General features: G+C 37.6%; 3 protein-coding genes across 4 annotated transcripts; all 3 read left to right on the top strand.

Annotated features, from left to right (window-relative positions):
• Window positions 1-25,550: 25,550 nt before the first annotated feature.
• LOC109153459 (CASP-like protein 5B2) lies at window positions 25,551-26,683 on the top strand. Its single transcript, XM_019301327.1, has 3 exons — window positions 25,551-25,687; window positions 26,075-26,213; window positions 26,316-26,683. Exons 1-3 carry the CDS (start codon window positions 25,557-25,559, stop codon window positions 26,391-26,393), a joined length of 348 nt encoding a protein of 115 aa, XP_019156872.1. The 5' UTR covers window positions 25,551-25,556; the 3' UTR covers window positions 26,394-26,683.
• Window positions 26,684-37,544: 10,861 nt separating this feature from the next.
• Window positions 37,545-39,623, top strand: LOC109153460. Of its 2 annotated transcripts, XM_019301330.1 has the most exons (5): window positions 37,545-38,354; window positions 38,442-38,875; window positions 39,110-39,182; window positions 39,280-39,398; window positions 39,534-39,623. In XM_019301330.1, exons 1-2 carry the CDS (start codon window positions 37,550-37,552, stop codon window positions 38,720-38,722), a joined length of 1,086 nt encoding a protein of 361 aa, XP_019156875.1. In that variant the 5' UTR covers window positions 37,545-37,549; the 3' UTR covers window positions 38,723-38,875; window positions 39,110-39,182; window positions 39,280-39,398; window positions 39,534-39,623. The 2 variants fall into 2 exon arrangements, with proteins under 2 accessions (XP_019156875.1, XP_019156874.1); XM_019301329.1 differs by having other exon boundaries at window positions 38,442-39,182.
• LOC109153457 lies at window positions 38,810-39,918 on the top strand. Its single transcript, XM_019301325.1, has 3 exons — window positions 38,810-39,182; window positions 39,280-39,398; window positions 39,475-39,918. The coding sequence occupies exons 1-3, from the start codon at window positions 38,810-38,812 to the stop codon at window positions 39,916-39,918; spliced, it is 936 nt and encodes a 311-aa protein (XP_019156870.1).
• Window positions 39,919-72,089: the final 32,171 nt, after the last annotated feature.

Genomic DNA, 72,089 nt, shown 5'->3' with positions numbered 1-72,089 from the left:
CGTTAAGAAAATGAACATTCAATGTACTAAAAATGAATGAGCAAATGACTAATTTGGTCTCTCGACTATGTCATAATTCTTAAATTAATCCTTTGTTAAAAATTCTGTTAGAAATAAAGTCCTAATGGTAATTTCTCATCCTTCATCCCATTTGAGATGATTTATTATTCTTCCCCTTATTAAGATCCACGCAGAAATACAAATTTTTATACCCAAATCAAAGTTTCATATATTTATGAAACCCTAAAACTTGGATCTCTAAAATTTCAATTTTCATAGTTTCTCGTCTTTCCCTTTCCCTTCCTAGCAATAGTTGATCTTGACTTATCTAAAATAAGGTATTTTAAAGTTTGATAATTTATACGCTTAGTCTTACCTACCTACCCCTTGCCATTATTTATTGTCAACGAGATTTTTTTCCTATCTAGCTACCGCTTACCATCGATGTGATTTTTTTTTTTCTAAAATAAGGTATTTTAAGGTTGGATAATTTTTACGCTTAGTCTTACCTACTTACCCCTAACCATTATCTATCGTTGACGAGATTTTTTTCTTATATAGCTACCGACCCCTTACAATCAATGAGATTTTTTTTTCTAAAATAAGATATTTTAAGGTTGGATAATTTATATGCTTAGTCTTACCTACCTACCCCTTACCATCAATATCGACTACTCGGCCACGTACCTATCCGATGCATAGTATATTTGCAAACAAATAATACCGGAGTATCGGGTAATCGATCCACAAGGAAGTTGTTGTATTAAGCACTAGTTACTAATTTATTCATTAAAGCTAATCCTAACATGATTTGGATGGTTGCATAAAATAAATAAAATAAAGCAGAGATTCAAGGTTTTGAAAACAATGGGAAGAGACTGAGATTCTTGGGATTCAAAGTGTTTATTCCCCTAGTGCCTAACCTAATTTAACATTAAATCTGGGTTCCTACGAGTGTGAGGATGCAAAGTGGTAGCTACTCTCGTAGTCACTAACACTGGTGAATATCCACTCTCGTGCGATAATCACCCAATGAAACAAGAACAAGCATCATAAATTCCTAACTACTACCATCTCTCGAACTGGCAATAATCAAGAATAAAATCGGATAAGGTTCAAATTGGCCACTGAACGTAACCTGAAAATGCAATTAGGCCACTAAACGAAAAAAGTGCAATTAGGCCATTGAACACTCCAAAAAGTGCAATTAGGCCACTGAACTCTCCAAATGTATGCAATTTCACCGGATAGCAGGTTACCATCAATTTTAGCAGGTTACCTGCTTACGTGGCAGCTTAGTTGGCATTTTTAATAATTTTTAAATAATTTTTAATAATTAATTTTAATAATAAATTTTATAAAAAAAATTGGAAAAAATTAAATAAAAAATAAAATAAAGTCGTTTTTATTTTTTAAAAAAATTTTTTAATAAAAAGTTATTATTAAAATTTATTAAAAATTAATTAAAATTTATTAAAAATGCCAACTCAGCTGCCACGTAAGTAGATAACCTGCTAAAATTGAGGGTAACCTGCTATCAGGTGAAATTGCACATTTTTGGAGTGTTCAGTGGCCTAATTGCACTTTTTTTCGTTCAGTGGCCTAATTGCATTTTCAGGTTACGTTCAGTGGCCAATTTGAACCTTATTCCAATAAAATCTCCCTAATAAATTACCCTTTCCCAAGGTGCAACAATTATGTGCAATTGTGTGTGCCATAATTTATGCCTAACTCTCGTTCAGACATGAATATGGCTATGAAGCAAGTAATTCGGGCCCTAAACTACTAGCAACAAGAATGATAAACACAATTGCAACACAAGTATTAAACCCAAATAATAATATATTAAAGAAACTGAGAGCTCAGGCACATAGGTTCATAAACACTTTTACCCAAGAATCTCTAAAGAATTTAGCCAAGCATGGCTAAATTATACATAGCAAATATAAATAAATAATTACAAATCATCAAAAGAGTACAAGAATGAACCAGACGATTCTCTCGAATCTCCCTAGTCTTTTTCTTGCTTCCCAAGATAACTTGTAGCTCTTGATTTCTTCATGTCTTGTCTCTAAAGATCTCTAAATGAATATTAAGGTTGAGAAATGTAGGATTTTATAACTAGAACCAATCTTGATAGAAATAGGAATTATGTGCGAAATTGGACTCTATTCTTTCTTTTGGAAATTGCTACGTGTTATTCCCTTTAGAAATTGCTGACTTTGTTTCAATTGGAAAATGCCACCTCCATCTTGATTGAAGAATACTGCCCTTTGATTTTATTGGAAACAACGCCTTCTAATTTTGGAAGCTTTGCCGCCTCTTTGTAATTCAGCGCACAACGCCCTTTTGCAATTGGAGACTAATGTCGCGACTTCGACGCTTCCGCTCGACGCGTCGAGATCTTCTCGACCGAAACGTTTACTGGAAATTTTGGATCGAACTTGCTGTATATGTGTTCTTCGGTCCACTTTTGATTCCAAATTTGTCCTAAGACTTCCCTCGCTCATAACTTTGACCTACAATGGTTCTGTAAGCATTGAAAATTTAAATAATGGTTTTGGACCATGGTGAATATTTGATTATTAAATTAATTACCTTAATTAAGCTAGTTGGACTAATATTTATTTAATTGGGTTAATTAAATGACTCATTGAATAATTAATTGGTTTAATTACTTAATTAAGTGTAATTGGATGTTGGATTGTTCGGCCCGAAATGGTGAAAGATTTAATCAAGTTGGACCAGGCTGCTTGGATGAATTGGGTTGCCTAGTTAGTGGGTTTGACTTGGTCTTGGCCCATCAAAATTATATGTGGATTATATAATTTTGGGAAATTTGAATATTTGATATTATTTGGAAATTTAATGAAATCATGAACTTGGACGCAATGGTGTCCCGATACATTCCTTAATTTAATTAAAGAAATTAAATTAAATAAGGAATTAAGAGTTGGTTGGAGATTTTCCCTCACACTCACCACTATAAATAGTGGTTTCATTTTCAAGAATAGGGGCTCTGAAATCTGCATATCGAAGCTCTGCCGAAATCTCGCCAGGATATCGTCTGGAACACGCCCGCAGTTATATATACTGCGTATATTGCGCTGAGGAATACGCCACTTGAACACCGGAAGCCCTTCTTTGAAGATCAAGCTGCATATTAGCCCTTCATTGAGGAACAAGCTACTAACTCCGGAGGCCCTTCAGCAAGGAACTACTCCAGTTCGGCCATACTCCCGGACTTGGCATACTTCCAGTTCAACATACTTTGAACTCGGCACACTTCCAATTCGGCATACTCCGGATTCGGCATACTTCAAGTTCAGCACACTCTGAACTCAGCACACTTCCAATTTGGCATATTCCAAATTTGGCATACTTCCAATAGGCATATTTGTAGTAGAGAATCAGAGGACTTCTCCTATACAGAGATTGTACCCCTTCCCGTTTGATATATACTTGATACTACTTGTGTAACCGATACTTTGAATTTTGAATATATATAATTCAAGTTTTTCGCGTTTACATATTTTGGCACGCCCAATGGGACAGCTCTGCCTCTCATCTCTCTACTACTATACCTCTACCTGCGCATCAAATGGCATCGAACAATCCCATGTTCAGGAGGACCTATGCCCAAGCTACCAAGTCCAAGTCTACGCCTGTAGCTAGCCCTGGCACAACCCAGAAAACGCAAGGTCCGCTGACAAGGAACCGCGCAAAGGATTTGGGGGTCCAAGTGCCTGAACCTCAGTCCATGGCACGACGTGTGGTTCGAAGGCTCGACAAGGCCCCTGCTGCCTCAAAGGCAATTGCTTTTGCTGGAAGTCCACCCTCTCCCAAGGGAGCTACCGATGGTGGTAGTCTAACTTCTATGCAAGGGAACGCTAGTAGCGGGAGCACTTCCCCCGTAACTCCGCCACATCCATTATGGAAGGCTGCACCTGAGTGGTCGCATGTCTACAATGTCATGCCGGCCATGGCGACAAACACAGAGTCTGTGGAGGAGCAATTAGCTAGAATTGCTAAGTCTCTGGAAGGAATGGCTATCACTCTCCAAAATCAAGAGAAACGGCTTAACACCCTCGATAATAGGGTAGGAAGCATCATGGAGGAGCAAGGAAGCCGTGCTCCAGGAAAGCAACCTGAAGGGCATGAAGAGGTTGGTCAGCAATCACCACCACCTCATGTTAGCCATGTGGTAGGAGAAGCTGCTTCCCACTTACCTGCAACTGAGAAAACTATTCCAGTTACCGAAGGCATGATACCGGTGGATCAGTTGAAGGACTACATAATGGGGGCCATCAAAGGCAAGTTGGATGAAGGCCAACCTTCATATTCCTATGCTAAGCCCTACACACAAAGAATCGAGGAGTTGAAAATGCCCTACGGCTATCAACCTCCTAAGTTCCAGCAATTCGATGGCAAAGGAAATCCCCGACAGCACATTGCCCACTTTGTGGAGACATGCAATGATGCAGGGACTTATGGCGATCTGTTGGTAAAGCAGTTTGTCCGTTCATTAAAGGGAACTGCGTTTGATTGGTACACTGACCTTGCGCCCGGTTGCATTGATAGCTGGCATGATATGGAACGTGAGTTCTTAACTCGTTTCTATAGCACAAGGAGAACGGTCAGCTTCTTGGAACTCACCACTACTCGCCAATGGAAGGGTGAACGCGCCGGTACCTACATCGAAAGGTGGAGGGAACTATGCCTGAATTGCAAAGAAAGAATATCTCAAAGTTCTGCAATTGAGATGTGCATCCAAGGAATGCACTTTGAACTCTCCTATATCCTACAAGGGATTAAGCCAAAGTCTTTTGAAGAGTTATCCAGTCGTGCTCACGACATGGAATTGAGCATCGAAGCCAGCGGAGGGCTCAATATATTGAACTTGCCTAGCTCCTCCAATGCACCTGGAAAACAAGAAGTTAAAAAGTGGAACAAACCTTTTCCAAAGCAGGAAAAGAAAGAAGTGATGAATGTGAAGGCTACTCCTATGACAGTCTTCACTAAGGCAACTGAAAGGCCTAGGCCAAGACCATTTTCTGGCCCGTCAAGGGGTGGTAGAAGGCCGACAATTGAAGAAAGGCAAGAGAAGATTTATCCTTTCATGGATTCCGATGTATCTCCCATGTTTGATGAGCTACTCAAACTTAGACTCATTGAGCTGCCAGAAATGAAACGTCCTGAGGAAGCTTCAAGGGTGGATGATCCACACTATTGCAAGTACCACCGACTTCTTGGTCATCCGATTGAGAAGTGTTTTATCTTCAAAGATAAAGTAATGGCACTGGCCAGGGATGGAAAAATTGAGCTTGCCGATGCCAAAGCGAGCTCAAATCAAATCTCGATTACACCCGGACGGTTCGCTCCGCTGTGTATTGAAAAGGAAGATGGGAAACAACGGAAGCGTCCACTCCCCTTCATTGTTAAGCACGCTGTCGGTCTAAGTTCAGAACCGCAGCGGAATGATAACGCATCTGAAGGAAAATGGGTGATAGTCACTCATAGAAAGAAGAAAGTTGAGCCTGGGAGACATCCTAAGCACACAGCGAGAAGTCGGGTTGAGAAAACCTCAATAAGTGGCAATGCCCGCAGACTAAAGACGAAGGGGCATGTCAAACAACCACGAGCACCAGTTCCTTTGGCTCAATATATGCCAAAAGGATTTAATCTTCAAGAGGTAGGCACTTCTAGCTCCTGCCTAAATACAAATGACAAGCCAGAAGATGGAGGTGAATGTTCATCTCCTAAACACACTGAGGATGAGGAAGTGCTAATGCATAAGGCTACTTCCTACTCCACGGAAATTACCTTCAAGGATGAAGACTTGTTACTTGGAGGCACGCCACACAATCGCCCATTATTTGTTGAAGGCTACACCCGTGGGCAAAAACTCAAAAGAATTATGGTTGATCAAGGCTCAGCTGTCAACATCCTATCCCTCCGAGCTGTGAAGGACCTTGGTATATCTACAGATGAGCTTGCCCAAAGTCGTCTAATGATACAAGGCTTCAACCAGGGAGGGCAAAGAGCAATCGGCATCATCAGACTTGACTTAAGAATTGGAAACCTAAGTTCAGGTGTCCTCTGCCATGTCATAGATGCAAGGACATCTTATAACTTGTTACTTGGAAGGCCATGGATACATGAAAATGGGGTGGTACCCTCGTCTTGGCATCAATGCCTCATGTTTGAAAAGAACGGCGTAGTTGAAAAGGTTGTCGCCGACGAAAGCCCTTTCACAGAGGCTGAGTCTTACTTTGCAGATGCAAAGTTCTACATTAAAAGGCAAGTTATTGTTGAAGATATTGAGGAAAGCCAGGACGATCCACCTTCCCAATCAAAGTCAAAGGGAAAACAAGTTGTAAGGGGAGATCAGCATAACACGAAACTCATCTTCCCGCTTGCAAGGATTGATACACTCAAAGAAAATGCAGCAAAATCATCTGAAGATAAAGGTGGTGATAAAGTGGGCCAAACATTACCCGCCAAGCGTACTGAGGGTTTCGACCCTAACGCTTATAAGCTTCTAGCCAAGGCTGGCTATAACCCCAACGAGCCACAGAAGTTGGGAAAGCTTATCCCAGAAGCCGGTGGTAAAGGCAAAGCAAATCACCAAGAACCTCAAACGCGCAAAGGGTTGGGCTATGTTCCTCCTAAACCAGTGCGAATTCTTATAAACAGGGCTGCAAGTAATTGTATCTCCGCGGAAGGAAGCGAGTATGACCCAAAGCTCACTCCTACCAATGATAATGGGCAAGACAAAAAGAAGTCAGTCTTCGACCGAATCAGTAAGGCGGACTCTCGACGCTCAGTCTTTGATAGACTGGGGTCAAGTCCTAAAGCCCTAAAGAGAAAGTCAATGCATGATCGACTTGGAGCCGTTCAAGTTATTAAAGACAGTGCCAATGTTCCTGCTGAAGTAGAACCTCCAAAAAGGCTCAGAAGCATGATTCCTTCTCGTATGAGACGAGAAACATATATTCATGTTACATGCGGTGAAGTATTGAAAGTCCAACAGAAGACTATTGTACACACTCGAGTACATAAAGAGGAAAATGAGGAAAGCGTAGGCTCAAGTGATGACGTACCACCAACCACTCAGGGAGAGGTGGCATCGTCGTTCCATATCACTTTGTGTGATGAGACCCCGATTGAGGGGGAAGATGCAGAAGATGCACCCCATGAGTTAGAAGGAGGGGTACGAGCCGCGGTGGACGAATTAAAAGAAGTTGATCTGGGAACGCCTGAAAATCCTCGTCCTATCTTCATTAGCGCACTCCTATCTGATGAAGACGAAGAAATCTATGTCACATTGCTGAAAGAATATATTGATGTCTTTGCATGGACATACAAGGAGATGCCAGGGTTAGACCCAAAGGTAGCTGTGCACCGCTTAGCGGTGAAGAAGGGGTGTCGCCCGGTTAAGCAAGCTCAACGACGCTTCCGCCCCGAGCTCATTCCCTCGATTGAAACAGAAGTGAATAAGCTTATTGAGGCTGGCTTCGTTCGTGAAGTTAAATATCCAACCTGGATATCCAGTATTGTGCCCGTGCGCAAGAAGAACGGCCAGATCTGCGTCTGCGTAGATTTTCGGGACCTCAATGTGGCATGCCCGAAAGATGACTTCCCGCTTCCTATCACGGAGTTAATGATAGATGCCGTGACTGGGCATGAGATCCTGTCATTCATGGATGGCTCCTCCGGTTACAATCAAATCCGCATGGCGCCGGAAGATGAAGACTTAACAGCATTCCGAACGCCAAAAGGCATCTACTGCTATAAAGTAATGCCCTTTGGTTTGAAAAATGCAGGTGCTACATACCAAAGGGCTATGCAGACAATATTTGATGATATGCTCCATAAAATGGTCGAATGCTACGTAGACGACTTGGTTGTGAAGTCGAAATTGCGCACAAATCACTTGGTGCATTTAAGGCAAGTCTTCGACCGCCTACGAAAGTTTCAACTGAAAATGAACCCCCTGAAATGTGCTTTTGGGGTTGCTGCTGGAAAGTTCCTCGGGTTTACTGTTCGACACAGGGGCATCGAGATTGAACAAGCCAAAATTAACGCCATAATGAAGATGCCTGAGCCGAGAAACCTTCATGAGCTTAAAAGCTTACAAGGGAAGTTGGCTTACATCCGAAGGTTCATATCAAACCTAGCAGGAAGATGTCAACCTTTTAGTCGGTTGATGAAAAAGGGCATCCCGTTCATATGGGACGAGGCATGCAAGAGCGCATTTGAGAGTATCAAGTCATACTTGATGAAGCCGCCTGTGCTAACCGCTCCTGCCCATGGTCGCCCGCTGATCCTTTATATCTCCGCCCAAGATTGTTCTGTGGGCGCCTTGCTTGCTCAAGAAAATGACAAGGGGAAGGAGAATGCTCTCTACTATCTTAGTAGAATGATGACCCCGAACGAGTTAAAGTACTCCCCGATTGAAAAGCTATGTTTGGCACTTGTGTTCTCTATCAAAAAACTTAAGCACTACTTCGAGGCTCATACCATCCGGCTTGTTTCCAAAGCGAACCCGGTGAAATATGTTATGGCAAAGGTCGTTCTCTCCGACCACCTCGCAAGGTGGTACTTATTGTTTCAACATTTTGAAATTGTATATGTGCCGCAAAAGTCTGTCAAGGGGCAAGCCTTGGCCGATTTCCTCGCAGATCACCCAATACCTGCTGAATGGGAGTTGTCTGACGATTTACCTGATGAAGATGTGCTTATCATTGAAGTCCTACCCCCATGGAAGATGTACTTTGATGGAGCTTCGCATAGAGAAGGGGCAGGCGCTGGAGTTGTCTTCGTCACTCCAGAAGGCGAGGTGTTGCCATATTCATTCACCTTGACCGAGCGATGTTCAAACAACGTTGCTGAGTATCAAGCATTGATACTTGGGCTCGAGATAGCGGCTGACATGAAGCAACTGAGAGTTAACATTTATGGAGATTCAAAGTTGATCATAAACCAAGTGTTGGGTCTATATGAAGTGAAAAAGGCGGAGTTAGTCCCATATAACAACTATGCCAAGATACTCATGCAATGGTTAGGGGACGTCACAATTGAACATGTACCGAGGAAAGAAAACAAGCAAGCTGACGCCTTAGCCGCATTGGCTTCAACTATTGCTCATCCTGCAGACCGAATACAAGTATGTCAAAGGTGGGTGGTTCCACCAATCTTCAATGAAGACGGCTCAGTTGATGAAACTGTTGAACTCCCTACTGCCTCAGTTTATGATATAGGCAAAGACGACTGGAGGCAACTGTTAATTGACTACCTCACTGATGGAAAGTTACCTGAAAATCCCCGTAAAAGGGTGGATATAAAGCGTCGAACTCCTCGATTCATCTACTATAAAGAAACATTGTATCGTCGTTCCTTTGATGGAATATTTCTCCGATGTCTAGGGGAAGAGGAAGCTTTACAAGCTATGCAAGAAGCTCATTCTGGGGTTTGCGGTGCACATCAATCCGGTCCCAAGTTGCATTTCCACATTAAGCGAATGGGATATTATTGGCCTACAATGGTAAAGGATTGCATAGACTATGCCCGAAGGTGCCAAGCTTGTCAATATCATGCAAACTTTATTCATCAGCCACCAGAACCTCTACACCCAACAGTTGCATCTTGGCCATTTGATGCTTGGGGACTTGATGTGGTTGGCCCAATTACGCCTAAGTCATCTGCAGGGCATGCCTACATATTAGCTGCCACCGATTACTTTTCAAAGTGGGCGGAAGCCGTGGCATTGAAGGAGGTGAAGAAAGAAAATGTTGCAGACTTTCTCCGTGTCCACATCGTCTATCGATTTGGTATCCCGCGATATATCTTAACAGATAACGGGAAGCCCTTTGACAACAAGTTGATGGACAAGATCTGCAAGCTTTTTGACTTTAAGCAGCGAAACTCATCAGCTTACTATGCAGCTGCAAATGGGCTTGCTGAAGCTTTTAACAAAACCCTATGCAATTTGTTGAAGAAAGTGGTATCAAAATCGAAAAGGGACTGGCATGACAAAATGGAAGAAGCTTTGTGGGCGTATAGAACCACATATCGCACACCTACTCAAAGCACTCCATATTCTTTGGTGTATGGTGTGGAAGTGGTCTTGCCTCTAGAGCGCCAAATACCTTCCTTAAGGTTGGCTATACAGGAGGGTCTTACTGATGAAGAGAATGCCAAGTTATGCTTGGCCGAGCTAGAAGCCTTGGATGAGAAACGGCTGCAAGCGCAACAAAGCTTGGAGTGCTATCAAGCTCGCATGTCTAAAGCTTTTAACAAAAGGGTTAGGACCCGTTCCTTTCAAATTGGGGACAAAGTCCTAGCTGTTCGCAGGCCCATCATTGTCACGAGAAAAACTGGCCACAAGTTCACTTCAAGGTGGGATGGTCCCTACGTGATTTTGGAAGTTTACACAGGCGGGGCTTATAAGCTAATTAGTGAAGATGGTTTGAAGATCGGTCCAATTAATGGAAGGTTCCTAAAGCTTTACCACCCTTAAACTTGGGTGTCAACACAAGTCATGAAGATGTGATGAATGATTGATCCACCAAAAATGCAGCATGTGGATAAACTGCTAATGCATCTCGCTTTGTCTATGGGTGGGCCCAAATCATAGACGCTCCTGGCCCGCATGAGTCTAAACTGTGAACGGCTCTACTTTGTAAAAAAAAAAAAAAAAAAAAAAAAAAAATCATTTGAACTACGTTTGACTTGATCTCCTTGATAGGAGTACGTAGGCAGCTTAGAATCAAATTATCTAAGTTCAGTCATAACAAAATCAAATCCAATTCATGTTGCAAGAGTGGAGACAATCCTTCAACGGGTAAAAGAAAAGTTGTATGAATTATCGCTAAAGGACCGGCACATAAATGAGAAGCATTCAATTATCAAAAGTTAGAAACGAAACAACAAAAGTTCTTGCAATCAAAAGAGAAACTAAATGACAAAGAGTATCAGTCAATAAAAAAGCCTAAAGCTAAGCATATCGTCTTTGCACGCTTCTAAGCCTCTCTTTGCCTCCTTTAAGCTCGTTTCATCTTCTGGCGTCAGTACAGTCAGGTCCTTAATGCGGGTGACCTCTGCCCCAGCCTCCGAAACGGCAGTCTTGGCGTTGCCTAGGTCATCTGTAATTTTGGCAATCGCAGTGTCGCATTCCTCTGCCTTGGCACGAACTAACTTCAGTTCTTTCTCCAATTCCTCTTCCCGATCTTTTGTGGCCTTAAGCATCTTATGTTGGCCCAATAGATCTTTCTTGAGTTTCCTAAACTCGTCTTGTGCATTCTTAAGCGCATCCTTCGCCAGGGATAAAGACTGAGACTCGCTCGATGTTTTGTCAGAAATTGTGGACCTTAAGTTATCAAAGGCTTGAGCTTTCGTGAAAATGTCTGCAACCCGTGTTTCCAAGGGAGAGATATCAATGTCTAACTTCCGCAGATTTGCAAAAGCGTTCAAAAAGCTCTCTTGCAAAGATGAAATCTGTTCTACCGAGGTGTCGTCCAACTTTTTGCGAAGCTTGTTCCAGACATTTATGACAACCACCTTAAATTCTTCCAGTACGAGGTCTTTCCCATCAAAGACAGAGACCTCAGGTCTATCTTGCTGACCTACGTGTGGCTCGTCGAGGGAATTCCCCGATTGGTGCGTGCTTGATGCTGAGGCATTGTTTGAATGTCCACTTTCTCCAGTATTGCTGGCTGCCACCCTTTTATTTGATGACTCAACCCCTCCACTAGCAGGTATAGCCACATTTTCCTGTCAAGAAGTAAAAGAGGGTAAATTAAGTGCTACCGGCAATCATTGGGACAAGCGAAAACAATGATTTACCTCCACTGGGGAAGGCGAACGTCTGTCTCGTCGCCGTTTCCAGTGACGGTCATGGCTTTCCTCATCACCCGAGTCCGACCGTACCACGTCGGCCCTGTTTTTCGAGATGATATGCTCCTTTCTCTTCTTGGGTGGTGGTTCATCTCCCTGGACTGGATGTTTGCTCTTCTTGGCGGTGCCAGCCTCCTGCTGCACGTTGGCTGGATCCTCAGGAGCTAAACCCTTGATATTGCGCTCGAGGTAGTCCCCATGGACTTGGGCCCACCAATCTTTATAGCCCGGCGAGAAATACTTCTTCATGGTGACAGTAACTCGAGTCGCGGGAAATGTCACTCGCGACCCTGAACTCCTAAGTGTAGAGTGGCGCCAACGTTGGAAACCCTCCGAAAGCGTGACCTCACGTTCATCCTTGCCCAGTATGCCAGAGCTGCCGTCTTGGTAATAGCCGAATTGTCGGCTGAATCGATGTGGAGTGTAAGGCTCTGTGATACATGCATCCGCCCATCGCAATATAAGGTGGTTAGAACGAAGACACATGAGGTACTCGTGGTCGGTAGAGTGTGCGTCCCCATTATCGAGGAAGTGGATATCCTTAGTTAGGCGGCGTGTCGTGCAGAGCCAATTGGCGCTGTCGGCTTTGAACATCTTACGACGAGCCTCTACTGGTCCATAATACCTCGCGCCACCCTCTCCAGAGTAGGCAATCATCAGCGGGGAGGCGGACGTTTGATCATTTGCGAAATGAGTGTCGAAGTAGAACGACAGCCACCCATACACATAGTGAATGGGAAAGTGACTATCAACTGACCCCGGCGTACTAGAGTGCGATATTACATTCAATCCATTGTAGATGCTCGCAAGAACGGGGATCCCGAGGTTCAGTGTTTTGCCCGTCGCCATTAGACTAGCCATTTTGAATGTTTGGGCTCGAATGAGTCGCGTTGCTTTGATGGGGAGCACGAATACGCACAGCCAACAACTTAGGTATGCCGCCAAATGGGTCTCCTCCTCGTATTCGGAGGGAATTCCAAGCTCAGCAAAAGGCGCTTTGGTCGTTCTGGTCCAACCCCCGAATGCGGGGATCTTGCCACTTGGATTATGGGTGTTCCTCGGGCGAGTCTTCTTCCTATCCTCCTTCCTAGGCGGTGGCCTGTCATAAACTTGTGGTCTTCTGCTCCAGAATTCTATCCACTCAACAACGTGAACTGAACGACTTTTCTCCTGTTGCCCACGGCGACCACCTCGTTGCCTAATTCGGTTACCAAGGTGATAGTATGCTTGGAACAAATATTTACAACATTGAGGGGCGGAGTTGATGTCTTCCCCTGTTAATTGCGAGGCAGTTGGAACGTACTCATCGTAGATGTCGCCAGATATCGGTAGACCGCAAAGTACATGCATATCCCAAAGCGAGATTGAAAGCTCACCGAGGGATGTAAGCAAGGTATTTGTCATGGGGCACCACGCTTCGCAGAATGCTTGGACGATAGGCGTCGAGCGGTCATATGTGAATAAGGAGGCATATACGCCGTCGTAGATCGTCACATCCTCTAGAAGTTTGCGATGCCGACTGAGTATAGCCTCAGTCCATTCCCAATACCCCTTTGTGAAGCTAAACTCACCTTTAAAGCTGGGGTGCTGATTCCATGAAGCCTCACCTTCAAGTATCCATCTCCCTAAAGTCGGGAGTGTGTCTGTGTAGTCCACATGACTTAAGCCGGTCTGCAGAACCCATGTTTTCGATGGCTGGGTATCGGTGTCATGGGTCCAATTTTCCACTTTATATGGCGGTATCTGGGTAAGACGAGTTCTCGACGTCATTGGTGGGTAAACGATGAACGACATGCTATCTTTTCCAGTCTCGTCACTTGATACTTTGAGCCTCCTCTTCTGATCGGCTCCCACGGTTTCCCAAAACACTACCATCGTTCAAAAATAGCTTGCGGTGTATGAATCTGCATTAAGGACCAAGATGTCAAGTTCGAAAGTTGTCCAAAATTTATAAAGCAAGGACAAAGTTTTAGGTCTGAAGTCGCCATGAAACTATTCAAGGAAATTTTTTCACGTGATGATATGTGCACAAGGCAACCCATATAATATGTATTATATGTATATACATACCACGGTATTATGGGAAGCAAGTATACGCACAGAACATATATGAGGCGAATATAGATTGTATATATTATGTGTGTGCATAATACATGGCCGTGAAATATTGGAGCAAATCGCATGCTACATATGTGTACATGTTCATGCACACTACTTAAATAGTCCTTTATATATTATGTGTGCATCATATGCAAGTTAAAGCAAATATTGACCACGCATGTGTATATAGTATGGTAGTGTGTGTGTGAGATGTACTCACGCCAAGTGGAGTACTATGTATACTCCCATGCAAACAGTGAAGAAAAAAGGCAAAGGGCAATGAACAAAGCCAACACACGCCACGTATATACATTATATATGTAATTCATTTAATCAAGCAAGTTGGTGAATTAAACATATTATATATTAATATATGTACATTCACGCTAGCAGTGGAATGTTATTTATATATATATGTATATCCATGCAAAAGCAAAGGCATTAAAACACATATTATATATATATGTACCCCACATCTATTTTCACATGGACCAGAACGATGTGTCATATATATGTTCATGTATATACACCCACGTGGCAAGGGGAAATAAGAAAACAAATCAGTGGTTTCTACCTACTACACAAGCTGCACATATACTGACACACGCATAGCATACATGGGAAAGAGTAATGGCGCAGGGCTCTATGCATTCTCTATTTAAATGCATAGCAGAGTATAGATTAGAGTAAAGATTCGTCATTTTGGTACCTCTGTCCACGAACGAAGTGAGTCCTCAACAAGCTTTCCTCCCTGTCGAGCTTGCCGGCGGTCGGTCCAAGCGCTCGGTCCTCCGGCGACGATCCCGCAGTGCACAGACGAACTCCTAGAACACGTGAAAGCGAAGACAAGAGTCAGGGCACACGACTTCGTCGGTAAGTCAGGAGAAAATCCTATTCGCAACCGTGGCCACGGTCATTGGGGCAGGCTCGGAGTCAAAAGTTTAGAGGAATGGAGTGACTGCAACTACGACACATTGGAGTGCAAAAGCATCAAATTGGTACTCCCCGCAGCAATTGCGTGGCAGTTCGTGAGCATGTGTCCGGCGGCGTACCAGCAGTTTTTTGCCCCCGGTGATGGCGGCCGGCGGCATGAACCCAAGCAGTTGTGGAAGGCGTTCTTCTTCATCACCTAGCGCGATAGGAATAGAGACGCAGGGGACGTGCCGGAGCAACGTCTTGACGACGGCGAGATCAAGCGATGGTGAAGGTCACCTCAGAAGGTCAATCCCCAGGTGTCTTTACCCAATGACTCACGGATATTGTTTGTTCTCTCCTGTCAAAAGAAAAATTAAGAAGATAATATACACTGCAAATTTTTTTTTTACCTTGATGAATGGGATTGCAGCTCAGTCGAAGTTCAATTGCTGGCAGTTCTAGTTCTTGGCTTGGAGAATTGTAATTCCTGAGCACTATTTATACTGTTGAGATCCGCAGTAATTGAAGTATGGTTATGGCTTTGTTGTTTTATCCCTATGTTGTTGCCCCAATCCTCATCACACTCTAATTCTGCGGAGGGATTATGTGATTTAGTTTTAAACGGAGTGGGGGATGAGATAAGGATGATGTATGTGAACTCCTACTCAATTCTAGCTAAAGCTGTGATTTGGTTGTCAAAAATTGTGCAAGGAAATTAATGTTAGTCAGAATTGGGATCAAAGTTGGCTAAAAATTGGAATGGGCATTTAATCAGATGGTGGATACAATTGGGCTTATAAATATGTTCTCGTTGAGCCTGCGCAATGTAATTTCTTGGGTTACTATTTACAAATGTTGATTCTTGGACTACTGCGATTAATTTCGAGACTACCTTCCCGCTGCATTTAAGGCACGTCAAGCAAGTCTCGAAGGGGCAATTTGTAAGCATTGAAAATTTAAATAATGGTGTTGGACCATGGTGAATATTTGATTATTAAATTAATTACCTTAATTAAGCTAGTTGGACTAATATTTATTTAATTGGGTTAATTAAATGACTCATTGAATAATTAATTGGTTTAATTATTTAATTAAGTGTAATTGGATGTTGGATTGTTCGGCCCGAAATGGTGAAAGATTTAATCAAGTTGGACCAGGCTGCTTGGATGAATTGGGTTGCCTAGTTAGTGGGTTTGACTTGGTCTTGGCCCATCAAAATTATATGTGGATTATATAATTTTGGGAAATTTGAATATTTGATATTATTTGGAAATTTAATGAAATCATGAACTTGGACGCAATGGTGTCCCGATACATTCCTTAATTTAATTAAAGAAATTAAATTAAATAAGGAATTAAGAGTTGGTTGGAGATTTTCCCTCACACTCACCACTATAAATAGTGGTTTCATTTTCAAGAATAGGGGCTCTGAAAATCTGCATATCGAAGCTCTGCCGAAATCTCGCCAGGATATCGTCTGGAACACGCCCGTAGTTATATATACTGCGTATATTGCGCTGAGGAATACGCCACTTGAACACCGGAAGCCCTTCTTTGAAGATCAAGCTGCATATTAGCCCTTCATTGAGGAACAAGCTACTAACTCCGGAGGCCCTTCAGCAAGGAACTACTCCAGTTCGGCCATACTCCCGGACTTGGCATACTTCCAGTTCAACATACTTTGAACTCGGCACACTTCCAATTCGGCATACTCCGGATTCGGCATACTTCAAGTTCAGCACACTCTGAACTCAGCACACTTCCAATTTGGCATATTCTAAATTTGGCATACTTCCAATAGGCATATTTGTAGTAGAGATTCAGAGGACTTCTCCTATACAGAGATTGTACCCCTTCCCGTTTGATATATACTTGATACTACTTGTGTAACCGATACTTTGAATTTTGAATATATATAATTCAAGTTTTTCGCGTTTACAGGTTCAAAAACATTAACAAACACCGTAAAACATTCAAAACAAGTGTGAACCATAACTAAATAATGAAACAAGGGATTATGCAATTAAATCACCAAAATCATGGACCCAAACCTAACAAATATAATTAAATCAATACTAAAAATATACACAATTAGGCTCACATTACTATCATTGACAAAATCTTTTGGTAAGGGGTAGGTAGCTTTTAAAATACCTTTAAAAAAAATAAAAAAATAAAAAAATAAAAAAAAATAAAAAAAATAAAAAAGAAAAGCTCATCAATGGTAAGGGGTAGGTAGCTAGATAGAAAAAAAAATTTCGTCAACGATATGATAGATAGATAATGGTAAGGGGTAGGTATGCAGGTAGAACAATAAGTGTATAAATTAATGATTTATCTATGACTCTCTTACTATACGATTGATACTTACATAGAATTTATTGAAGAACAATGGTGACTATAAACTTCAAATATTTGATTACCGTATATCTGGCAATTTTTACATTGTTTAACATTCGTGAATGTAAGTATAAGTTAGCTTCAACAAATTTTCAAATTTTCTCTTCCTTTCAAATTTAGATTTTATTTTTGTTTTAAACATTACTTTTTGTTTTGTTTTGTTACGTTTTTGTAACAGGTACGATGATATCATCAATAAGTAAGGATATAAGTGTTAACGGTAGTAAATGGTTCTCAAATTCTTGCAAAGACCATCAATGTTGGTGTTGTCCTTTGACAGAGCGTGCAAAATGCTTTGATACAGATGCATTGTGCGAGGCAGAATGCGTGTAATTTAGAAAAACAGATGTCGTTGCAGACAAAACTGATGGAATAAATTTTGCTTTTATTTTATTGGAATAAATAATGCCTAACCATTTGTTGGTACCGTTGGTAGGAAAACAAATAATAATCAAATAAAATTGACTATTATTTTCTGGAAAGAAGGGAAGAAAAGATGAAGAAAAGTGGCTAGTGTTTGGTGTTGGGTTTTTGCAAGAGTCGAGTGAGCACTCTTTCCTTAAAACCTTATTTGCCACCTCCCAAAGATGCTAGGAGCGTTGTGGCCTAGGCTTCCTAGGATAAAACTTGCTAATGATTCAATGTTTGAGCACTCAAACAAGGAATCCGGCGAGCAAGACAATGGCTATGAACATAGTAGGCCAAGAAAGAGTAGAAGCAGAGAGGTTTTGAAGCTGAAAAACCGAACTTTCGTGTTCTATGTTTCTGTGTGTAAAACTCTACTGCCCAACTCCTCCTTTTATAGGGGTGAAGGATTTAATAGCTTTTAATTATGACAATTAAAAATGACATTAAAGCTGCCTTCCAACAGCTATAACAGCAGGCCACTACCTGGGAATTGAATTCGGAATTGGAACAGATGAATTCAATCCCCTCAACAGTCAGAACTTTTGGGTTCCAGACCGTTAGCGTACAGGGTTCGGTCTCAACTTTCGACCTCACCCAGTTTCGGCCCTTGCACCTCTCGTGGACTCTGTTGCACGAGAGTTGTCCTCTCGGTGCACCACTACACGAGAGTAGGTGGCTGTTGCACAACACCCAGTTTCGGCCCTTGCACCTCTCGTAGACTCTGTTGCACGAGAGTTGTCCTCTCGGTGCACCACTACACGAGAGTAGGTGGCTGTTACACGAGAGTTGTGCTCTCGGTGCACCACAACCTCTCGTGCTCTCTTGTAGCACGAGAGTAGGTGCTCTCTGTTCGGTTCTAGCCGAACCAAGTGTCGTGCCCCCAGGTGCCGGCGCACACGAGCTCGGGCTTGAATCAAGCCTTTTTCAAGCGCTGCTAGTTGAAATTTGATTTGCACAGAAAGCCACAAATGCACTTGATCCCTTCCCTATATATATATATATATATATATATATATATATATATATATATATATATATATATATATATATATATATATATATATATATATATGAGTTCCCGTGTTGTTGGCTTTTTCAGGTGCAATTGTGCGGTTACTTAAGTGCGTGGTTTGTGTACTTAAAGTGCGTTAGTAATGAAACTTAAGGTAGGTCAACTAAAGTTTTTGGTGCGTTGTTTTCCTTCTTAAGGTGTGTTGTTTTCCTTCCTAATTTGCATGATTTGTATACTTAAGGTGCATCAATTGTTGAAACTTAAAAGTGCGTCATTTTAAAATTTTAGGTGAGTGTTTTGTGTTCTTAAAGTGTTTTGTTTAGGTACTTAAGGTGCGTGGTTTGTGTACTTATGGTGCGTTAATCGTACGGAAAGCTATACCGGCACCTGAACCCTTTTCAATTAAAGACTTAAACATTGAATTCGAGATTTTATATATAAAAATCAAACTGCTCATACCTGCAGAGCCTTGGTAGTGTATATATATATATATATATATATATATATATATATATATATATATATATATATGTATGTATGTATACATACACACATATATATAGAGAGAGAAAAGGAGTGGAAAGGGAGTAATGGATTCACTTTTTTGGGCATTGGCAAAGACACTGATCCACGCAAGGGGAATCTGCTTTTGACATGCATTCCAATTCCCATGGTTCAAATAAATTAAAACAGAACATATATATATATATATATATATATATATATATATATATATATATATATATATATATATATATGGATCCACTCAGGTGCGAATAAGTGCCTAGGAGGGAATATGCGAACGAATCAGCGCGCGACACGTGTCCAGATCTAATAGATTAAAAAATGCAGTGACATTTTCTTAAATAATTGAACATCGAAGTGCAAGTAAAATCACTTACAAGTGCACCTACTTTCAGCTATAAGTTCATGTAATTTTGCCTTGTTAACATTCAATTCCTGCAAACATTCATGCACCTGGATGCACCTACTTATAACTATAGGTGCAACTACTTATAACTATAGGTGCACCTACTTTCAAAGTACATGTAATTTTGGCTTGTTAACATTCACTTCCCGCAAACATTCATGCACCTTTGTGCACCTACTTATAACTATAGGTGCAACTACTTATAGCTATAGGTGCACTTAGTATTGATGCTCAGTGTAAATTTTACTTGCACCTATAATACATTTTACATGCACTTGTAATACATTTTACTTGCACTTTGATGTTCAATTATTTACGAAAATGCCACTGCGTTTTTTTAATCCATTAGATCTGGACACGTGTCGCGCGCTAATTCGTTCCCATATTCCCTCCTGGGCCCTTCATTCGCACCTGAGTGCAATTATATATATATATATATATATATATATATATATATATGTGTGTGTGTGTGTGTGTGTGTGTGTGTGTGTGTGTCTGAAAGGAGTTTATGAGTGATTGAAGCATAATTTTATAGTACGTAAAGATTATGAGTCTAATTATTGTTAATATTTTTTTAATCAAGTATGTCATACACAAGAATATAATTTATTAATTACTTACATAATCTCGAGTAGTGATTATATATTTTCTTGTTAAAAAAAAGGAAAAAATTACATACCTTTGGAATCATTACCCAAGATCTGCGCTAACGTTAGAGCATCCACATTAAAAGTTTTTTGGTGTTTTTGGCAGAACAAAAAACTTGGGTGGGATTTTTAGACTAATTGGCAGTGAGATTTTTAGCGAGATTTTACTCCGACAAATAACAATTTTTGTTGGACTCGGCGAAAGGGAAAAGACACGCACTGTGCGTGTTTCACGCACAGTGCACGCGCCAGGCTAGACGCCTAAAAAACTCATTTTTTAATTATTTTTTTCCTTTGTCAATACTACTTTTACTGTTTTTTTTTTTTTTGTTTTTTTTTTTTTTTCCATTTCTCTCGCTCTTCTCTCATACTTGGCATGTAAAAAAATAATGAAAAAGCTCAAAAAATGAGATTGCTCTAAAATCTACGAGATGAACTAGTAATATACATAAACTCTTAACATAATACACATTGATAGATACCCCCAAAACGGACACCCAACCGGGAAGATGAAGCCAGACGGTCAGGTGTGATCATGATACAACACTTAGCAAAAAGGGCAACGCCCGCGGTTCCCGGGAGAGTACAGGGGGATCGCAGCCAACCGGTTCTCTTCAATCGACCACTATGGAGCGCGATTGCCCACACGAATAGGAACTAGTCAGTTCGGGCAAACTAGGTAGATACGACAGCCGGTGTGTCCCGGACCAACCGCCTCACAGGGCTCGGGCGGGCGACCAGGCTCCGTAGGCAGCGCGTTCTAGGCTGGGAACCATTCAGAAAGTTAGTCGGGCCACCAGGCCATGCGGTCGGGACGTCTTCGCCTAGACACAGCGAACCATCGGAAGCACCCCCTCAGTAATCGGGATGCTCCCCGACCGAGTACTCCCAGAGGCGGTTAGACATGTCCCTTGGAGATTCACTTTCCGCATTTAATATAAGTAGCTTCCTTTATTACTTTAGGCAATTAGGGCGCAATAGCGGCCAGTTTCCATAGCTGATTCGCCCTCACGCGTCAGCCCTACTTTCCTTGTATATTTTGGCTCTACGCCAAACCCTACTTTCCTTGTACGGGTTTTCGTATTCTTGTATAAGTACCCCCCTGGGATCATCGTGTAAAGGGCTTGGAAAAATCGATGACTTAAGGCTTCTTTTGGCACTCATTTGGCCAGACCCTTAGAGAAATAATATTGCATTATTCTCTCCATTGCTTTACCCGTTTTTTCCATCATAAACTCTCGTTTATAGTATTTTACGTTAGTGTTGGCCAGCCGACCGACAACCAGAAAGTCGTAAAACTAACACACATAAACTTGTAGAGCGCACAATGCAATGTGCACCCTGGTGCACAGTATAATTTGCCACTATTATGTTATAATAATAATCCTTCCAAAGTCACAACAAAATGTCACCCATGAGCCACAAAATTGAACTTAATGTCCGTTTGGAAACTCGGAAAATGACTTCTGGAAAATGTTTTTTGAGTTTTCAGTGTTGAGATGCATTAGGAAATTCAATTAATAGAAAACATTTTTTGTTGACCGGAAAAATGTAATCATTTTGGCGGAAATGACTTCCGTCAAAATTTTGCGAAAGTCATTTTCCGCCAACACTCAAAACATGGTCGGTTACCAGTGGAAATCAGAATTTTTTTTTTAAATTTTTTTGATAAATAATATTATTTTTAATATTATTGTAAATATTTTTATATTCTAAATAAATTATTTAAAATATTTAATTATACAATTATACTCATTTTCCAGAAAATGAGTCAAACCCAACAAGACAGTTGTTCAGAATGTAACCAAACACTAGAAAATAAATAGTTTTTGAAAAATGACACATTTTCCAAAAATCATTTTCATGTTTTCCATACGGACCCTAAACCCAAAAACCTCATAGATTACATTATGAAATTCGGCACATTATGCTGTGGATACGTGTTCACCATGCAAATGGTGAACACATGGGTAGATTCATAATTTCTATGCTGTAAATTCACTTAATGTGTAAAATGAATATGGGTTAATTATGTTAACAAAAATGTTGTCAACAAAATAATTGACAACTTTTATTTGATAAAGAGTGACAAGCAATATTACTATTGTATATATTTTGTGTTATTTGGAAAATTATAAAGTATCAATTGACGTCAATGTCATTCGCTACATAAAGTATGATTAAAAATTATTATCGATAATACATAGTATAATTATGTATGATATCATGTACCATCATATCGGTACTAATGTTGATTAACATTGTAAATTTTTACTATAATTCTAGCCCCTTAACATAAATTTTCTGGTAACCCCTTGGATATACCTCAACTGGCCTACAGACATCCAAATGCTTATACACTAGCTCCTATAAAGTTAAATCTATAGCAAAATAAAGTTTATGAAATTAAAATTAATTGTCCAATTGAATTGTGATTGATGCTATATATTTATATTATTATAAGTTAAAAGAGTGAATTGTGAAAGCAAGAGCCTCTTAAAGACATGAGATGATATGAGGCAGGCGGTGGTGGATGTTGACTGGGATGAAGACTTCATCATGAAGGCATGAAGCCTTCATCATGAAGGCATGAAGCCTTCATCATGAAGAAAATTGCCCAAATGCTGAAGAAAAATGAGAGTGAACCTAAAGCAAAAACACTAGCTGGGAGGGAATCTGTCTCTCTTCCACGTCCCCTTTTACCTGAAATGAAATGAGGTATTCAAAAATAGAAATGAGATCAGTAATCTATGCTTCACAAAATGGGGGAAAAGGGGCAACAGGCGACTACAAAGTCGATCATGAAACTATGCTTAGTCGTTCTTCATCCGATCAGGTAACAGCTTAATTTTAATTTTGTAATGGTTTAGCTAGCCTTCTAAACCTATTTAAATAGCTTTGGCATGTTCCATATCTCAGCCTTAACATCAACTGTCCTTTATGGTGTATTGAACACAAGAGTTTCCAAGTTCCATAGACGAGTGAATAGTTTTGGAATGAGAGATTGTGGTGAGTTGTGATAGCCAAGTAGCATAGATGATATAAGAGATAAAGCTCTTTACCGTTCCACGATTTCTTTCTCAATCTCCCCATATTCATCAAAGCAAAAGGATTGCTCCCTTACCTGGTTGCCTGGTTGAAACCTTTTCTTCCTATATTTGCACTTTCCCTTCACCAAACTCCATACCCATTCTCTTCTACTGCTCTCTAAGATTCACAATCAATCAAAGGTCAAAACTTCCTCAATTTTCTTGCTGTTTTGGTGAGTGTTCTGTGTTCAATTCTTCTTGTACTTTTTTTAACTGGGAGTTTTTAGCTTGATGTTTTGATGAAACCCCATGATCTTATTGCAATTAAATGTTTGTTCTTTAATTTGTTGTCTATACTGTGACTGAACCTATGTTGTGTGATGATGGTAAATTAAGGAATTGCATATGAAAGTAGCTTGTATTGAGTGGGATCAGAGAAAATCAGTGTGAAGATTGCTTAAAGGACTATCGTGTCATTTAATTTTTCAGTAAGGCAACTCTTTATATGTTGAGCCTCATCATCGAGTTCACCAAACACGTACAGCTAGCACCTCAGGATTCGAGTCGAGACATATCTTACCCTGGATCAGTTGTTCAGCTCCTAAAGGTGATCAATTAGAGCCATAAATAATTTTCATGCATTATTGCATCTTTCCCTGATATCTTAGTAGTTGTTTTCCTTGGGCATGGAAGCATAGATACAATGATTATCCTTGTATGCCTACTCTTTTATACAAAGTTACCAACCAAATCTCTCAACTCTTTCATGTTCATATATCTACAAATCAAAACCTTCTCTGAGAATTTATTATTAATTTTGGGAGAAAGGATCTTATGCTTTGTTAGTTTTAATTTTTCCCTTATGATACTGCTTTATTTGTGATTATGTTCTGAGTACTTGACTCAATAACATAATTAATGCAGAAATACATGCCGGCCTCGAAGAGATGAAGTTCACATATTGAATGTATGTTTGCTTTACACTTTCAACAATTTAGCTCAAAAGGTATTTAAAATTTAATTGACACTTAAAAAACATATGGATTAATCTATAAGTGTTGAATACTTATTTAGTCTTTGTGGTTGGATAGGCTCCAAATGCCACTAATAGCTTGTGTGGTTACAAAATAGTCACTGGCCTGGCCAACCATTAGACAGGCTACAGCTTACTCGATCAGTAGATCCGGGAGAATTTGTATCATCTTTTCCAAAAAATATTTAAATCAACAGACTGCTCTGTTATTCAACCGTCATAGTCACAAGGTACATATATAGTTGAAATATCAATTTGAACTCTGCTGTAGTCTGTTTTCTGATAAGTAATACAAATTACAAGTCTCTTTTATTTAGTTTTGGATCAAATTTGTACTACAATCTCTTTTGTATTTCATATCAGTGTATCACTTCAACACTTCTTGCTTTATTGTTTTCTTGTGGTATGCATCAGCTAACTAATAATATTTGTTATATTGACAACAACAATAACAATAGTATAAAAATAATAAGCATGACATCTGTCAAGTGTAGGGTATCATGATTATTTAATACAAGATAATATGTGTATGCCATAGATCAGAACCTATTTGCCTTACACATGTAAGAGAACATGAAGTTCATTTTGCATAGTTTCCAGTGACCATTACTGTGATCCATTTTTTTGCTTGAAACTCTTTATTACTCCACTTTCTTGTTTTATTACTCCACTTTATGATTCCATGGTTTAAAAGACCAATAATCTATGATGTTCATGCAAGACCCCATTTAGTTGAAAGCACATAATCAGGAAGTCGTGACCTTCAGATGGTAAGTCTGTCTTGAAGACTCTCCCTGTTTCTATTGCTTTAACCATCTTTCTATTGGACTTAGTTTGAATTGGAAACTATACCCTATATTTTATATAAATTAAGCCTCGGTTTTTTGGTCGGTTATGGATTTTTTTGAAAAAAACCGATAACCGACCGAAAAACCAAAATAACTGACTTTTTTTGAACTGTATAACCGAAACCGAACCGATAACTGAAAATTTTGGACGGTTTGATTATCAGTGATCAGTTTTTCGGTGGTCCGGTTATTTTGCTCACCCCTACCCTACCTGGAACTGTTTATCAGATCAGTTCTTCCCTTGCTTGGCTTAATGCTTCATCTGTTGTTTTACAAGTTTTGAAAGCAATAAGATTGACAAAGTGCATTGTTCTATTGTTCACTAGACAGTCAAGATGAGAGATCTGTTTGGTGGCCTAGGGAAGCCAAGTGGGCTCTTACTCAGAATATTGCAGTGTGTGTCTGCAGCTGCTTCCGCTGAAGTAATGGCATTAGCTTCACACTTTACAAGCTGCATCAGTTTTTGGTATGCTACTATTTCTTTCTTATCCATTTAATTCAGCCTTCACCCTTAGCTAATGATGTCTATTACATTTTCCCCCCTTGCTTACATGCTTTATATATATATATATATATAGTGTATTTTGTTGTTTCATTGATGCTTATTGTGTTTGCCAAGTGCTATACGTAACTGTGTTTAAATAATAAAATATATAGTTTCTATGCAAACCTATTGTGGTATTGTGAGAAACAAGTTTGAGTGGAGCTTTTGGTGAATGAAGTTAGTGCCTTACTGCATATACATACATACATATATATATATATATATATATATATATATATATATATATATATATATATATAGTGGTTCTTTAGTTCTTGTTACTCTCTATATCATTCTGTTCTGTTTCAGGTTCTTGGCACTTGTGATTGGGGTTCTATTTTTCTGGAGTTTAATGCTTTGTTGCCTGGATTTTCATTCCATAATGTTGAGAAAGAGAGTGCGAGTGCATTCTGTTTTCCTTCTGGTCATGATTTGTATTGGTGACGGGATACTTCAATTCGCTTATTTGTTTTATGCACGCATGCATATTAATTACATGTTTGATTCATGAATTTTGAAGCTTATTTATATAATAATATATATAATGCAGGTGATGACTATTCTATCTCTTGGTGTTGCATGTGCATCTGCTGCTGTACTGGATTTTCTATACAAGTATAATAGTTGATATGAGCGGTACATGCCATGCAACATGTATCGTCTTTCAATTGCACTAGCATTTGTCGCTTGCTTCTTTATAGCGATTTCTGCTAATGTTATGTTTAGGCTTGTAGCCTCGTCTTATTAGATATAAGCTGCTACGGTTTGGAGAATCTATGCTTTCTATTGTAAATAGTACTACTAGCAACTGAAGTCTTTCATTTCTAAGTTTCATGATGTTTAGGTGGTCATGTGAATGAAACACTAAAAATCTCTGATCTTGAATTCAATTAATTGTAGGTTGGTCAGGTTGTGGATTCAAAATGGTTTCATGTTGATTCTAGATTGCTAAGGTACTTAGTATGTTTCATTCATCTAAATGCACTTCTTCTGCACTCACTTTTAAAAATAATTTTTTCTACCGCAAAACCACATGTACTTGAATCATTATTTTTAAAAGTGAGTGCAGAAGAAGTGCATGTAGATGAATGAAACATACTAAGTCCCCTAGCAATCTAGAATCAACATGAAACCATTTTGAATCCACAACCTGACCAACCTACAATTAATTGAATTCAAGATCAGAGATTTTTACTGTTTCATTCACATGACCACCTAAACATCATGAAACGGAGAAATGAAAGACTTCAGTTGCTAGTAGTACTATTTACAATAGAAAGCATAGATTCTCCAAACCGTAGCAGCTTATATCTAATAAGACGAGGCTACAAGCCTAAACATAACATTAGCAGAAATCGCTATAAAGAAGCAAGCGACAAATGCTAGTGAAATTGAAAGACGATACATGTTGCATGGCATGTACCGCTCATATCAACTATTATACTTGTATAGAAAATCCAATACAACAGCAGATGCACATGCAACACCAAGAGATAGAATAGTCATCACCTGCATTATATATATTATTATATAAATAAGCTTCAAAATTCATGAATCAAACATGTAATTAATATGTATGCGTGCATAAAAGAAATAAGGGAATTGAAATACCCCGTCACCAATACAAATCATGACCAGAAGGAAAACAGAATGCACTCGCACTCTCCTTCTCAGCAATATGGAATGAAAATTCAAGCAACAAAGCATTAAACTCCAGAAAAATAGAACCCCCATCACAAGTGCCAAGCACATGAAACAGATCAGAGTGATATAGAGAGTAACAAGAACTAAAGAGCCACTATATATATATATATATATATATATATATATATATATATATAGTAAGGCACTAACTTCATTCACCAAAAGCTCCACTCAAATTTGTTTCTCAAAATACCACAATAGGTTTGCATATAAATTATATATATTATAATTTAAACACAGTTACGTATAGCACTTGGCAAACACAATAAGCATCATGAAACAACAAAATACACAGTATATGTATATATATATATATATATATATATATATATATATATATGTATGTATGTATATATAAAGCATGTAAGCAGGGGGGAAAATGTAATAGATATCATTAGCTAACGGTGAAGGATGAATTAAATGGATAAGAAAGAAATAGTAGCATACCAAAAACTGATGCAGCTTGTAAAGTGTGAAGCTAAAGCCATTATTCTAGCGGAAGCAGCTACAGACACGCACTGCAATATTCTGAGTACGAGCCCACTTGGCTTCCCTAGGCCACCAAACAGATCTCTCATCTTGACTGTCTAGTGAACAATAGAACAATGCACTTTGTCAATCTTATTGCTTTCAAAACTTGTAAAACAACAGATGAAGCATTAAGCCAAGCAAGGGAAGAACTGATCTGATAAATAGTTCCAGGTAGGGGTGAGCAAAATAACCGGACCATCGAAAAATTGATCACCGATAATCAAACCGTCCGAAATTTTCGGTTATCGGTTTGGTTTCGGTTATACAGTTCAAAAAAAGTCGGTTATTTCGGTTTTTCGGTCGTTTATCGGTTTTTTTCAAAAAAATCGATAACCGACCAAAAAATCGAGGCTTAATTTATATAAAATATAGGGTATAGTTCCCAATTCAAACTAAGTCCAATAGAAAGATGGTTAAAGCACTAGAAACAGGGAGAATCTTCAAGACAGACTTACCATCTTAAGGTCACGACTTCGTGATGATGTGCTTTCAACTAAATGTGGTCTTCCATGAACATCATAGATTATTGGTCTTTCAAACCATGGAATCATAAAGTGGAGTGATAAAACAAGAATGTGGAATAATAAAGAGTTTCAGCAAAAAAATGGATCACAATAATGGTCACTGGAAACTATGCAAAATGAACTTCATGTTCTCTTACACGTGTAAGGCAAATAGGTTCTGATCTATGACATACACATTTTATCACAATTTCTTAGAGTTATAAATCCAGTTCAATTATAATTCTAAGTTTCATGATTTGCATAGGCAAAACATGTATTCAGTCACTTCCCAAAATTTAGTCACTTCTATTAATTAATCCACGAATCTTGCTCGGTTCTTCGGACTAACTGTAGTAAGTTACGTGATTTGACATACCTCTTGGATTCCAATAATGATAAAATGTATCTTTTGAGCCAAATTCTATCTTGGTTTTGAAAGATGTATTTTGTTTATTTTAGTATGTCCAACTATGGTGGGGAAATATATCTTCATTATTTAGTTGGACTTTAATTGGAACCAAAAATTGATTATTTAGTATGTCCAACTAATGGTGGAGAATTATGTCTTCATTTGTTAGTTGGTCAATAAATCAATTATGAGTATGTATGTTATTAAGTTCACTTTATTAATTTCGCTGAAGAATATCTTAATCAGTGGGAGTGATCATTTAGGAAAAGATCATTAAGATACTTCACTAAAGTTTTTGGATTTAATTATTGTATTCATACATTCCAAATTGGGTTGTATGTTAAACAATAAGTCCAAAATATTCCACAAGTATTAATCTTGTATTTGTTTATATAAATTCATAAGTTCAAATTATTGAACATTTGGTTGTACAACATATTTATGAAAATGTTGCAACAATATTAAGGAATTTATTAGAACAAAAGCATTTAACTTGTGGTGCACTGTAATTTAATAAATTCTTCGGTGATTAATAGAGTCTTTAGTTTCTTCAAAATTGATCCTGGGCCATTTTGGTTTGTAAGGCTCAAAACAATTTTGTGAGACATATAAGTAAGACTCATTATGTTCAGTTCATTTAAAGTGAACATTGAAGTCTTACTTATATGTCTCACAAAATTGTTTTGAGCCTTACAAACCAAAATGGCCCAGGATCAATTTTGAAGAAACTAAAGACTCTATTAATCACCGAAGAATTTATTAAATTACAGTGCACCACAAGTTAAATGCTTTTGTTCTAATAAATTCCTTAATATTGTTGCAACATTTTCATAAATATGTTGTACAACCAAATGTTCAATAATTTGAACTTATAAATTTATATAAACAGATTTTGAAATTATATCAGAGCCTTTTATAATCTCTGTCTGGTTGATTGTTTTGCCTAAAACAAATTAAGTTATTATATACATCAAGTTTTTTGTATATGATATAATTTGTGCTATGAGTATTATGGATGGTCTGCCGCTATGTTCATCTGGTGAGAATCTTCCATGGAAGTCTTGTTGTTCGCCGATTTCCATGGACAGAGATGGTGGCTAAGTTGCTTCTTGGGCGCTGCGGAAAGGTAACGCGGTGAGCTTGCGGATTTAGTTCTCCGCATTCACGTTTTCTTCCGGCTGCTGCTGCTTGTGTTCACGGCGTCAGGACTGCTGCTTGGTTCTCCACATTTGGGAAGAATGTGTTGCACGTCAATAATTTTAGAAATTGAATGCAGTACGTCATCTTGCTTCCTAGTGGCTAGTAAATTCATTATTGCAATTATCTATATTTACCATAATTTTAATTTGCTTTATTTAATATTATACACATTAATTTTGGTAAATGGTAATAATTTAGTTTAATATTGCCATATTTACATTACCTTAATTAATATTGTATATTATTTGGCAAATGATAAATATATGGTAATTGCTTGTTTTGAAATATTGATGCCCTTTAGTTTGTTCTTAATTTTGGCATTGAATTCATAATTAAATTATTATTCTATTTTTAGCAAATATTAAGTTTTAAATTTGCTATTTGAATTTTAATTTAATATTAAGGTTTATATTAAATTGCCTAAAGTATTGCAATTTATTTAGGGCATGTGGGTTAATAATATATTAATTTACAAATCCAAGCATGCTTGTATATTTATAATCATTTTATTGATTAATTATGCATTTAGAAAAGCATGCATTAAGGTTGGATTTAGCATATTATTAACTCATAAAGTCATTATTAAATATCATTCAATTTTAGATCCTTAGGCCAATTTTAAGCATTATGGCCTATTAAGGTAGCTTGTTTGGTTTCTCCTTAATTTTGAGCACATTTTAGTTTTATGTGTCTCATGGACTTTAGAACCTATTTTGAACAAGCTATTCAAGACCTATCCTCGGTCACTAAAGTATGGATCCCACCATTTTGATTGATATTTTAATAATAATTATAGCTCCTTATAACATGTTTATTGAGTTTTAATTATTACTAACTACCATATTTTGGTATTCATCGTTGGTAATAATATTAAGTTTTGGGTCTACTTCAGTACTAGACCAGTTTCCATCCATGTTATAATTCATTTGGGCCATTGCTTGGATTAAGTGCTATAATTATTGTCTCAGCCTGTTTAGAGACATTAAGGATTTAAGGATTTAATTGTTATTTTGGCCATTAAGAACTATAACTATTGTTTAAGTTGATTAAATTTTTAATCTATCAATAGTTTTTCAGGGCCTTAATAATAATATTAAGTCTTTAATTTTATGGCAAAAGCAATATAGTTGGTATATTGTCTGTAAAATTGGTAATTTAGTTATTACCTTAACTTCAGTCTCCCTAATAGTCATGATTAATTATTATGTGGTAAATTGAGATTAGTATTTGGCATCCCTTAATTACAGTTTTGCCATTTATTAAGTTAAAATTCGGCATTATTAATTACTGTTATTAAGTTTAGGGACTAATCTTATTTTATTACCTTTCATAATAATTATTATTTCATGGTAATCTGCTATATTTGGTACATTGGCATGATTACCACTTCATTTTACATGGCTATTAATGTTGGTAATTAAGTCCTACCAATCAATTTTTGAACTTACCATTGGACGCTGCTTCGAGTTGTTGCGACAGTGAAGATTGGGAGAATTCTGGAGTTTTTTCTTCTCTTGTGGATCATCATCGTTGTTAGCGCAATGGAGAGATGCGGTTTGCATCATTAAGGTTAGCCATTAATTATCTTTTACAGTTATTATTGATAATTAGTGCTACAGTTACAGTTAACCGCTAATTTGGACTAGTCGCATATTTTATATTTAGAAAAATGGAAACATTAAAAGGTGCATTACCATACTTTGAAATTGTCATTATTATTAATGTTAATAGTGATTATAATGTTACTTATTGCTATTAATAATTAATTAGTGATAACATTAATATTGTTATGGTATTCAGATATGTACCTTGAACTGTTTCCATATAAATTTATGTGATAATATTCCAGTACAGAAAATAATTTTCTTGACATTAATGTTTTTCGGACTTCAAATTTTATCAAGTTTTTAAAATTTTATCCAAAAACGTTTATAAATGTTAGCGGTTTTAACCATTGTTTTTTCGTATTTAGTCTCCTACTTAATGTGGTAATATTATTATGGCTATTTATTGCTATTTTTGTTATTTGCAACTTTGCCATTAATAATAATAATATTATTAACTGAGTTATGGAGAGTGATTTTGAATCAATTTAGTAATTTTGGAAAAACATGTTTGCTAGGCAATTGACTATTGCCATTAATTTCATAATTCATTTAGTTTTTTGAATTATGATTGCCCATATTTGGTTAAGTATGAATAAATGAATATTTTGTTTAAATTCATATTCGTTAGTTGGTTCATACTCCTTAGATTGTTTTATGCATTCGATCACATTAAGTGCATAATATTAAGTTTAATTATGCAATTAGGGTTTGTGAGATTTTGCTTTACAAATGATAGCATATCCTTTTGGTTTGATATTGTTTGAAATTGTAAATTCAGTTATTTCTCATGAATTTGATGTTTATGCATTAAAACATTCTCCCATGGGCTTACAGTTTAAAAAATTTTTAAAGTATATATTCAATACATTATTATTCAAAATGTTGGGTCTCTTTTGGTTTGGACTCATCGGTGTTTGAATATTAAGTTTATACTTTAAAATCTCATATTGTAAATTGCTTTAAGTTATGCAATTTCTTTGGAGTATATGAGTTTAATGTTTAATTTTATGCATATTTGTCCTAAGCATAATATTATGTTTTAAATTATGCAATTTTATTATGCCTTTAGCAATGCATACTTAGATAGAATTATATTAGTTCCTATTTAAGTTGGACTTATGCATAAACTTTAGTTGCGGTAGTGCCTGAATTTAAGCACGTTTAGTCCGCTAATTTAATTCACCATTTAAGCTTTAATCATAGGTGAACCATACAGTTTTTAGTGTGTACCCTACAGTTTTAGGTTCATACCCCCAAACAGTTATACATTAAGTATATATGAATCGGGGAGGCATACTAGTTTTAATGGCCATGAGTTAAGGACATCTTGTGCCACTAGTCTCCTTAAATTGATACTCTATTTAAGGAATTGGTTTTCAGTGAGACTTAGTCTCTAACCACCTTTCCTCGGAGTATATTCAGATTTTCCCATCACAATTTGGTATAATCTGTTTGTCAAATTTTAAGTATTCATTGCCAATGTGATTTTATTTCGGTTTATTAAAGAATAGCCAAAGCATCTTTAATTTACTGAAATATCTTGAGTTTTCAATCTTGGTTAATTAAGGAAATGCTACAGCATATTCAGCTACCTAAGATTATTAAGTTTTAATCACATAAAGTTTAGGCAAGAATTTGATAATTGTCTAGTGATCTTATAATTTTAATTTGGTTTTGGAGTAGCCACATCACCCTTAATCTGTTAAAATTATATATTAAGCGGTTTATTTTGATCACATAAAGTTTTGGACATATCATTTGTGATTAATTGTATGTAATATGATGAAATTTAGCCCACAGGCAATTTCGTTATATTTGTATAATTAATCAGGATGAAATACTGGACTACGGTCATAATTTCGCCCACAGGCAATTATGTATCGGAATGTAGTTTAGTAGTTTTATCAGTAACGATAGAAATTAATCAATTTATTTACTTTATGGTTATTTGTAAATAATTTCCAATTCTATCATGAAGTTTAATTTTATGATGTAAACTTTAGATCTATTTCTTAATTTGCCCACAGGGATTAAGAAAAGGAACATGATCTCTTAAGTTTTTTATCATAATGATAGCAATGAATCTTATTGACTAAAACTTTAGCCTACAGGCAAGTTTTATGTCATTTGATTCTTCAACTCATTTGATAATGGTTTCATCATAAATAACATTTTTCAGTTGGATCTAATTGAGTAAAACTTTAGCCCACAGGCAAGTTTTATGTCACTAGATTCTTCTGGCTCTTTAGTAATTGTGAAAAATATTATCATAAGGGTTTCTTAATTGGATTTAATAGAATTAAAACTTTAGCCCAAAGGCAAGTTTTATGTCAATAAATCCCACCACCCATTAGATGATAATTTTATCACAATTTCTTAGAGTTATAAATCCAGTTCAATTATAATTCTAAGTTTCATGATTTGCATAGGCAAAACATGTATTCAGTCACTTCCCAAAATTTAGTCACTTCTATTAATTAATCCACGAATCTTGCTCGGTTCTTCGGACTAACTGTAGTAAGTTACGTGATTTGACATACCTCTTGGATTCCAATAATGATAAAATGTATCTTTTGAGCCAAATTCTATCTTGGTTTTGAAAGATGTATTTTGTTTATTTTAGTATGTCCAACTATGGTGGGGAAATATATCTTCATTATTTAGTTGGACTTTAATTGGAACCAAAAATTGATTATTTAGTATGTCCAACTAATGGTGGAGAATTATGTCTTCATTTGTTAGTTGGTCAATAAATCAATTATGAGTATGTATGTTATTAAGTTCACTTTATTAATTTCGCTGAAGAATATCTTAATCAGTGGGAGTGATCATTTAGGAAAAGATCATTAAGATACTTCACTAAAGTTTTTGGATTTAATTATTGTATTCATACATTCCAAATTGGGTTGTATGTTAAACAATAAGTCCAAAATATTCCACAAGTATTAATCTTGTATTTGTTTATATAAATTCATAAGTTCAAATTATTGAACATTTGGTTGTACAACATATTTATGAAAATGTTGCAACAATATTAAGGAATTTATTAGAACAAAAGCATTTAACTTGTGGTGCACTGTAATTTAATAAATTCTTCGGTGATTAATAGAGTCTTTAGTTTCTTCAAAATTGATCCTGGGCCATTTTGGTTTGTAAGGCTCAAAACAATTTTGTGAGACATATAAGTAAGACTCATTATGTTCAGTTCATTTAAAGTGAACATTGAAGTTATTTAGGAAGTTATGGTGTATGATTAAGATTCCAAATTTATGGATTTAGACCTTTGGTTTATTGTCTAAGTTATTGGAATGCTTCTGTGACTTGACTATCTTTTGGCTATTTTTGATGAGTGGGAGTGACAGACGTGTCAACTCCAAGCTCTTAGCCGTTAGAGATAGTACTTAAAGTTAACTTATAAAGAAGTCATGGAATATAGTTAGCATTATGCTAACGTTAAGAGATCTCTACTTAAGGCATGCTTATAAAGTTTTAGAGATCATACAGTGTACTCTTTTGTACAATTTGGATTTGTTTTCTCCTTCAGTTGTGCACATAATGTATTTTGAGAAACATCCCTTAAGGTACCGAGAATAAACATAGGGTTTGTTCATTAAGGACCTTTGGAGAATTAAAATGCATGTGACCATAATGGATACTACTCTGATTAAATAGAGGACATATCACTATGATTCGTGTGTTTTGTTCTTTGATGAAGGTTGTGTGGTACTTGCACCAAGTGGGAGAATGTAAGATTTTCCCTAATAATATATATTATATATTATATATTAGGGCCTTAATTAAGTGGTGCAAGTTGACTAGGCTTATTAAGTGGTCTGGTTGGACTTAATAACTAGTAGTTGTTAGTCAACCAAACTCTGTGCCTAATATAACCTGGATTGATGGGATACAGGATTATGGATTAGATAGCACATTCAGTCACGATACTCAGATCGCTCAGTAGACACCAATACACCATCTAGGGTTCTGAGTCAGGTCTGAGGCAAAACTTCGCTGACGGTCTACCGTTAAGAGGCAACACAACAGGAACATCAACTATGGCTGGAGATCTACATGGCTACGCTTCCGCTATCATACGAGGTCAGGTTTCTCGTATACTATGGTTTATTACAGTTAGACTATTGTATATCTAACACCCTACACTTGACAGATGTCATGCTTATTATTTTTATACTATTGTTATTGTTGTTGTCAATATAACAAATATTATTAGTTAGCTGATGCATACCACAAGAAAACAATAAAGCAAGAAGTGTTGAAGTGATACACTGATATGAAATACAAAAGAGATTGTAGTACAAATTTGATCCAAAACTAAATAAAAGAGACTTGTAATTTGTATTACTTATCAAAAAACAGACTACAGCAGAGTTCAAATTGATATTTGAACAGTATATGTACCTTGTCACTAAGCCACATGCACTTGAATCATTATGGGTTTAAAATTTTTTCTACCACAAAGCCACATGCACTTGAATCATTATTTTTAAAAGTGAGTGCAGAAGAAGTGAATTTAGATGAATGAAACATACTAAGTCCCCTAGTAATCTAGAATCAAAATGAAACCATTTTGCATTCACAACCTGACCAACCTACAATTAATTGAATTCAAGATCAGAGGTTTTTAGTGTTTCATTCACATGACCACCTAAACATCATGAAACTGAGAAATGAAAGACTCCAGTTGCTAGTAGTACTATTTACCAATGTTGCAAAAATCGCGCCTAGGCGCCGATTAATCGACGCCTAGGCGCCATTCCGCCGCCGCGAAGAAGGCCGAAATCGGCTTTCTCCGCGGCCGGCCGAACCCCCTTTTTTTTTTTTTTTTTTTTTTTTTTGGGTTAATCGCCAAAACGACGTCGTTTTGGCGATTAACCCAAAAAAATAAAAATAAAATTACGCGATTAAAATCGCAAATTGCGATTCAAAGCTTCAGACTAGAAAGGCAGAGAAACGGAGAAACCCTCACTCACTAAGACCTCCACACACCCTCAGTCGCACGGTCGCAGCACACCGCCTCCCGCCTCCGCCTCCCGCCGTACGCCGCCACACAGCCTCCCACTCCAGGTAAGCCCTATTTTAGTGTTTTAGACATTTAGGCTTTAGTTGAATAGTTTATTAATTTTTAATCTTTAATTCTTTATAATTTATAATTTTATATACTTATATATTTATATAATTAATTATATGTATGACTGTATGAGTATGACTGTATGAGTGTATGACTCTGTGTATGTAGTTTGTAGAAATGTAGAATTGCTAATTTGCTATTCAATTGCTATATTGCTAATTTTCTATTCAATTGCTAATTTGCTATTCAATTGCTATATGCCTATATGACTATATTGCCATTCAATTGTTAATTTGCTATTCAATTGCTATATGCCTATATTGCTATTCAATTGCTAATTTGCTATTCAATTGCTATATGCCTATATTGCTAATTTTCTATATAAGTTATAAAGTTATTAACTTATTAACTATTAAGTATTATACTATTATTAATTAGGAAATGGAATTGGAAAGTGATGATATTTCTCAACCACCAATTCAAACTCAAAGTGTTGGATCTTCTCAACCATCTACAACGTCAACTACAATAAAAAGAAAGTCCAATGATATAGGTTGGGACTATGGGGTACTTAATGATCCTACTAAGTCAATGGACAAGATTAGATGTTTATTGTGCAAGAAAGTAATGTCTGGTGGGGTTTATCGGATCAAAGAGCATATTGCTGGTATTTCAGGGAATGTTAGCAAATGCCCCATAGCATCAAAAGAAGATCAAATAAAATGTAGAGATGCTCTCATTATGGCGAAGAACAAAAAGAAGAACAAGAGAGCTGAAGAACTTAATATAAGAGCGGAGGTAAACATTGGTTCGCATGAGAGTTTGAGTAATACGCCTACAAATAGTACTGATGTTGATGAGTTGCAACAGTCTGAACAAATGAGGCCACCTCGTCCAATTGGCCTTATGGATAAGTTTGCTAACCAAATCAATCCTGAAATTTCTTTGAGTTCAAGAAGGGGCCCGGCGCAACAACGGATAATTGAGGCATTTGACAAGGAGAGGGTTAACCGAGTGAAAGAGTACATATGTAAATGGGCTTATGAAGCAGCTGTTCCATTTCATGTTATTGAGAAAGATAGCTTCAAGTTGATGATTGAAGCTGCTTGTCAATTCGGTCCGGGAGCGCAGACACCAAATAGATATGAATTGAGTGAAACATATTTGAAAAAAGAGGTTGATCGCGTCCGAGACAGTTTGAAGGAACATGAGGCGTTGTGGAAAGAAAATGGTTGCTCAATTATGACTGACGCATGGACAGATAGGAAGAGAAGAAGCGTCATGAACTTGTGTGTAAATTCAAGATTAGGCGCTGTTTTTTTATCTTCTAAAGAGTGTTCAAGTGAGGCACACACAAGTCAGTTTATATTTGAATATGTGGAGCATGGGATTGAACAAGTTGGAGTGGACAATGTTGTTCAAATTATCACAGATAATGCCGCAAACAACATGGGAGCTGCTAAATTGTTGAAGGAGAAGAGGCCACGGCTATTTTGGACATGTTGTGCAACTCATTCCATTAATTTAATGCTTGAAAGCATTGCAGGTACCTTTCAATCTTTAAATCTTTATTCTTTAATCTTTATTCTTTAACTTTAAATCTTGTAATTGTTCATACTTGAATCCTTTGCAGGTTTACCCCGGTTTAAAAAAGTTCTTGATCAAGCAAAGAGGTTAACTATCTTTATCTATGCACACCACAAAACATTAGCAATGATGAGAACCTATACAAAGAAACGTGACATAATTAAGCCAGGTGTGACTAGGTTTGCTTCTGCATTTCTAACTTTGCAGAGTTTACTTGCTAAGAAAATGGAATTAAGGGCTATGTTTACAAGCAATGAATGGGATGAATGTAAGTTTGCCAAAACAGTTAAAGGGAAAGCTTCCTATGCTACTGTCTTGAATACTTAATTTTGGCAAGGGGTTACATTATGCTTGAATGTTTTTGCACCGTTGGTGAATGTGCTTCGTATTGTTGATCAAGATAAGAAACCTTCAATGAGATTTGTTTATGGTGAGCTTATACAAGCCAAAGAGGACATTAAGAAGACATTCAATGAAGTGGTAAGAAACTATGAGCCTATTATTAAGATAGTCGAAGAAAAGATGAGCAATAGGCTAGATTCTCCTCTTCATTTGATGCCTTTCATGTTGAATCCTTATTATCATTTTAAGGATCCTCGACTTCATTTGGATGTTAATGTTTCTCTTGGATGTATTGAGTTTCTTGAAATATATTACCATGGCGATATAGAAATGCAAAACAAGGTATTGAATGATGAATTTCCCATTTACAAGAGGAAAGATGGTGTATTTGGGAAGACACTTGCGATCAAAGGATGTGAGACAAATAATGAGCGATATGATCCGGGTAAATGAGTTATATACTAGTTTTGAATTTTAATATTTAAAATTTTATATATTTTGATTTTTTATACTTAATATTTTTTTATACAATTTTGATGTAGCAATGTGGTGGTCAACTTATGGTGGGACAACTCCCAACTTGCAAACAATTGCGATAAAGATTATATCTCTTACTTCAAGTTCATCGGGTTGTGAAAAGAATTGGACTACATTTGAAGGGGTTAGTTAAATACTTAAATCTTTACTTAGTTATTTACTTCTTTTCTATTTTAGTATTTTTGCTTGCACTTTGCAAGTTTGCAGTTTGCACACTTGATGGAATGATATATTTGACATTTGTTTTGCATATTTGTAGATACATACAAAAAAAAAGAAATAGGTTGGAATCTAATCGCCTAAACAATCTAGTCTTTGTGCAATTCAATGCAAACTTGATGAACAAAAGGAAAAAAGAGCAAAATGTTGAAATATTACTTGGTAGTGATGCAACTTTCGCACAAGATTGGATTGTTGAGGATGAAGTTGAGGTTGTTGGTGAAGATGAAGTGGCTACTAATGAGGAAGGTGATGACGCATTAAGACCACGACGGAGTTCTAGATTGAGGGAGCTTGAAGAAGAGAACTTTGAATCCGAAAGTGAAGAAGAAGAAGAAGTGGTTGTTGAGTTTGAAGATGATAAAAATCAAGTGATAGATGGACAAGTGGAAGAACAACTCCGATCCGTAGCAGCTTATATCTAATAAGATGAGGCTACAAGCCAAAACATAACATTAGCAGAAATCGCTATAAAGAAGCAAGCGACAAATACTAGTGCAATTGAAAGACGATACATGTTGCATGGCATGTACCGCTCATAGCAATTATTATACTTGTATAGAAAATCCAGTACAGCAGCAGATGCACATGCAACACCAAGAGATAGAATAGTCATCACCTGCATTATATATATTATTATATAAATAAGCTTCAAAATTCATGAGTCAAACATGTAATTAATATGCGTGCGTGCATAAAAGAAATAAGGGAATTGAAGTATCTCGTCACCAATACAAATCATGACCAGAAGGAAAACAGAATGCACTCGCACTCTCCTTCTCAGCATTATGAAAATCCATGCAACAAAGCATTAAACTCTAGAAAAATAGAACCCCCATCACAAGTGTCAAGCACCTGAAACAGATCACAGTGATATAGAGAGTAACAAGAACTAAAGAGCGACTATATATATATATATATATATATATATATATATATATATATACATATATATATAATTAGGTTCTTGTGCGGTTAGGGTGCCCAGGTGTTGTTGTGCGGTTTAATCTAGGCTATTCATCTCGCTTAAATCAATGTCCAGTATTACCAAAATTATAAAAAAAATACAGTGGCAGTTTTGTAATTTTTGCATCTAGGGCAAAATTAAGGTGAGCGGATCTGTGATTAATGTGCATGTGTTTTGTATATAAGATGCGTGAGTTTTGTGCGTAAGGTGCGTGAGTTTTGTGCTTAATGTGCGTGGGGTTGTGCTTAACATGAGTAGTTGTTAAAACTTAAAGTGTGGACTTTTGTGCTTAAGGTGCGTGAGATTTGTTATTAATGTGAGTGGAGTTTGTGCTTAATGTGCGTAGGGTTTGTGCTTAATGTGTGTGAGGTTAGTGATTAATGTCAGTAGTTGTTGAAACTTAAAGTGTGTGATACTTAAAGTGCGTGGGGTTTGAGTTTAATGTGCGTGAGGTTGTGCTTAATGTGCGTGAGTTTTGTACTTTCTGTGCATGAGTTTGTGCTTAATGTCAATAGTTGTTGAAACTTAAAGTCTGTGAGTTAATATTTAATGTGGGTGGATTTTGTGCTTAATGTGCGTGATGTTGTGCTTAATGTGTGTGTGTTTTTGTACTTAATGTGCATGAGGTTGTGCTTAAGATCTAACACTTAAGGTGCGTGTTTCTATCACTTAAGGTGCGTCATTTTTAGCTTATGCTTCTTTCTTCCAGACACGCGTTTTTTTTTATTTTAATTTTCATTGATTTGAGCCGTTGATCTAAATTTGATCAACGGCTCAGATCCCTATATATATATATATATATATATATATATATATATATATATATATATAAGCCAAACAGAATTATATCACATACCTCAATTTTAACCAAACACAGGAATCTAACATTCCCAGTAATATAACATTCTTGGGCGTTTGGTTCAAGTTACATAAGATAACCAAGGTTATATTTGCTTGGTAATATAAGATTCCCATGTTTGGTTCTAGTTATGTAACTTTCCCAGGGAATCTCAGATAACCTCCGTATTAAGTTTTTATCTATTGGAAGGGAATGTGAGATACTCTCCAATTCTTAGGTAATCTCACATTCACTTGTCTTATTACTAATGTTGGACTTTGGACGTTTTAATCAATTTATCTTATTACCGTTGTCTTATTTACATATCTTAGTTTTAAACCAAACACAGGAATCTAACATTCCCAGCAATCTAACATTCTCTAAGGTAATCTAACATTCCCTAAGGTAATCTAACATTCCGTGAACCAAACGACCCACTGGTGTTGTAATTGAATTATGGTAATTTTATCATTGTAAAATGCGATGTACAATATTTTAAACTTAATATACAAACATATTAGTCCTAAAAAGTAAAAATATAAACAAAAGTCAAGGATATAACATGAATCCACACACACAAAAAAATAAAAATAAAAAATAAAAAGTTAGCACTCATTTAAGGACATTATAGCATGTAGTAACACAATTATATATATAATAATCACCAATGAACATCATAACAATAGAAATATTATTTAAAAAATAGAATAAGGGTCAAATAGGTCATCAAATTTGTTGAGTTTGTCTCATAGATGGATTAGGAATATGAGATTGTCTCATACTAGGAGTAGGAGTAAAACGGATAGACCCTTTGTACAGGGATTAGACTAAGGTATAAATATATTGGTTGTATCCCTAAGGGGTTGTGTCACCACTAGCACCATTACTATGAATAAGAGTATTGTTTCACTCCCGTGGATGTAGGCACTTTGCCGAACCACGTAAATCTTGTCTTCTTTACCTTTTCTGCTATTATTATTGCTTTATTGTTCGTGTTAATCTCAACAAATTGGTATCAGAGCCAGATGCAGGAGGTCAGCTAAACGAGACAGTTAGCATGAGTCGCGGCGGTATAACAGGTCGACGGCTGAGGGGCGAATGCCTTGGAACAAAGCAGTTCGTGTATATGCACTAGGTAACGTTTGATGCTGCGTATGCATGTGGCTGGCTAGTTGGGATGATCATGGTTGTTCCTACCAATGTGTATATGTGAGATAAGTCTTTTTCTCCTAAAGGGCATAATTGCGAATGTGGAGATGGTGAGATAAGTCTTTTCTCCTAAGGGACATATTTGCCAAGGTGGAGATTTGTTGAGTTATCTTTTTCTCCTAAAGGACATATTCGCCAAGGTGGATATAGTCTTTTCTCCTAAAGGGCATATATGTGAAGGTGGAGATGGTGAGATAAGTCCTTTCTCCTAAAGAGCATATTCATCAAGGTGGAGATTTGTTTAGTTATATTTTTCTCCTAAAGAGCATATTCGCCAAGGTGGAGATTGTTGAGTTTGTCTCATATATGGATTAGGAATATGAGTTTGTCTCATACTAGGAGTAGGAATATGAGTTTGTACAGGGATTAGATGCCTATAAATATATTGGTTGTATCCCCAAAGGGTTGTGTTACCACTATCACCATTACTATGAATAAGAGTATTGTTTCACTCTCGTGGATGTAGGCACTTTGCCGAACCACGTAAATCTTGTCTTCTTTACCTTTTCTGCTATTATTATTGCTTTATTGTTCATGTTAATCTCAATAGAATTACACATGAAATGCAATTAGGCCATTGAATTCAAAAAATATGCAATTGGGTTCTTGAACAATACAAAATGATGCAATTGAATCCAAAACACTGTTGCAAAAATCGCGCCTAGGCGCCGATTAATCAGCGCCTAGAGGGCTCCTAGCGATTTTTTCAACATTGATCCAAAGTGAAATGTTTTTCTTGTTAATTTGCTGACATAGAGGTTATAATATTAAAATAATAAATTTGTATTTTATTAAATAATTTTAAATAACAAAATTAAAAAAAAAACAAAAAAAGAAGAAGAAGAAAACCCCTTCGTCTCGGGCAGCCTGGAGACCTCTTGGTCTCCATGCTGGAGACGAAGCGCATGGAGACGATAGCGTTTTCTTCTTCTTCTTTTTTTTTTTTTAAAAAAAAAAATTTATTTTGTTATTTAAAATTATTTAATAAAACAAAAATTACTATTTTAATATTATAACCCCACGTCAGCAAATTCCAACTTGTGCACATCTTCATTTTTTATTTTTTTGGGGAAAAGGTACAAATAGGCCATTGAACTATTTGGGGGATAGCAATTAAGCCACTGAACTCGAATAAGATCCAAATTAATCCATGAACCTGCAAAAAAATTACAATTAGCATTTTTAGTAGGTTACCAACAAGTTGATGATTAGGATGCCATGTGTTTTTTTTTTTTTTTTTTTTTTAATGTTTATTATTATTATTATTATTATTATTATTATTATTATTATTATTATTATTATTATTATTATTATTATTATTATTATTATTATTATTATTATCCAACTAAGCATTTGACAACAAAAAAAAAAAAAAACTAAATTAGTGTAGTTTTTAATTTTAAAAATTAAAAACTTAGGTTTTAATTTATATATATATATATATATATTTTTTTTTTTTTTTTTTTAATTTTAATTATAGTAATTATTCGGGGACGGGACAGGGAGTGTATCCCCCTCCCCGTTTTCGTTCTCCAAAATTTTTTTTCATCTCTGTTTTCGTCGGGGACGAGACAAATTTCCATCCCTATTTAGCAACGATGCCATTCCATTAAATATAAATAAATAAATAAATAAAATAAAATATATATATATATATATATATATATATATAATTTAAATTAAAACTTATGTTTTTAAGTTTTTTTTTAAACTAAAAACTACACTACTTTAGTTTTATTTTTTATTATTATTATTATTATTATTATTATTATTTTTGGGGGGTCAAATGCTTAGTAGGATAATAATAATAATAATAATAATAATAATAATAATAATAATAATAATAATAATAATAATAATAATAATAATAATAAACTAATAAATAAAAAATACACATGGCATCCTAATCATCACAAACCTGTTGGTAACCTATTAAAACTTGTTGACAACCTACTAAAAATGCTAATTGCATATTTTTTGTAGGTCATGGATCAATTTGGAGCTTATTCGAGTTTGATGGCTTAATTGCTATCCCCCAAATAGTTCAATGGCCTATTTGTACCTTTTTTTTTTAAATCCTTTTATTATTATTATTATTATTATTATAAAAAGATTGCGTTTTGGTAGGGTCTTATTTGTTTTAAGAATGGGCCACACAAAACTAAAACTGGCCTTGAATTGGTTGATCATTCAGTTTGGTTGTAACTTGTAACCACATAAGGTTTCAAGTTTATATAATTCTCCGTGTGAATTGTCTATTGATATTCTTGGTATGAATTAATAATTGGTTTTGGTATGAGTAATATAATCTAGACTCAAGATGTTTTTAGTGCTTGAATAGAGCTTTATATGGTGTTCTTAAACTACTATAATACTTAGCTTGCTCTTTCCTTTTTTTTTTTTTTTTTTTTTTACAGATTTATTTTCCAACAAATTCTTATATTACTTAATCATTTCACATACATACATACTAGTGCGCTACAAAAAATTTTACGTTGTGCACTTAAACATTGATAAAGTTTTTCGGTGATTATTTAGTTAAAATTTCAACATAATCTTTCTAGTATTCTTGAGAATTAAGTCTACCCCCAAATTCTCTCTTCTTTTTGAGTATATGTAATAGCTTGACTTTAAAGCTTAATGAAACTAATCCGCCTTTTATTTTAGCCTTTAAAAAGAAATTACAATAATTTTTAATGATTCAAATTTCCTCATACAATTGGTCAAAATATACAACTGTAGACTACTTAAAAAACGTGTGTTGTCCTAACCGGAGGAATGCAAATTAAAGCTTGTTCGATATGAGAAATGAGAATGGAAGGTCCTTCATATGTTCATGAATTTAATTGCACTATACCTGCATGGGCAGCTCAACTGGTTATAGAGATGAAAATTTGGAAAAATGACTAGAGATCGATTATATTCTCACCAACGACAGTGTGGGAGCAACCTCTCAAAGTGAGGGGGGTTTCTTGTGCGCATTGAGCAAAGGTCTAGCCTTTGTGGTTCATGTTCAGTTGAGTTACTGGGGTTCAGCCTTTTGAAAGAATGAATTTAATTGCACTACTAGTTAAAAGTGAGTGTTAATCGCTAAATTTATTGTACATAATTTATTATCAACTAAATGATTTTTCGATATCATCCTTAAACACAGCTAGAACACACACACACACACACACACATATATATATATATACAATTATAACGGAAGACATAATGGAGTCATTAATCTCCTGACCATTACATAATCAATAGCAATAATGTCCATATTAAATAAAGTTTATAACACTCCCCCCTTGGACATTATTTTTCCACGAGCTTGCCTCATTAAAAACACTAGTAATCCACCCGTGCGTTGCACGGTGTGAATATATATATATATATATATATATATATATATATATATATATATAAAATAATAGTGTACAACATCTAAACTATAAAATCAAATATTAATAATATATTGTAAATAACAAACAATTAATAATATAATAGTTTTATAGATTATTAAAGACCTCTTTATATACAACATTTGACGTTGAAAAAATATACTTTCCATTGTCGTAACAAATAAGTAAATTAAGATCATTGGGATTGCTAACTCTAGACAAAGCAATATACAGTTGTCCATGAACAAAGACTGATTTTTTCAACAATAGTCTAACCGTAGAAAGCATTTGACCTTGACTCTTGTTTATTGTCATAGCATAAGACAACATTACTGAAAATTGTCTTCGTTGAAACTTTAAATGGTAGCCTTAGGTCTGACAGTGTAAGCGACAATAGTGGAATTTATGTAATTAAAATAAAAAATAATTCATAATTTACATTTACATTTTCACTATAAAATGAAAATTTTAAAAAATAATTTAATAATATATATATGCCTAATAAGTAGCCCAATTGGGTTAACAATCCACAATATAATTCATAAGCCCAAACCAAAACCCAAGCCCACAAACAAATTAAGTCAAAAAATTGATCCATCAGACAATATTGCATCTAGCCTTCTGGAAACTTCAGATAATATTGCACCAATTTGGGAAAGCAAATCCTTCGATTAATATTTAATCGTGAGAAATTAAAGAGATCATTTCTCAGTAATTAGCAACCAAACTCCGTTCAGACAACATTGCATCTACCCTTCTCGACACTCTTTCTAGCATCCTGGAAAGTTCACCACCACACATGCACCGCAGATTTTCTTGAACCCTTGCTCTTGTAGCTCGTAGCTCGATCTAGTTTCCTCACTATGTAATCGGTTCAAAATTCCTTCCAATTACAAACAATAAAAAACCTAACTCTCTTTCAATTTTCTCGGCTCTGTGTTTTCTCTGTATATCCTCTCAAGCCTGTTCACCGATGCTCGTTGAATCCGTTTGTGAAGGAATTTGCTCATCAACCCCATGCGTTACGACAGGAATGGCGAGAAGTTGATTAGATTCGGCTCCTCTGCAACTAAAGAAGCAAGGAAGAAGAGGATGCCGCGGCAAAGAACACTCTCTAGCCATCATTTTCACTACCTCTGGCATTCGAAGTAATCGGTTCACACATGCAGTAGCCATCGAACAGGAACCACAACTTGTATATGGTAAAAATCATATTTTTCTGATTTTGTAGTTATTAAATTATGTGGTTGTTTCTACATAAATCTATGAATCAATTTTAAGAAGATTATACACTTTTCTTGATTTCAAGTGAAGGTAAGGAAGTGTAGAGATCGTCCAAAGATGGCGTTCTGTGTAATTTGGAGGGTCTAGATTAGGTTTTGAATATAAAGTATGTGATCCTGATTCAATTCTTAAAACTGTTTGCAACAATTTATAATTTATAATTTTTTTTTTGCTATTACTGCTGCTTTGGGGTTAAATTTTTCGTTTATTGATATGAAACTGCTGTCCATTCAAATTAAATTTCTCTTTGTAAATTTTGTTTTTTTTTTGCTGTTAAGTTGAGGTTTTTCTTTGATTTCTTGTATAAATATTTAGTTTATCCAATGGATTATTCGTGTTTGGTATTGAGATTTGATATGACTTGGAAGCATAAGATGTAGCTGTTTCCCTCATTCTTCTGCATAGAGATAGTTCAGGTCTATTGTTCTAAAGATTCATTATATTTCTGTAACTTATATTTTGTGTGATTTTTGCTTATATAGTAGGTTTTATACTTGGTTCATTGAAACACAACAGAAAGATATTGCTAAGGGGTTCACTAATGAGGTAACTTCCATATCTGAAATCATCTTACATATACGATTCCATTTATTCAGACTTTTCTACTTAATGTAGATGTTGAACTGATAAAGAATACTGAGATCTTTAATGACATATAAGTAATGCATTTTACAACTTGACTGGCAGGTGGCAGACATCCTTAAGGAGGACTTATGGCCCAATTCTTTAAAATATTTTAATAATGTAAGTCTTAACTCTTCTGTGGCCACTTTGTAAATTTTGGTTTTTTGCTGTTAATTTGAGTTTTTTTTTTCTTTTTCAACTTGTTAGTATATGATGGTTTGTTGACTAATATGTGTATGTGTTATGTATATCTAACCAAAGATAATGCGTATTTGGTCTCGCAGCAAATGGCAATTTAGGTGCTTTATGTTTTTTTTTCTGAGTTCTTAGTCTATTATCATTTGTTGAGTAATATATGTGTTTCTGTAATCTATATCAAACTATATTACATGGTAATGACTGTATGTCTAAGTGTAAAATATGAAAGTGCTAACAATTTCTTCACAGAACGTTCTCAAAGTGGGTTGTTTTTGTTTTTTTGTTTTTTTTTTTTTTTTTTAAGTTATCCGTGATGATTTGTTGACTGAAGATACTATCTATTTGGCTAGGAAAACATAGAATTCAAATTAGCATTGGATTACATTACAATTCGATAATAGCTTGCAACGGAAACAAAGCCAGTTTCCAAAATCCAAAAACAAAACCAGCCTGCTAGACCTATTCAGCATACTATTTAGCTGAACCTTAAGATTAGAGTTCAATCACTACAGTGATCAGAACATACCCGGGCAAAATAAACGTTAGGGCAGAATAACAAAAACATTGAACTTAGTCTTTGTGCAAGCCATTTTCAAAATATTGCCTTTACTCCTACTGAAATTACTTTTCTTTCTTCACAACAACCTCCTTAGGTTTCTTTGAACTTCCAGCCTCATCAAAGTCTTTCATTAGACATCTCTTAAGAAGAACAGCTACAACCTCAACACCTAGATCCTCAGGAATTTCATCAACCCCAGCACATTACTCCTGCTCAAAGTCTTCAGAAACATCATCCAACCCAACACACTCTTCATCATCACTCACAAACACCTGCAAGTTGAAAAAAACATCCTTAACAATTAGGTACTAAATGTTTGTCAGTTACAAATCCATTCAGCTTCTATTTTATATATGTACCTCACAGCTTTGCCCAACATCCAAAGAACCACCTATCTCAGTTGATACCATCTCAAATGGGCTGCAACCTAACAAACCCGAGCAGTGCTGTGTAAGCACTGCCTCATCCCTACAAACACTGAGCACAATGAACGCAGAGTAATAACTCTTTACTTGGTCCTTCTTCATAGCTATGCGAAATAACATAGACATCCCACGCAAACGTCCTAGCTCCGGTGGAATAGAGTTATTACCCTAGGAAAATTAAAGTAGACCTACTGTGTCAAGATTTAGCATAAAAAATCAGCTAAGAAGATTAAATAAAAAAATTACATACCCCAGGATAGTTATCCTTTAAATCACCAGCTGCTATACCAACCAATTCAGCACATTCACAATCCCATATAAGCATAGGAGCATCTCCAGTATCATCCGCAGCACGAACTATCAGTCTATACCTCACAACTCCTTCTTGCCAATAGTTCTTACACCCAGCACAGTAGAGCATTCCACCACTTTCAGAGAGCTTTTTCTTGCAAGAATTAGTCTTGCAAGAAATATAGTACCAATCACATAGACTCTCAACACCAACAATTCGGCCGACTACCCAATACTCCCCCAACTGCTCATGAAAACACAATAAACCTACAGTTACTCCAAGCCATATATGCTAACCTAATAAATTGTTAAAAGCATCCATCTATAGTTACCTAATTTTATAGGGATTTGAACCCTAGATCTTTACCATCAAGCCATTTGCTTATTCTTATTTCTTATCAGAACAGTATGGAATCTGCAAGTACTATTTTTGCCTTATTAATCTTTGTTTCTGCTATTGGACAGTAAGACATGCAACCATGAAAAAAGATTTGCTTATTATTCTTTCTTACTCCTTTAATGCAGGAAGTCAGCCGATATTTGCTGCCTTCTTTTAAGGTAAACCACAGGCCTTCTGGGTTCCCATTCTCAGGAATGTGAAGATAATATCTAGATATATATGCAGATAGAATTTTATTAAAAAACTAATGAAGAAAGTCAATCACAGATTTGTAAAATAGAATTACATATTTAATATATAGCTACAGGAAAGAACAAAATTTGTCACTTCGAACAATAACATTTATTGCTGATTTTAATTTCTTTCAATTGCATAATTTTTAATAGAGTTAACATATATTTTTACTTCCAAAAAATGGTGCAGATTTCACACACAGGTAAAGCAAATCAGGAACATATTGTAGATGAAATATTAACTCAATATTTCATAGACTTTGAATATACAATAGCAGGTATGCTTCCATTGTACCTTTAACTTCAACATCGTGTTTTCTTTTTCCACATATGATAGTTGACCCCGTCAATTTCTTCATTGTTCTTGCAATCTTAACTATGAACTTACAAAACTATTGTTTGGGAATGAATATAGAGGGTAGATCTTTGTCTCTTAAATGACATGTATATATAGATACCAACTTTTAGAGAATTGAAAATTCACTATCAAATATTAGTATATTAGAGTCAAAGCTTACCATCAACAATTCATGCCCAGTAGTAGGGCTAGATACTTAGGTGTATGAAAAAAATAGTAAAATTGTGTAACTTGTATTGTAATCAAAGAAATCTGATAACTTGTTTTTGTACTTTTAAAAAACCAATAAATTATTTAAATATTATGTCATATTTTAATACTTCTAAAAACATAATAAGCTTCAATCCAGGTTATACCCCTGGTTTATGTCCATGTTTTCCGTTAACTTTTTTTGTACCTTGTGCTATAAAAGTTGTACTACATAATTTTTTGGACAAAAATATCTCTGCTGTTATAACTTCTGTTATCTTTCCACATTATTATTATCATGTACATGCATACACAATAGTTTTTCTTACATCCTTCAATGGTAAGTTTGAATTCATTTAGGTTTTAATTAAAATGTTACCATAGTTATATTTAGTAAATTATCATTTCTATAATTTTTACCTCAATAATATTAATATGAATTATACAATTATATATACACACACACACACACACACACTATTATTTTTAAAAAATTAATATAACTAAGATTTTAATATTTAATTTTAATATTGGGCATATATTTTTTGCGCATCGCGCATATAAAATACTAGTTATTATTATAATAAGGAATATATATTACCTTCTATCAAATTTCAATTTATAATAAATTATTACTCACAATTATAATAAGTATATATATATATATATATATATATATATATATATTTATTGCAAATATTTAACCCAACTTGCAATATCATTCTCCCAATCAGCTTTATTTTCACCCAAGTAGTTTGTGAAAGGCTTCTAGCCCCAAGGACAGTTCACATGATTCACAATTGTAGCAAATGCTGACATTGACTGCAAATAAACAACAGTAATGTATCAATAAAAGAAATTTAAAAGTGTCTAAATCTTTTTCTCAGAACAGATAGTGTTGGTTAACCATTTGGGGCATCTTAACCATGAAAAACTATACCAAATTTGATGGGCACTTGACCCATCCCCTTGTGTAATTCCGATCACACACACCATGTAAATGTAGTGAAGATGTCTCAAAACTGTGATTAACACATAGCTATAACAGGTTTTGTTGGAAAGCAAATAAGTAACCATTTCTTTTGTTCAAGAAAATGAAATTAACTTACCTTGTACTTGTCCAAGTTTTTGAGGTAGATTGTTAGTGCTCCATGCCCACCTATTGAGTGTGACCATAGATGGATGCCCTTGATGTATCAAGGTGCAGAAAGTGTTCAGAAAGAAGTCCTGCCAACTCCTTAATAACATAGTCAGAAAAGTCCTGCACCTACTCCATTAAATTCATTAATAATCTAACTTTCTTATTTTTGTCTCTTAATACATTTCTTTAATGATTTCTACTTTTTATTTATATCTCAGCAACTGCCCATTCACTACAGAAAGATTAGCAAGCCATGCAGTAGATGAGACAAATATTGAAGCTAAATATTGACATCTAGATCATTTGGTAAGTAAAAACATGGCACTTTTATCTATTACATTATTGATTATCCTACACTTGGCTATGAACATACTTGCAATGTGAAATATGTGAAATCACAGATTGCTAGAACTTGTACTTGTAATTTGTTCCTATTTTAGGATTTGTTTAATAATGTGTGCATGTGTTATATATATATGTAAGTGATACTTGTTTGTGTATTTGCATCGGAAAACCAGCGTAAAACCATAAATACTTTACTTGAAATTAAAACAACCATTACATACTACTTTGAAAGGGTTAGCCACTGCATACCCATGCAGTGTCCAAAATCTGTTCCTATATTTGATTTTCAAAGTACTAATATATAAATAAAAAACCTCTTGATCATGGAACACACTCTTGACTTCCTATGAGTTTTTCTCCCTTGCTTTCAGTGAGGGCATAGTTCCTGCACACAACACAACCTTATGGCCCTTGTGGTCTGCTGAGAATGAAGCCACGCACCCACAATGAACTGCCCAAACATGCTGTTGATTCCAGAAGCTTTGTGTTTGCATAGACGATCAAGACTCTCAAACTTGTATTTCTTTTTCTTCGCATTTGGTTGCATAGGCAATCAGGACTCTCAACATATGTATTTATAATCGAGGAAGTCAGATTGTGTAAGATATAAAATAATACAAAATCTCTGCACTCCTATACCCAGGTACACTAAAATCACACGCTTCCTAAGCAATTTAGGACAATAGCCCACTCCCCTACTTTTCAAGCCTAAGACCATGCCTTTCTGATTACACACTAAATAGGCGGAATTTGATTTGCGTAACAGTAAACAAAAAAAACGGTGTCGTTGTAGCTGGGCGGGAAAATGCTGAAATCTGATTGGTTGAAATCTTGTGGCTTTTATATATTTATTATAGATTATAGATTATAGAAGTTAGGAAATATCTATGGGAAAAACCTAAACACGAAAATAGTACAATGTATATGGATAGTATATTCGAGTACATACATGTCTCGTTAAAAACTTCACTAGGAAAACCACGTGAGAAAAACCTAGTTGAAGAAAAGAGTATATGATACTTGTAAAATCATATATTGTACTGATTGTTTCATTAAAAACTTTAACTTAAGAAAACTGTAACACCCCGTGTTACAACCCCTAAACCCAAATTAATTAATTAATTACTCAGCCCAAAAATGGAGTTAAAATCTACTAATTAGCTAAAAGGGGGTCCACCATGGTCCGTGGGCATTTATCCCTAAAGCCAACCCCTTAGTCCTATAAAAAATAGAATTAGTAAACCCATGCCACCTAGACCCTAATTAGGACTCTTAATTATATAAATAGAGGCATAGGAGGCACCTAGAATTCACACCACAAATAATCTCTCACCACACAAGAAGTTCCAAGAATTCCCTTAGGAGAAATCAAGAAAGGAGAAATCTTAAAGAAAGACCCTTCATAGCCAATGAAATTAATTAAGGCTAAGAGGTAACCCATGTCTCAACAAAACCTATTTTCTTCGCTATAATCTCCTTCCTTGGCCTCCCTCTATATTCTTGTGTCTCGATTGAATTCTTCTATGATAATTATGTTATGTTCTTGATGATTGATAAGATGATTTATATGCTTTCTTGATAATCTTGATGATCTTGATGTTAAAAGGAAGTTCTTGATTATGATGTGATGATTCTTGACGAATCTTGATATTTTCTTGACGTTAAAGATAAAATATGTTCTTGATGATTTGGGTGGGATTAGAGCCCTAGGTCGGATTGGAAATTTGTATTGTGACGTTCTTGATTTATATTTGGGTGGAATTTTGCATGTTCGGGTGTTGTTTACATTAGAAATCGTAATAGGATAAGTCCTACATGATTCTTGCTCTTGATCCGTTAACTACTTACGTGGTGTCGTTATTTGCGTTTAAAAGTGTCTAAGCTTGGTTTCGGGTTCCACGAAGGTCCCCGAGACGAAATTATGGTAAAGGAGTCAGTGGGGGGGGGGTACGTGGGGGTAGGGGAAACCGCTACCTACCCACTGCCCCGAAAACACCGCCGGGCAGCGGGTAGCCGCCGGGCAGTCGCCTGCCCGCCGGCAACCCGCTGCCGGAGCAATGAATTCCGGTTGGCAGCCGGCGGGTGACCCCCACCCATCGGCTACCCGCTGGTCCATACCCCCACCCCGGGTCGCCGGCTTCCCCGTTTGATGTTCCCCGTTCACCATGGCGTCCCAACGGACCCCGTTTGTCGTGCCTGATTCTAGTTTGGAATTTCGGGTACCATTCGTAGGTTAAGCGAGTCTTAGGAATTGCATGCTAGTTGAATTGGTAACCCGTGGACCTAGGTGAAAGTCGTATGAACCCCTTAGGAATTATTCTTAGTATGTGAATGATCACAGGTAAGTTTAATTATATGTCTCCCCCTTCCCTATGTGAATTATGTGTTATTATGTGCTAGTGTGTGTTACGTGATGCATGACCCCAACTTGGTTAAGATCAATTGGGCTATACAGGCAATTGAATGGGCTGAGAACCATCCCAACTGTTAACCAGACGGGTTAAGACCGGTCGGGTATATAAATATTATATAGGACTAAGGTCCACTATACGGGCAATTGAATGGGCTGAGAACCATCCTAACTGTTAACCAGGCTGGTAGAGACCGGTCAGGTATATAAAGATTATGTATAGGACTGAAGGTCCACATGAGCCTCGGTGATATGACCCACCGACCTGGACGCGCCAGGCGGTGTGTAGGGCCAACAAGCCGAGGAAGGCTGTAGTCCACCGACCTGAGTAATCAGGCGGTGTGTAAGGCTACGGCTGGCTGCGATCCACCGAGTGGTGAGACATCGGTATGTAGGACCGTAGTCTCGGAGGATCTTTGCCCACCGACTGAGTTTCAGCGGTGTGTCGGGCTTGATCGGCTACGGTCCATCGATTGTGCGCATCAACGGTGTGTAGGGTCGTAAGTCCCCCCTTGTAAAGGGGATCGGGGTCCGCCGACTGGGCGCTTCAGCGGTGTGTCGGATCGTGGTCCGACGTTGAGTTCGTCAGCGGTTCTCAAAGGGTTGGTTGCGATCAACTCCCCTCGTACCGCGGTACTGAGGTAGGGTGCTGCGGGGCCGTGTTAATGCTATATGCATTAACCCTCATGTTTGTGGCATGCGATTGGTCCCGTGGAGCCATCAATGATTATGTGATATGAATGATGATTGGATGATGATGTGGATTGGAATCGAGAAGTGGCTTGTGACCGTAAATGCGTATTCCTTATGATGTTATTTCTACTTAACTGCTTATTGTTGTCTGATGTGTTTATCCTGATTTGATGACTCTATTCCTGGTTTTAAAACTAGTGTCTCTTAAGTATATATCTTTCTGCTTCAAAATGATTTTTTGTATATATATATATATATATGTATATATATATATATATATATATATATATATATATATATATATATATATATATATATATGTACTGTATTTCAACGCGTTGGAGTGGGTTACCAGCATCTCTCGTTGAACAGATATATTTGGCTTTCAGGCACAGAGGAGTAGACACTGGAGCGCGCAAGAGATTTGGAGCGTAGAGTAAATAGTTTCCCTTTCGGCCTGCGTGCCATGCTTGTGTATTTACATTATTGAGGATATTAGTTAGTTAGCCTGTGCACTTGAGTTCTCTAGCTCAGGTGTGACATAGCACCCCGTACTCTATTATATTATGTTTTGGGATTTAATGAGAATTTACCTTTATTATATAAGTCTTAAAAGTTGAAAAATTGCGGTCTGTTACAGTTTGTATCAGAGCCTAAGTTTGACCCTAGGATAAGACCCTTAAGACCAGACCTTAGGACATTAGACTTAAAGCACTAGGAGTTCAGTAAGATAGGATTTAGTTATTTAAAGACACAGGAACTAGGGACCTTAAGACACGCGGTGAGATTGTGAGCCTACCTATCATCACGTAACCTCCCCTCACTTTATCCCTCATTAATTTAAAAGACTCCCCTTCGCTTATCACACCAAGTTAAGGGTACAACACTCTAACTCAAACGTTACTATAAACATTGGCTCTATAGATCAGCATCATGGCACCAACCAGAAGACAATCAAGGACTCCGGAACCCGCTACACAAGACCCCCTAGCTCAAACCCTGCAACAACTAACCCAAGTCGCCCAAGCACTAAGAGACATAGCTCTCCGCAACAACCGACCACCACCACCTCCACCAAATACAAACTCAGAAATCGCCCGACAAGTTTCAAATCATACACCACCCACTTTCTCAGGAGAAGAAGATCCCGCCATCCTTGAGGAATGGATTCGGACCTTCGACAAAATTCTGGGGCTAGTAGAATGCCTAGAGGAACGTCGTGTAGAGGTAGCCTCATTTTACTTCGGACACAAGGCAGACCTTTGGTGGATCCACGAGGGACCCACTTACAGACAAGAACAAGGATTGAACTGGGAAAGTCTGAAAACATGACTGCGGGAACGATTCTACCCAGCCCACATAAGAGCGTCTATGCACGAAGAGTTCCTTCACCTAAAACAAGGAACGGCTACCATCATGGAATACAATAAACGATTCCTCGAACTGGCACACTTCGCACCAGAACTAGTCCCCACAGAGACAACCAAAATAGAGAGATTTATATCAGGCCTCAACTTCGAAGCCCGAAAAGCCCTAATAGTAAGCGGACCCCGGACCCTCAACGAGGCCTACTCCAGTGCCGCCAATCTCTATCGAATCCAACTACTACAGCGTGGGATCCAGGAACAGGTTCGAAAAAGGAACACAAGAGGTGGGGCACCACCCATGAAAAGAATAAGAAAAGACGCTAACGCAAGGCCAAACAATCCAGCGGGATAGGGGCCGCCCCCAAGAAACTGCGAAACTAATACAGGGGGCTTTCCTTGCCCAAAATGCCACCAAAGCCATAGGGGCAAGGACTGCATGGGGAACCCCTTACGATGCTTCAATTGCGGGAAAGAAGGGCACAAGGCATTCCTCTGCCCTCAACCCTCAAACTCACGCCCTATGGCTATGAGCCGACACGGGGACACGAACAACCAAAGAAACTATGGTGCCCTCGGAAATGTATTTGTCATGAGCCGCACACAAGCTGATCGGGGACGAGGGCAACCCCAAAGAAGGAGATATGACCCCAGAAAACGAAGGTCACGCAAACCCGCCAGAAGGAAACCAGGAAGATGAATTTTGTTTCGGATAATATAACGAACCCCCTTTTTTGTAACCACCCCCGTATTAGAATCGCGTGTTTAGACTAGTCACTTTGGAATTATTATGAATAAAAGATAGTTCGAAATGATATTAGCTTAATAAAAAAAAAATCAAGACTACCCACAAAACAACAAAGACCAACATCTTCTACCACTAGGAGACAAAAGAAGGGAAGGACAAAGAAATATTCCACAAGGAACACTAATGTCACCTATGGGAATTGAACCTTAGACCTCCCCTTTGGAAAACCCAAGTCCCTAACCACTAAGCCATAGGTGTTTCTTGGAACCTTAATGGAATACTCCCTTTTTAAACCCCTACAAATCCCTAAAAACCCCAAAACCCCCAAATCAAAAACCCTTCTTCTTCCTCACCATCTTCTTCCCCCACAATCTCTCTCTCTCTCCCTCACCCCACTCATCCCGCCGCCACCCGACAACCACCCTAACGAGCCACCCCGTCGACCGCCACCGCCAGCCAAAGTCGCCGGTGCCCGTCTCCGACGCTCGCCGCCGCCACACCGGCAGCAACCCGCGACACCACCGTCGATCGCTCGGATTCCCCCCACTGCCACCATGCTCACATCGCAAGCCAAGCTCCATCGTGAACCACCGCTACCTCGTCGAACATCCCCGCCGCCGCGCCGAGAGCTGACGTCGCCGACGAAGCCGTACCGCCGGAACCCTCGCCGGAATCCCACCGGAATCTCGCCGGAGTCCGCCGGAAAACGCTATCCAGAAGAAAATTCTAAAAATGCCGAAAAATCCCCTCGGAGTCCGCACCCCGGAATGGAGCAATGCCGACTACACCGTGATCGGAGGTAAAGCCCTCGAACCAGATCAATTTTCTCTGGAATTGGTCGACATGCTCAATCACCAAGGGCTTTTGGATACGTACCTCACCATAAAAAGTGGATATGTACCCCGAATTGGTGAAGGAGTTCTATCGACATTTGGTGGCCGTCAAAAGCGGTGATAAACTAGAAATCACCACTAAGGTCCGAGGCAAGGAAATCATACTTTTCGAAGGCCGCTTGGCCAAGCTCTTAAAATTGATCACCACGGGTGTGTCAGACTACAACCGAAAAGGGTGGATTGGTACTCAAAACACGAGGTACAAAGACTACCTCGGATACCTACTCGGAGAGGAGGAAAGTTTCACTTCGGCCACATGGCCAAACAGGAAATGGCTAACCGCGGAGAAAAAGATATTGGTTATGATTGTGACTGACAGCCTATTACCCACAAATAATAAAAGCAAGGATGTGGGAAGTCTGGAGTGTACTTTTGCCTATCTCTTAAAACACAAAATTAAGTTCAATCTGCCAGCCCTCATGTTGAAACACATGGAATTTTATAAAACTAGCAACCGACTTAGCCTACCCTACGGGATGATCCTGAGTTGGATCATGGAGAAAAAGAGGGTAGACCTAAGCCACACAGAAGTCAAGACTGCAAGTGGCATGGCTTTCAATGCTCAGAATCTCCGTCGCAATGATATCTATTACATCGAAGGGGGACAATACATCACCCTCGAAGAGATTTGCCTTAAGCCCGAAGAGGAACGAAGGGAATTGGTCGATCAACTAAATATCTCCAACAAGAAACTCAAGCGGGCAATGCAAGACTGTGGGGAACCAGGGGAAAATGAGGAGCAAGAAGAAGATAGCGAGCCTAATCCACCGGCACCCACGCGAGCGAGGGGAAACCCAAGGGGTCTAAATGAAGAATCAGTCAACGAACGCATCCTCGCACAGCTCACCCGACAGAACCAAATCATGGACGAGGGATTCTCATCCCTAATTCGCGCAACACGCGCTTTGGACCAAAGGGTGGCAACCATCGAGGACATGTTGGGCACTCGCGGTGCATCCAGCGCGGGAGCAAGAAACCAAGGTAGACCCGAACTTTTCAATCACCACTTCACCAAAAATCCAGTCCACCCCAGCAAAGACAACGCGCGGGGCCACACTTCCTGATCGGGAGGCTAAATTACGCGACGTCCAGGGGTGAAAGAGTGGATCCACACACCGGCTTCATGGACGAAGCCTCTTGTAAAGGGGGGGGGGGAGAGTGTAACACCCCGTGTTACGACCCCTAAACCCAAATTAATTAATTAATTACTCAGCCCAAAAAGGGAGTTAAAATCTACTAATTAGCTAAAAGGGGATCCACCATGGTCCGTGGGCCTTTATCCCTAAAGCCAACCCCTTAGTCCTATAAGAAATAGAATTAGTAAACCCATGCTACCTAAACCCTAATTAGGACTCTTAATTATATAAATAGAGGCATAGGAGGCACTTAAAATTCACACCACAAATAATCTCTCACCACATAAGAAGTTCCAAGAATTCCCTTAGGAGAAATCAAGAAAAGAGAAATCTTAAAGAAAGACCCTTCATAGCCAAGGAAATAAATTAAGGCTAAGAGGTAACCCATGTCTCAACAAAACCTATTTTCTTCGCTATAATCTCCTTCCTTGGCCTCCCTCTATATTCTTGTGTCTCGATTGAATTCTTCTATGATAATTATGTTATGTTCTTGATGATTAATAAGATGATTTATATGCTTTCTTGATAATCTTGATGATCTTGATGTTAAAAGGAAGTTCTTGATTATGATGTGATGATTCTTGACGAATCTTGATATTTTCTTGACGTTAAAGATAAAATATGTTCTTGATGATTTGGGTGGGATTAGAGCCCTAGGTCGGATTGGGAATTTGTATTGTGACGTTCTTGATTTATATTTGGGTGGGATTTTGCATGTTCGGGTGTTGTTTACATTAGAAATCGTAATAGGATAAGTCCTACATGATTCTTGCTCTTGATCCGTTAACTACTTACGTGGTGTCGTTATTTGCGTTTAAAAGTGTCTAAGCATGGTTTCGGGTTCCACGAAGGTCCCCGAGACGAAATTATGGTAAAGGAGTCAGTGGGGGGTAGTTGGGGGTAGGGGAACCCGCCACCTACCCACTGCCCAGAAAACACCGCCGGGCAGTCTCTTGCCCGCCGACAACCCGCTGCCCGAACAGTGAATTCCGGCGGGTGACCCCCACCCATCGGCTACCCGCTGGTCCATACCCCACCCCGGGTCACCGGCTTCCCCGTTTGATGTTCCCCGTTCCCCATGGCGTCCTAACGGACCCCGTTTGTCGTGCCTGAGTCTAGTTTGGAATTTCGGGTACCATTCGTAGGTTAACCGAGTGTTAGGAATTGCGTGCTAGTTGAATTAGGAACCCGTGGACCTAGGTGAAAGTCGTATGAACCCCTTAGGGGTTATTCTTAGTATGTGAATGATCACAGGTAAGCTTAATTATATGTTTCCCCCTTCCCTATGTGAATTACGTGTTATTATGTGCTAGTGTGTGTTACGTGATGCATGACCCCAACTTGGTTAAGATCAATTGGGCTATACGGGCAATTGAATGGGCTGAGAACCATCCCAACTGTTAACCAGACCGGTTAAGACCGGTCGGGTATATAAATATTATATAGGACTGAGGTCCACTACACGGACAATTGAATGGGCTGAGAACCATCCTAATTATTAACCAGGCTGGTAGAGACCGGTCATGTATATAAAGAATATGTATAGGTCTGAAGGTCCACATGGGCCTTGGTGATATGACCCACCGACCTGGACGTGCCAGGCGGTGTGTAGGCCAACAAGCCGAGGAAGGCTGTAGTCCACCGACCTGAGTAATCAGGCGGTGTGTAGGGATACGGCTGGCTGCGATCCACCGAGTGGTGGGACATCGGTATGTAGGACCGTAGTCTCCGAGGATCTTTGCCTACCGACTGAGTTTAGCTCAGCGGTGTGTCGGGCTTGATCCACTACGGTCCACCGATTGTGCGCATCAACAGTGTGTAGGGTCGTAAGTCCCCCTTGTAAAGGGGATCGCGGTCCATCGACTGGGCGCGTCAGCGGTGTGTCGGATCGTGGTCCGACGTTGAGTTCGTCAGCGGTTCTCAAAGGGTTGGTTGCGATCAACTCCCCTCTTACCGCGGTACTGAGGTAGGGTGCTGCGGGGCCGTGTTAATGCTATAAGCATTAACCCTCATGTTCGGGGCATGCGATTGGTCCCGTGGTGCCATCAATGATTATGTGATATGAATGATGATTGGATGATGATGTGGATTGGAATCGAGAAGTGGCTTGTGACCGTAAATGCGTATTCCTTATGATGTTATTTTGACTTAACTGCTTATTGTTGTCTGATGTGCTTATCCCGATTTGCTGAGTCTATTCTTGGTTTTAAAACTAGTGTCTCTTAAGTATATATCTTCCTGCTTCGAAATGATTTTTGTATATCTATATATATATATATATATATATATATATATATATATATATATATATATATATATGCTATATTTCAACGCGTTGGAGTGGGTTACTCGCATCTCTCGCTGAACAGATATATTTGGCTTTCAGGCACAGAGGTGGAGACACTGGAGCGCGCTAGAGATTTGGAGCATAGAGTTGATAGTTTCCCTTTTGGCCTGCGTGTCATGCTTGTGTATTTACATTATTGAGGATATTAGTTAGTTAGCCTGTGCACCTGAGTTCTCTAGCTCAGGTGTGGCATAGCACCCCGTGCTTTATTATATTATGTTTTGAGATTTAATGAGAATTTACCTTTTCTATTTAAGTCTTAAAAGTTGAAAAATTTCGGGGTGTTACAAAAACCCTGTGGAAAAAACTTAGTTAAGGGTAAAAGAGTACAAGTGTACAACCATAAGCCTTCAAGGCATAATCTTCAGGATTTTGGGTTTATCTACTTCAGCATTTATTTTGCAACTTCCCCCCATTGACATTACTATATCATACTCATGCTTCGCTAAAAACCACACTATAAAAAACCCAATGGAAAAAACCTTTGTGAGGAAAAGAGTACATGGTATGTATGTGTTGCAAAAGTACAAATGTTAGTCCTTGTAAGACCCAATCTACAAGATTGATTCGAGTGAATGTATTTTTCGTCTCCCCCTGAAGATAATAATCTTCATAGTCTACATAGCTTAAAGTAGAGTCATTGTTTCAATAGAGTGTAGAGAGGGATATAGTACAATCTTCAAGATTGTCATTAGAATTTTATAAAATAATCTTATGACTCTTTTGGATCATACGTGTGTTGAATATTTATATAACTTGTCCACAATCCTTTTAAATATATCGACTTAAATTTGTATAAGACACTTTATTATCCTCATATAGGATAGTGGAGGTAAAACAAAACATAACCAGTTGAGATTTGGCATCATGAGGGTCAAAGAGTAATACCTAAGTGACCTAAGAAAAACATGCATCGCTTTATTGCATGAATTTAAAAAATGTTTATAAATCAAAGGTACTAGGAGGTTATTTTGAATATTATTCTAATGTTCAATTGTAGGAGGAACACTAAGGGTTGCTAGTAATTTCATTGCAAGGACAACGTCAGTCCTGATGCGATCATGGAAATTCTGATTCTATGATAGAGCTTCACTTAGCGATGAAGTAATGGTGATGTGAGCTTAATTGTATATGTTTCCATTGTTAGTTTGAATCTATATATTCAGTTTAAGTTCATGAATATGTTACTTTAAATGCACATTCCCTTGTTTTGTCACTAAGATGTGGTTTTACACTTGTTTTTAATGTTTTACGGTGTTTGTTAGTGTTTTGGAACCATTGTAGATCAAGTGAAAAAGCATTGGAAGTTCTAGGACGAGTTTAGAGCCGAAGTGGACCAAACGGTGCTGACACAGGACTTTCAACGCGACGAGCCATAGGCTCGACGCGTCTAATATTTCTCCGAAGCTGAGAAAGTGTGAGCATAGAGGACTCGACGCATCGATAATTTACAGTAGCTATCCGAGATGATCAGTCAAAGGCTCGACGCGTCGAGACGTCTAGCCGAGATTCCAGAAAAAAAATGACGCCTTAAGCTCGACGCCACCAGTCGTCGATTTGACAGTGTAACACCCCTGATTTTTACCAAAATTAAAAAGCTTAATTAAAGGGAGAAGCAAGCTAAACATTCATTCAGAATAAGCAGAAGCAAAGTCTAGACACGGAGGTGCTATGCCACACCTATCTCAACATAGGTGCATAGGCTAAGTCTAAACAAAAATCTCAATAGCAAAGTCATAAGAAACAAAGCACACATGCCATAAGTCTAAACAAGGGAAAACATGAAGAGCTACACTATCTGAGGTCCACTGGCGCGCTCTCCATAAGATACTCAAAACCAGTAAAAACATAGGGATAACACCCGTCAGCGAAAGATGTTGGTAACGCACCAATACGCGTTAAGTAGCATAATATATAGATATTATAAAACCATTTGAGACAAAGGAATACAGTATATATCATTTCAAAATCAAGAGAGGGAACATCAAGAGACTCAACATAACACTCTCAACAAAGACCAACCACCAACTACAATCAACAAGTCAATAAGGACAACAAGCAACATACTCAACACTAGATGCAACCTACCATAATCAAGGTAGAGTTCCCGATAGACATGCTCATAAGCAATGAATACAATAAATCACACAATGACAAATATCAAGTTCCAACCTTATGGCTACCCCCGGCCTTATCTCAGTTCCAACCATTACCTCCAAGTGCCACCCTGTACTTTTGAGTCCAACCTTATTCCGCCTGGGACCGTTGTCCCCCACCAATCTTTACCACCAATCATTATACCGTCGAACTCTCAGTACACAAGGGTACCATTAAATAACACAATATTACCATCAATCCCAATCATAGTTACACATAGTCATCATCAAGAGGATTAAGACTCATCAATAGCCCAATCAAGTATCAACAACGGGTACAACAAATGTACGAGATCACATCATAGAAATCAATAAAGAGGTTTCAATGATAGACTTGAAACAATACTCAACAACGACAATGGACTTCAATCCAATATCAACATGATTGGCAACACAAGTTGCCAATCCTCAAGGGAATGGACAAACAACACATACTAGCATCAACGACATCATATCTAGCATGCTCATCAAACGGGTAAACCAAAACGGTTTCAACGAACCTCAAAGACTCACATAAATCCAACGAATCACAAAGTCGGACTATTAGTACGATTCAAGACACCAAATCGTAACATAGATACTTAGGACATCGTTCTAGACATACGAAACATCATGGAGACACTCAAAAGCTCAACAATCCAACAAAGGGAGGCCAAAACATCACACACCAAATGGTAAAAACACGGGAAAACAACCCCCGCCACAATCCCACCTGTGTACCCTGTGGGTGGGTCCCTACCCGCGGCTCTGCCCACAGGGTACACTTTTCCACCCACGGGTGGACAACCACCCGCCATTCCGCCCGCGGGGAACACCTGCACACTCCATAATTCCCTTCGGGGAATTTCAACAACAAGGCCAAGTCCAAGTCCAAAACACCCAAAATCTGACATACAACAAGGAAATGACTTGAACCCAAGAATAGATCAAAAGATAGCATTTAAGAAGCCTAGATACAAGCTCTAAACATGCATTATCACAAGATCATGCATCGAAACTCACATTAACACCAAGAATATCAAATAGAAGTCTAGAATCGTCATATCAAGTAGAAATTATGTTTTGTATAGCATGTGTTACCTTTATAGACCAAGAAACTCTTCCTTTCTACACTCCTAAGCTTCTCCTTGAAGCTCCTCTTCAACCAAGTCTTCTTACACAACCAAAACCCCAAAGAAAACACTAATCTTAGATAAAGACTAGGTAACGCTAATTAAAAACAGCAACTAATCCTAGATCTTACCCTTCCTTAAGCTTGGAAGATGGAAAGTTGGAATTTTAAAATGATTCCTAGAAAGTATGGAGGAGATTTTTCTTAGCTTGAGGTCCCAACATCACCGGAGTAACCAAGTTCTCCCAACATAACGGACTTCGGTATTTCTGTCTGTATAACGCTTCATAAGGTGCCATTCGGATGCTTGAATGTAACTGTTATTATAAGAGAACTTAAGCAGATCTAAGTGCTCTTCCCATGATCCTTGAAAGTCCAACAAACAAACCCTTAACATGTCCTCAAGAGTTTGGATGGTCCTTTCGGGTTGCCCATCTGTGGTGGGGTGGAAAACGGTGCTTAAATTCAACTTCGTTCCGAAAGCAGCTTGTAAAGATCTCCAGAATTGGAACAAGAATCTTGAGTCTCTGTCTGAAACGATATCCCGGGGATGTAACACCCCAAAAATTTTAAAACTTTTTGATCTTATAATACGAAAGCAATTCTATTAAATAGATATCAAATGATGCATTTTAAACATAGAGTCGGGGGTGTTATGCCACATATGAGCTGGAGAGCTCAGATGCACAGGCTGTTCTAACTATCTATCCTCAAATACTGTCATTACATCATCAAGGCACGCAGGCCGAAAGGAAAGACTAACTATCTAATCCGAGTTCCTCTAGCGTGCTCCGGAAGCTAATCATCTGTGCCTGAAAGCCAAATATATCTGTTCAGCGAATGATGCTGGTAACCCACTCCAACGCGTTAAAATACAATATAGGTAAATATATATACATAGATATAGAAAAACCATTTTGAAGCAGGAAGATATATACTTAGGAGACTCTAGCTTTAAAACCAGGATTAGACTCGATAGATAGGGATAAGCACATTCATCAATGATAATCAATTATATAGAGACAACATCATATATATATATATATATATATATATATATATATATATATATATATATGTATGTATTTAAGGTCACAGTTTACTTTCATGTCATTCACATCTTCATTCAATCAATATCTTTGTCACACAAGCATACTTTGGTTGCGCCACGGGGCCTATCGCATGCCCATACATGAGGGTTAGCGCATATAGCGCTAACACGGCCCCGCAGCACCCTACCTCATAACGCACATGAAGGAATTGATCGCAGCCAATTGTATGGATCGTCGATGGATTCAATGGCAGACCACAGCCCTACACACCGCTGACGCGTTCACTCGGTGGACTGTGATCCTCTTTTGGGGACTGCGACCCTATACACCGCCGACGGGCTCAGTTGGTGGATCGTAGCCGATCATAGCCTACACACCGCTGATGGCTCAGTCGGTGGACTATGACCTTCTTTATGGGGACTACGACCCTACACACCGCTGGCACGCTCATTCGGTGGATCATAACCGACCATAGCCCTACACACCGCTGACGAGCTCAGTCAGTGGACTATGGCCTTCATCGTGGCATGTAGCCCTACACACCGCTGACGTGTTCCGTCGGTGGACCACAGTGCACGAGGCCCATTTGGTGGACCGCAGCCCAAAAGTGTATTTCTGATCGTAACCAGATTATGAACTGCAGCTCATGTAAAACCAATTTAACCGCAGCCAATCATGCACACATAACACGTAGCAAGCACATGCAACCCACATTAACACATAGGGAGGGGGGAAAATGTATAAATAAAACTTATGTGTAGTCAACCACATACTAAGAATAGTCCAAAGGGGTTCATACATCTTCCATCTGGGCCAACGGGTTACCGATTCAACTAGCATGCAATACACAAACCTCTTTTACCCTACGAACGGTACCCGAAACGTCAAACTAGACTCAGGCACGACAATCGGAGTCCGATGGGACACCACGAGGGTTGGGGAACATCAAACGGGGAAGCCAAAGTCCCAAAGTGGGAAAAATCCAGCGGGTGGAAGACCACCCGTCGACGACGAGTCTTCGGGCAGTGGGTGCCCGACGGGCAGTCGTCTGCCCGCTGCAGGCGACGTCCTTTTTGGGCAGCGGGTAGGTGGCGGGTCCCTCTACCCGCACCTACCCCCCACTGACTCCTTTTTCAATATATTGGTCCCGGGATCTTTCGTGGAACCCAAAACCAAGTTTTAGACACTTTTAAACACAAACGACAACACCATGTAGTCAAATAATGGATCAAAACCAAGAATCATATTGAACACATCCTAATACGACTTCTAAACACAATTATCACCCGAATATGCGAAATCCCACCCAAATATATCAAGAATATCACAATAAGAAATCCCAAATTTATCCTAGGGCTCTAATCATATTCAAAACATCAAAATCACAGCTTCATCTTTAATATCAAGAAACATCAAGATTTATTAAGAACATCACACAATCATCAAGATCCTCTTGTAATCATCAAGATTATCAAGATCAACACATAAGATCATCTCATCAATCATCAAGAACATATCATAATCATCATAAGAGATTTATCAAGACACAAGCATAGAGAGGAGGCCAAAGAAGAAGATTATCGCAAAGAAAATAGGTTTTGTTGAGACATGGGTTACCCCTTATCCTTAATTAGATTCCTTGGCTATTAAGAATCTTTTCTCTAAGATCTCTTCTTCTTGATTTCTCTTACGTTTGGTGGTGGGGGATTCTTGGGAATTCTTGTGTGGTGATATTTATTATGGTGTGGGTTCTAGGTGCCTCCTATGCCCTATTTATATATCTAAGAGTCCCAATTAGGGTCTAAATGGTATGGGTTTGCTAATTCTATTCCTTATAGGACTAAGGGGTTGGTTTTAGGGATGAGGGTCCATGGACTATGGTGGACCCTTCTTAGTTAATTAATGGATTTTAATTCTCTTTTTACTGTAAGTAATTAAATAATTAGTTTGGGATAGAGGTCGTAACACGGGGTGTTACAACGGAATTCCATGGTATCTCACCACCTAACTCACGTATGCCTTGGCTAGCTGATTCATTGACCACGTTTCTTTCATAGTGATGAATTGAACCGTCTTGGTTAACCGATCTACTATCACCTAAATCTTATCCTTGCCTGAACAGGTCACGTGTAAGCCCCCCACGAAATCTATAGAAATGGAGTCCCAATTCCCTTGGGGTATCTCCAAGGGTTGCACTAATCCTTTGGACTTGCATCGCTCTGCCTTGACTTTCTGACAATTCAAGCGCCTACTTACAAAATCTGCTATCTCTTTCTTCATGTTAGGCCACCAGTATTGCTTTTTCACATCCTTGTACAACTTGTCACCTCTAGGGTGTACCGAGTACGGGGTGTTGTGGCCTTCCTCGAGAATCTGCCGTTTCAAACGATCACAAGCCACGGGCACACACCACCGACCCATGTATCTTAGACCCCCATCGTCGAATAACTCAAAGGGTCCTTCTTTCCTCCAACCAACCCACTCCTAATCTTCACTAGGTCGGCGTCCTTCAACTGTTCATCTTTTAACTCTTCTATAAAGGTGGGCACAATCCTCATGTTGAATATACGGATCTCAGCTTCCACTTCCCCCTGTTCCACCACCTCCCAATTCATCTTTTGGAATTCCTTACATAGTTCATCGGCCACTATCCAGGTACAATTGATGGAGTGCTTAGCCTTTCTACTTAGAGCATCTGCTACCAAATTTACTTTTCCTTCGTGATATTGAATGTCCAAATTATAATCCTTAATGAGCTCTAGCCAGCGCCTTTGGTGCATGTTCAAGTCTTTCTGAGTAAAGATATATTTCAGGACTCTTATGATCCGTGAAGATTTTGCACTGTATTCCATACAAGTAGTGCCTCCAGATCTTTAGAGCAAAGACCACCATTGCCAACTCCAAGTCATGTGTGGGGTAATTCTCTTCATGTACTTTAAGCTATCTTGATGCATACGCGATCACTCTCCCGTTTTGCATTAGAACACACCCCAAACCTTTCTTTGACGCATCACTAAACACTTCGAATCCTTCTGAACCCGACAGTAGAGTTAACACCGGTGCAGTAGTCAATTTATCCTTCAATTCCCGAAATGCTGAATCACAGTCCTAATCCCACTAAAAGTGAACATCCTTCTTTAAAAGCTTGGTTAAGGGTTGGGCCACCTTAGCAAAGTCTGAAACGAACCTCCGATAGTACCCTGCCAAATCTAGGAAACTCATTACTTCTGCGATTGAAGTCGGTATTGTCTAGTCCATTACTGCTCGGATCTTATCTGGATCTATTGAGATGCTATCCTTGTTATCGCATGCCCCGGAAAGGTTACACTATCCTTCTAGAACTCGCACTTGGAGAGCTTGGCGTAGAGCTGTTTCCCCCACACTAAAACGTTCGCTTGTCCTTAAGCAAAAAACATTATTTGCGAAGTAAATTAAGATGAAATTCTGAAAATTCATAACACTTCATGAACAACAATCTGAAGCATCCTGCAATTTATAAGTTAGCACCCCTGTTCAAAAATGGAGAGAACTAAACAAGTAAGCTCTGACAGGAATATCACTCATCACTCAAGTGTTTGATGGGTATAGATTTCACTCATGTTCATTCCTATAAAATTCCTTTACCATAGGCTTGCATATCTTCTCAATCACCACTACAAGAGTCATGCATGACACAAATCATAAGGACTTTCCATAGGTTGTAATGGGGCTAGGGTTAAGGTAGGGAATATTTTAGGAAAGAAGTTTATATAAAACCTTCAAACTAGAGGAGCAAAATAAATACAATTAATCTAACACCCTCAATTTTTTCATTCAAAGCATTTCTCATTGACACTTCAACTATCATTCTCAAAAATAATGATTTCCGCAATATTACCAGAAATTCTCCTTGCTTCATTTATATAGCAACATTTTCAGCAACATTTTTCCTTTTCAAACATATATTCTCCATTTTCTAATTTTTTCATTTTTTTTATTTTTTATTTTTGTGCATCAGGAACTACATTCTTTTTTTTTGTTTTTTTTCCTTTTTCATAGAAGACCAAACACAAATTGGTAATGAGGATATAACACACCTCACTCCCAATCATATTAACAAAACAAATGGTCTACCCCACACTTATTCTTCACAACCTCACGCAGAATACAGGAATAATTCAAAGTTTCTCCCCTAGTTATTCAGCTAGGTCAAGGTATTATTTTTAGATATAAAAGGTTTGTAATGTGGTTCCAAATAAAGAAAAGAATGGCCATAAAGCTCAAAGTGGGTTAACAAAGGAAAAATAAATCATAGGACAGTTATTTGGCTAGTGAGGCTCAAAATCAAATAATGGCCTTAATCACACTTGAATCATGCATGGTCTAATTAGCTTTAAAAGAGAATCAAGGCAAGTTCTAGAGAAACAAAATTATGGAAGAAATCACACAATAGGAAGAAAAGAAGACCGAAGTGTCAGTTAATGGCTCAAAACACTCACAGGTTTATTGCTTACTTAATATAGCCACTACAAATCGAACAGGAAATGCTAACAAACTAATCACAATTTGCCAAACTATTTATTCAATCATGTTAGGCATTCCAAGAACGGAAAATAATATAATGATTTTTCAAAATAATACTTATTTTGCATAAAAATACTAGTAAAATATTTATTGAAAATTTTTGAAAATGTTGACATAAGCAAACAAATAATAAAACTAAATCCCCTCCCCCACACTTAATATCAACATCGTCCCCAATGTTGAACAAAAAGCACAGAAAAAGGGTTATTGAATGAGAAAAGGGAATAAAAGAAAAAGAATGGAACAAATAAACCTTAGGTTGCCTCCCAAGCAGCGCCTTTGTTTATCGTCGTTGGCTCGACTTATGATATCTCTTTAAATTTCAATCGTCTTTTTGAGTACCTTCGATGATTATGAGTATTCAAAGAAATAATCCCTTCCTGCAAATTAGTACTCAGAGATGATTTATTTTCATTAAAAGCAATTTCATCAAATTTAAAAAGTTTCAAACAATCAACAAAAATTGCAAAATTATCATCACGAGGAGATTTCATGGTATCATAAATATTAAAAGTCACAAGTTTACCATTAGACTCCATAGTAAGCATGCCACTATGAATATCAATTTTAATTTTTGTAATTTTTAAAAATGGCCTTCCTAACAAAATATGAGAAATTTTATTATTATTTTCCATATCCAGCACATAAAAATCAGTAGGCAAAATCAAGTTATTAACTTCAACAAGCAAATCCTCAATCACACCCCTAGGAAATGTAGTAGATCAATCAGCCAATTGAATTACTATACTAGATTTATTCAGGGGTCCAAGATTTAAAGAAACAAACACAGGATATGGCATAACATTAATAGAAGCTCCTAAATCTAACATAGCATTTTCAAGTTTCACACGACTTATCATGCACGGAATAGTAAACATACCTGGATCTTTGCACTTTTAAGGAAGATTGCCTTGACTAGCCATAGAGACATTCTCATGCACTTTCAATTCCTCAAATCCTTTATTTTGTTTATTTTTCAAAGTGCATAACTCTTTTAAAAAATTTGCATAGCGAGGTACTTTTTTCATAGAATCTAAAAATGGTTTATTAGTCTCACATTCACGAAATGTCTCATAGATATCATTATTTGATTTTCCTCTTATTGGTTCTAAAAGAGCTTGAGGAAATGGGGGTATAGTTCATAATCAGAAAAAGAAGAAAGCTTACCTTGGAACTTCTCTTTATTATTGGCAATGTTACCTGCACTTGTTTCCTTGTCTAAATCAACATTCTTTTCCAGCGACATACTTCTCATAGTAATTGCACTTACATTCTCTTTAGGATTAACGATCATTTGAGAGGGTAATTTGCCAGAACTCCGTGCTTCCAATCGACTCACCGTAGTTTCTAGTTGGCCCATTTGTCTTTCTAAGTTTTGAATACTAGTTTTCGTTTCTTGAATACTAGCTCTTGTCTCTTGTTGGAATATTTGTGTTTCTTGTTGAAATTGCAAAGTGTTATTAGCAAGACATTTAAAAATATCTTCGAGATTCATACCTGAGCTAGAGCTTTGGGCTGGTTGTTGGCTGGAAGGAAATGGTTGTCTATACTATTGAAAATTGGAACGATTCTGAACAAACTGGTTCCCTTGTGAGTTCCCATACCTAAGGTTCGGGTGATCCCTCCATCAAGGATTATATTTATTAGAAAACGGATCATACTTACCTTGAGGT

The sequence above is a fragment of the Ipomoea nil genome, unplaced genomic scaffold (genome assembly GCF_001879475.1).
Source record: "Ipomoea nil cultivar Tokyo-kokei standard unplaced genomic scaffold, Asagao_1.1 scaffold2484, whole genome shotgun sequence".
NCBI lineage: Eukaryota > Viridiplantae > Streptophyta > Magnoliopsida > Solanales > Convolvulaceae > Ipomoea > Ipomoea nil.
The sequence above is the reverse complement of the archived record's forward strand: the minus strand, read 5'-3'. Positions and strand labels throughout refer to the sequence as shown.

Coding starts and splice junctions, on each gene's coding strand:
- LOC109153459 (XM_019301327.1), top strand. CDS start 25,557: ATGAGAGATCTGTTTGGTGGCCTAGGGAAGCCAAGTGGGCTCTTACTC. Junction 25,688..26,074: donor ACAAGCTGCATCAGTTTTTG/GTATGCTACTAT, acceptor GTTCTGTTTCAG/GTTCTTGGCACTTGTGATTG. Junction 26,214..26,315: donor TGATTTGTATTGGTGACGGG/ATACTTCAATTC, acceptor TATATAATGCAG/GTGATGACTATTCTATCTCT.
- LOC109153460 (XM_019301330.1), top strand. CDS start 37,550: ATGGCGAAGAACAAAAAGAAGAACAAGAGAGCTGAAGAACTTAATATA. Junction 38,355..38,441: donor AATGCTTGAAAGCATTGCAG/GTACCTTTCAAT, acceptor AATCCTTTGCAG/GTTTACCCCGGTTTAAAAAA.
- LOC109153457 (XM_019301325.1), top strand. CDS start 38,810: ATGAGATTTGTTTATGGTGAGCTTATACAAGCCAAAGAGGACATTAAG. Junction 39,183..39,279: donor TAATGAGCGATATGATCCGG/GTAAATGAGTTA, acceptor ATTTTGATGTAG/CAATGTGGTGGTCAACTTAT. Junction 39,399..39,474: donor ATTGGACTACATTTGAAGGG/GTTAGTTAAATA, acceptor GCACTTTGCAAG/TTTGCAGTTTGCACACTTGA.